Genomic DNA, 71,294 nt, shown 5'->3' on the forward strand with positions numbered 1-71,294 from the left:
TTTAAGCGTGTTTATGCCAGCTTGTCGAGTTTGGTCTTCAATGTATGCATGTAGTTCCTGAGCGATCGTCTCAGTGCAGAGGTCAAGAGGAAAGCCAAATATTCCTGAGCTGATGGCAGGGACTGCAATGGAGGAGCATCTGTGCAATACTGCTTGGTTCAGACTTTTCCTCACTGTCTGTCTCAGTTTCTTCACAGAGGTAGACTTGTCTGTATTGTAATAGCGGGGACCTACAGCATGCACTACATATCTGCATGGCAGGTGACCTGCCTCTGTGGTAACAGCATTCCCAGGTTGCAGTTTCCCATGTGCAGCTACATATTGATCACTGATTTGTTGTAAAGATGGACCCGCAGCATTCAGAAGTGCTAATGCTAAACCACCAATGTGCTTCAAGTCCTCATTGGCAGCATTGACCACAGCATCTACTTTAAACTGACAGATATCAGCCTTCAGGACTTTGATGACAATGCCACCAGGAGTCTGCACCTCACAGGAAAGCTGTCCAAAATCTTCCACTCTACCTTCACCATACCTCTCCTCATTGTACCCTTCCTCATCCTCTTCCTCCATAGAAGCATCCTCAAGCACAAACACAAATCTTTGTTCCTTCATCATCATTGAGAACATGCCACTCTGCTCCTGGAAAAACTTTTTGGCTCCGGCCTTTCTAATTGTCAACTTATCAGTGTGAAGACTTCTTATTATATTCTGAAAAGACTTCAGCACCAGCTGGACATGAATACGCTCCCCAGACACTCGAATCAAGGGCCTTTTTGGGTCATAGTTTATGTTCAATTCATCACCCTTTAGGAACGTCTGCCAAAGGTGGGGCATCCTCTCTCTGATGTATTTCACTATGGCATACGACCTGGCATAAATGGTCTCTTCTATTATTGATTGTGAATCAATAAATTGCTCAAGGCTCTTACTGACCTGTCTAACCGGTTCCTGAAAGCCATAGACTACAATTGTGTCCCTGTTGTTTGAGGATTTTATAAGCACCATTTTCTTCCTGGATGAATTGTATGTCTCATATAGCTGATTTGTGAGATCTTGCCAATCTGGCCTTCCAAGAACACCTAGGTCTTCTACAGAAAGGTTCTGCAATGTCAGCATCATTCCAAGCCTCTTTTCAGCATCAGTCAGTGTTTTGGCTGTACTCGCAGTCAAAATGATGTTCCCATTTTCAAATGTGTAGACTGCACTAATTCCCTTGGATGTGAACAGATCTTTTGACAATTCCTCAGAGTCCACTGATTGCAAGAACTCCACTAATAAAGTGTCCATTTTCAGGGCCTTTTCTTTCATACTCAGTTGCTTCTTAAGGATCAAATTCTTGATGTCCATAATTTCCAGAAGAAGCCCAGAAAACCTTAACTGATTGGTGTCTTTTTTGTATGTCAGTTCCAGCTCTGGATATTTGGCTGACGCGCTGTATTGCAGTCCCTCCTGCTGAAGTAAAAGGTATGTGGCAGACGACATGTTAATGGTCTCAGAGGTCTTGTTCATGTCTCTTTTCCTCTGATGTGATGCTTTCTTTAAATCGTTCTCCAATATTGGTTTTAACACATGAACATCTTTTGCCATTCCTGCCAGAGTCAGGTTTCCTATTGACAAATCCACTTTGAGGACAGCTTTATCTTTTACAACTGACCGAATGTCTTTTTCTCTTGCAGTCAGTACTGAAGGGTTCACTGTATACTCAAAAACACCAAAGTTGGAGAGAATGTTTTTAAAAGCTTCTATGGTGTCTTGCTTCCAGCTGTCAATGTGCTTTTTGGTTATACCCTTTTGTCTCAGCAGGGTAGGAAGAGGACTGAACACGACTTCATCTTTGTCCATGTTCACTTGGCAGAAGTGTGAGCTCATCTGATAAGAGATGGAGGAGAGTTGTCCCCTCTTTTGAACGAATTCTCTGATGGCAGGATGGATCTTATATGTAAATGGTTTGGGCAGTGTCCATGTTGGTCTGTCTTTGCCGTACAAGGCGGAACCCAAAGAGGTGTAATATGGACAGTGTTGGGTAAGTTACTTTAAAAATGTAATTCGTTACAGTTACAAGTTACCTTGTTTAAAATGTAATTGTAGTGTAACTTTTTCAATTACTTTTAAAAAGTAATGTAACTAGTTACTTTTGGATTACTTTTTAATTACTTTAAGGTTTTAATGAATATTGACCCATGTTCACCATTTAATTTTTGAAAACCGACAGTGTGAACCTTAAAGCAGTACTAAGCTGAGAGGGAATTGCTGACAAGCAATCACAGGAGGTCCATAAGAGATGCTTGCACCGTGCATGTGATTCTCAGACTCCTGTCATAGGGGCCATACTCTTCTGTTCCTCCCCTAGGCTCTACTGTTTTCACAGTTTGCAGACTACACAAGCAGGTTCAGAAACCACTTCTTTCCCACAGCGGTCACCTTATTGAACTCTTCCCAAAGACCAGTCTTTCGTTCCCCTCTATCCACACCTTACCATCCATATAGTGTTCCTCTTCAATTCACATCTGTATAGCCCTATCTACAGTGGTATAGGATTACCTGTATAATGATTCCATCTGTATTCATCACATTTATTTATACCATGCTATTTTTCATTGCCCTGTGCATTGTACTGCCATAACTACATTGTACATACTCTGCGCATACATGCTCTGCACATATAACCATCTTTACTTACACTAGCTGTAAATAACGGCATTTTGTCTCTAAACACTGCATTATGTGCAGTCTGCACGTGTTGCACTTGATTAGATGCCAAACTGCATTTCATTACTTCATACATGTGCAATGACAATGAAGTGTTCTACTTTAATCTAGTAATAAATAACCAAAGTGAGACTTTTACATCACATTTTATTTTTCTTGTTTTTCTCTTTGCTTGTAAAATGAAACATGGCACAATACAGCCCATCAAGAATTAAGACTGACGATGGGTAGTCAGTCATTGAACATTTAAGAGTCAATGGAATGTTGATTACAAAAAAATACAATAAACAATAAACACATTCAAGTGAATGGTAGTAGCCTAGCACGTAGCTAACTAGGGAAACGACATGTGTGCTTAACCGTTGTTGTGATATATGACATTGAATCAATCGTACATCATTATATTATGTTGCCCACTGGGATTAATAACAACGATGGTATGTAGGTGGGTGTCAGTTGTTCTAGAGCTGGTAGTTCAACATATTTCGTCAGCATAGCCTACCTTGCTGTTAATGTGCTTACAACCTCAAAATGAATGCCTTCTGATCGGAAATAAACCAGTGAGTTGCACTTACCTCTAAATGTTTCCTTAGGTTTGACATAGACTGCTTCGACGTGGACAACTTCTTGATGGCCGGCAAACACTGCTTGCATTGGACAGTTAAATTTGAGCCATTTTCAGTGATGTAGATGAAATGCTTCTTAAATTTCCAATGCTTGAAGGCGTCTGACATGACTGCTGCCAGGGCCGTAACCAGGATTTTTCAAATACCGAGGTCAAACATTGCAATACATCTTATTTGCCAAAAAAAAATGTCCTAATATGGTGACTTTTCATACATTTTGGAAACGAGTCAAAATCACAAGCCCAACAAGATGAACATGTACATAGGTGAGCATGTTTATTTTAACAATTTCAAAACTGCACGATCACAAAAGTATTTTGTGTGTGCGTGCGTGAGTGAGTGAGTGAGTGTGGGTGAGTGAGTGAGAGAGTGTGTGAGTGAGTGAGAGTTTGAGTGAGTGATGGAGTGTGAGTGTGTGAGAGTGAGTGAGTGAGAGTTTGAGTGAGTGATGGAGTGTGAGTGTGTAAGAGTGAGTGAGTGTGAGTGGGTGAGAGTGACAACGCAATCTAGCCGAGCCTGAATGGACTTCAGTTGCTTTTTAAAAAATATCTGCCCTTTTCAATAGCAAAATACTAGACGGTTATTGGACAAAACCGACTAAAACGCTCCATTCGGAGACTGAGCCTCACTGGAGATGGGAGTCAATAAGAGGGGCGGGACAAGACTTCCCGAGAGGAGGCTCATCTCCAGCTGCTGATTGGAGGAGGAGCTGTGAACGCGGCTGGGCTGGTCATGATTGACAGAAAGCGGTCAGAGGTGGTACATCACAGGCCCGTCGCCATGGGCGGGCCTTAGGGGGCCGTGCCCGCCCTGAGACTCATGTGGGCCCGTCCTGCTGGAACCCAGAGCAGAGACTTTTTTTCATAGGAGACAGGTCACTGAAAAAATCGTTCACAGAAATGAATGGGGACAGTTCGTAACGGCAGCAAACATTCTAATCAACCGTCTCTGACGGCAGTACGGGTCTGCAAATATCCCGCCTGTTCCGCTGCCAACAACCAATCATATGTCGATCTGAACCAACAGCTTTCCTTGCAATCGAATCGCAATCGAATCTTGCAGCTTCGTGCTCCGCTGTCCCTCTCCTGCCGTTATAGAAGTACTGCGCCTGCGCAGTGTCAAAATAATCCACGAGAAAAGTGGATTTTAAAGCTTTTTCTGAGTCATGAGAACCAACCTAACACTCAAGTATAATCAGCTTTTCATGGCGATTTCAATCATATGCTCTTCGCGACCGTTAATTTTCACAGAGTCCAGTATTGATATCTCCCCATTCATGTTCAGAGGGTCTGGTCTCACTAATCCGAAAAAGATGCCTGAAAGTGGCCGGCGAGTGACCGCACTTGGCCTGATAGGAGCCCGTCACAGCTGCTTCTTCTTTGTTTTTTAAAAAAACGTAAACTACAAGTCAAAAGTTTTTCAGTATAACAATAATAAAGAAAAATGTGCTCAATTTAAAATGTATTGAAACTATTCGAAATCGGCTGATCGGTTCATTCATTATTATCCGTGAGTACAGAAACACTAGTAATAATTTCTGAATCATTGCTATAAACGTGGACTAATATTTCTTGGGAACCAATGGCTTAATGTAATGGAATGAACCAACCGACCAATCGCATTTTTTCTTCAAATGGTATCTGGGTAAATCAGCAGCTGTCTCAGCCAATCACATTTTATTGCTGGACGGGATCATATCACGACATCTTCCGGTAGATACCCGAAATCAGCTTTGTGCGTTGTGAGGCCAGCGGAGAAAAAAAAAAAAAAAAACTTGTAATATGCTGAGCAATGTTTGATACATTTTGGAAAGTTGTTTTGGTTGCTTTATACGTTTCTTAGAATATTTAACTCGTCACGTCTGTGCTGCTCTCCTGGGTTGCTAGAAACAGTTGTGTTGCCCTGGCTTGGCGTATAAAATGTGTGCCCCCCCCAAAGCAATTCAAGGCCCGTCCGTCAGTCCGTGTCTGGCGCCGGGTCTGGTACATCATGTTGTAAATAAAATGTGAACATAATAAGTTTGCTACCCGTTTTCATTTCCGTTCGAAAATACAACCAATGATCAAAACAATCGTGTCTTGTGTTCACGTTAGCCTATAGTCTGGTAAGTTAGCAAAATAGCTCAAGTCTCGTCAGCACCCAATAACTTCATAAACAACAGGTCACGACTGTCCAGCCTTTTCTGATCTGAAACGCACCAAATCACATCGAGAGAGAGAATAAAAGAGTTTGTGCCGCCTGGAAAACGAAAATCCTATCTAGCTAAGTGGCTTCGACTGTTGTTGCTTGAAATGCTAATTAAAATTGCACTGTTAATGATCATAAGCATTCCGGACTGGCAAAATTAACTCCCCTTCTTCCCTCTTTCTTTTTCTCTCACTTGCTGACTTTCCAGAGCTGAGTTTGGTTTGTTTTAGTGTAGTAGACTTCTTCATCTTATGTCAATTTTCAGATTCCACGACTAATTGACAAACTGCCTGGCTGCGGAGTCGGACCTTGATGAGAACACTTCTCAGCTCTTGTGTATCCCGCGGTGCTTAGCTGACTATCGCGAGGCTGCCGGATATGAAATGTTTCCAATGTCGGATATTTCAGCTTCGTTTAAAAATGATTATGTGGACTTTATTTTTAGACAAACAAATGAGAACAGGGGGATGCAAGCTGAATTTAGAATTTTCCACCGATCAAAGTCAGAACGATTTTCATCATATATTAATTTCACATTTCTGAGTGAAAAAAAAAAAACCGTGGGAAAAAAAATGCCGAGGACATGAGCTCGGTGTCCTCAATGGTAGTTACGGCCCTGACTGCTGCTTGAGCTGAACTGAACCGCGCGCTTCTTGCTGCTCTAGTGTTCAAGCACAGAAACAGAGTGGCGCTGCTGCTGGCAAACATGACAGGAAAACCCAGGACAGACAAGGAGCCGTGGCGGGAAACGGCAAAATTATGCGCAAAGCAATAAAAATATCCTTGCTCATGTCGCAAAGGTTTTTGTTTTTCAAATGTAACTAAAATTGTAATTCTCAATATTTCCATAAGTAACTGTAACTGAATTACATATTTTCCTGTTGTAACTGTAACGAATTACAGTTACACTTTTTTTGTAATTAAATTACGTAACGTCGTTACATGTAATTCGTTACTCCCCAACACTGAATATGGATATATATCAACTGGGGTCTTGCAAATAAAGTGCTCTGTTCCCAGGACTTTCTGGACAGCTAAAAAAGAAAGATGAAAGAGATTAATGCCAACCTGGATCTGCATGATTTGTTGCATTGCACTGCTGCCACTTGATTAGCTGTGTATGCATGTGTTGGTGTACAGTCATTCCTAATAAAGTGGCTGGTGAGTGGAGGTCAAAATGTTCATTGTTATAATTCCACAAATAAATGTATACAATTAAAAGGCAAGTGATTTACCCTGTTGATAATGAAAGGTGATGATAGCGGCTTTCTCATCTGCTACTGCCTTCATGCTTTCCACTGCGCCTGCATGCTTTTCAAAGTGAAGTACTAGAAATTCTTCAGGGCACTGCTCAGGCAGGTTCTCCACCTTAACACTTCTACTTTTCTCCAGATGCCGGGCCTTGAGACCATGTTCCTGGAACTTCCTTTTATTCCTGCTTTCTGTAAGAAACGTTTGTACAGCTGTACAAAGAAAAAAAAGTTCTCATTATGTTCAGTGTGGTCATTTTTATGGACTAAAAGTTGACATTAATTCACATGTCAAGTTAAGGACATACCTCTCGGGTCATTAAAGGTCACAACAGCAGTGTTTGATTCTGGAATTAACTCTAAGGAATATTCATCTTCAGAATGACTGATGATACTGTCCACCAGAAGCATGAGGTATTCTTGGTTCAAATTTTCTGGCACATTCTCCAGGACCACAGCACTGGACCGTAGAGTATCTTCCAAACCCTCACTGGCTTCAGTCTGATTCGCATTAAGACCAACTGGAGGCCAAAGTACCAGAAACAATGTTTACGATATTTCATGATACACAATTAATAGACACAATTAATCTATTCTTCTGTGAAAGACAGAGGACTTACAGTATGGGGACATGATGACTGGTTGACTGGATAATCTGTGATCCGTCTTCTCCAAAATTCTCTTTGCAGCTAAAATGTTGAGGTAAATCCATGTAAATGCACATGATACAGCACTAGAATCAAAGCACTCAATCCAGATAACAGCACCAAACTGTCATTATTGGGCTTTCAATTATTTCTTTGAACTGTTCTTTTTCTGGGTCAGTCTGATTGTACAATAGATAGCTTTCATCGAATAATTATTTAATAAAAGGAATTGGTGCACAAGAATTTAATTTATTTTGGGTTTCCTGAACTCAACATATGGTTAAAATCCATGCTTCCCTCAACCAATGAAATGTGCCCTGTGCCACTGGCTGCAACACAACCCCAAAGCATAATCGATCCACACCCATGCTTCAGAGTTGGAGAGGTGTTCTTTTCCTGGAATTTGGCACCCTTTTTTCTCCAAACATACCTTTGCGCATTGTGGCCAAAAAGTTCTATTTTGATTTCATCAGTCCACAGGACTTGTTTCCAAAATGCATCAGGCTTATTTAGATGTTCATTTGCAAACTTCAGACGCTGAATTTTGTGGCTCGGATGCAGGAAAGGTTTTCTTCTGATGACGCTTCCATGAAGGTTATATTTGTTCAGGTGTCGCTGCATAGTAGAACAGTGCACCACCACTCCAGGGTCTGCTAAATCTTTCTGAAGGTCTTTTGCAGTCAAATAGGGGATTTTATTTGCCTTTCTAGCAATCCAACGAGCAGTTCTTTCAGAAAGTTTTCTTCATCTTCCAAACCTCACCTTGATCTCCACTGTTTCTGTTAACTGCCATTTCTTAATAACATTACAATCTGAGGAAACAGCTACCTGAAAAACACTTTGCTATGTTCTTGTAGCCTTCTCCTGCTTTGTGAGCATCAATTATTTTATTATTCAGAAGGAGTTGCTTAGAGGAGCCCATGGCTGTTGATTTTAGGGACAAGTTTGAGGAGTCAGAGAATTTATACAGCTTTGAAATCGGCATCATCTGACCTTTCCTAATGAAGAATTTGGACAAGCCACAGCTCAATAAGCTAATTAAGGTCCGGAACCTTGGTAAAAGTTACCTGACTGGGCTCGAAATTCATATATTTTTTCACCAGCCAGCTGGACTAGTTACCTTCCAAAATAACTAGCCAAACAGAAAATCAACTAGCCAAAATTTGTTGATGTATGAATTTTACTTCTGTCAAAAATAACACAAAAGAGTAGTTACCATGGTTCATGACTAATGTGCATTTATTTCAAGACCTGAGTATTTTGATACTGTTGTTAAATACATAAATGAGAACAACACAGAGCACCATAATATAATATCAACAAATAATAATATATTGGAAAACTTGGCAAATTGGTGTATGAGTATTGAAAACAAATATACTTACTATCATGAATATAGCACCCAAAATATGTCCAACATGCTTTCTATATTTAACCATTTATGAGAGAGAAAGCATTAGGAGCTTCATATTGACTAGGAATCAACTTGAAAAAAATTAATTATTCCATAAAAATCATATCGCAGCCAAGGCCTACCCTGCTCCCACGTTTGCTTATAAGTCCTTTGTCATTTCTCCTTCTCGTACGCTTTATCTGCGCCCTTTTTCTCCTCTTCAGACCGAGGTCGCTTTGTGCCCGTCTCTGACAGGGGGAGCAGGGTAGGCCTTGGCTGTGATACGATTTTTATGGAATAATTTTTTTCAAGTTGATTCCTAGTCAATATGAAGCTCCTAATGCTTTCTCTCTCATAAATGGTTAAATAAGCCGCCGCGATGCCACCGAGCAACATCGCTCAGAACATCACGCCAAGCACTAAAGCGCAGAGCACTGGACAACCACGAATGTCAAATGAGCAACGAGCTCACTGCAGTCCATAGCTGGGAGCGCAGGCATCACCCACGGCGAACCAAGGCCTGGAGGGAACCGACGCCCAAAACTGGGTCGGGAGCTACACCACCACCGGTGGACAAAACACTCAAACAAACATCAAACTACACAAAACACACAGAAAAAAATAAATAAATAAAATGAAAATAGAAAAAGAAAATAAAAATGAAATAATAAAAAAAAGCTCTAGTGAGAAGCGGCAGCCAGAATGCACACGACGTACTCTCAACGGGAAACGGAAACGTAGTTACCGCACACATTCAAACTCTCTTTGTCTCTTCCTTCTCATACTGCGCAGTCGTGCACGGGACACACCCTAAGAGCTCAGTGGCTCGCATAGTAGTAAGGAGAAAATCTCTCCTCCCCTCTCTCTCTCTCCCCTCACACACACAAACACACACACAGTAATACCTCACTGTTTTGCTGCTGACTTATTGAATGTATTTTAAACTGCTATTATCCATTTTTATCTTTGTTATAATAAATTCAATTTCTGTTAAACTGTGCTTGTTTTTCTGTTTTGCTACTGTATCCTTGAAGTCACACAATCTAAAAGAACTCCAAATTGCCTTCACCCTAGAGTATATGAATACTATTGGCTGTAGTGTGTATGTAATACGGTAAGTAATACATTATTGTTGCATTGGTAGTGATCATAATTTGGAATATACCATAATTTAGCTGTTTGGTAATTTATTATTAAACAACAAAATTAAAGGTATTATTTAATGAGACTGATTTAACGAGACTGATCATTTAAGACCAATTGCACCCACAAACCTGACTACTGAGAACCACTGGAACATTCACAATAGAGAGATTGACTGAGGGAGAGAAGAGAGAGATCTGCAAAACATAATTTTTCTCTTTGCACACTTTTGAACTGAATGTTTTCTGGCTCTGCCTCTCAGATGTATAATTCCAGTATTGCCTTCTCTGTAAAATGTCTACAAACAGGCAACTCATATTTGGGATCGAGTGTGTTTAGTAATTTTTGGCAGCCTGGTTTTTCCACTATACTAATCAGGATCATGTCTTCGGCAATGACGTTAGTGATTGCATCCGTTATAGCTCTCCGTCTCTGACTCGTTTTCTCATATGGGGTGGCTTTGGAGAATGAGGCCACTATGGTCATTTGTTTAGCTTGTGTGGGGGTTTTAGTTCGTGGGCAAATAGTTCGGAGTTTAAGAGACTTCATACTGTACCGGGTGAGTTTTCAGGTGACGGAACATATTTGTAGTGCTGCTGCCTTTCATGATGACAGGGTTTTTTTTTTGCACACTTTACAAACTGGCATTTGCTGTTCCACGTCCTCCTCACGATATCCAAAAAAATGTCAGATGACTGACCCCTTACTAGTTCTTTTAGGAACCAATTCGTCCGCTTCCATTTTTAATTTGTCGCTGAAATTGACAGAGCTTACACGGTAGCCTATGCAACACCAGCGATTGCACGAACTGAGTCAGCGCTGTAAACTGAAACTAGAAAATCTTCCCGCAAGTTCCTTTCAGCACCTAGATGTCGCCCGGGATTGGTTGGCGAGTGTGTGATGTTATTGTTTTTTTACCCTTAGGCAGCCTCTCACGTTACTGCCTGAGGGACAGGGAGAAAACCACCGGAAAATGTTTTAAACAAATGCAACAAACATGAAACAAACGCAAGTCGGCAGATGACCATAAAATACTCGATAGTTACGATAGAATAATTTTATGTATCTCACACAGAACTTTCTGAGATATATCGAGTATATTCGATATATTGCACAGCCCTAGTCTGAATCTTTGCTTCATATATATTTTTTATTTTCAACTCGCCAGCCAGGCTGGCTAGTGACAGGAATTACCCGCCAAATGACAAATTAAGTCGCCTCGGGCGACCGGACCACCGCGAATTTCGAGCCCTGCCTGAGAACTCAAATGTATTGAGGTGCCCAAACTTTCACATGGTGTTCCTTTTCTTTTTTCACTCTCCAATTGTACAAAACAAAAATAATACACAAATCTTGCAGAAAATGTTGAAAAGAAATGTGTTGTCTTTACCTTTATGTTTTTTGGTGATTAGTTCATCTTCTGCTCACTTAACTATTCACAGTAACAGACATTTTCAGTAAGGGTGCCCAAACTTTTGCATGCCACTGTATATATATCTCCCATCCCCCCTGTCCCTGCACCACAGAAGCAAGTGCTGACCCCCCCCACAGCTCGCTTGTTGAGCTCATGGGGTCCCCCTCCTTCCCTCCCTCCCTTTGTGTTTCAGTGTCTTGCCCCTCCCAGGTAAGTGATCCCCAAGCCACCAATACAGAAGTGAAGCTGAGGCTGGTGTGCTGGTGCTGCAGGGAGCCTGGGCACTTCCAGGATTAGTGTCACACAATAGAGGTGGGGGCAATGGTCCGGAACCCCAACATGGCAGAGACTGCCCTCAATCGGGCCAGAATGTATTGCATTCTGGTGAGTATCCAAGGGGATACATATCAGGCGTTGGTGGATTCAGGCTGTAATCAAATCTCCATCCACCAAAGTGTGATTTGTTACCCTGTTTGCAGTACAAGAGGTCCCGCAAGCCTCCACATGGTCTCTCCTGTTTTAATTATTCTGAGTGTAAGGCATGCAGCATCCTAGACATGATGTGCAAAAATTGGGAGGAGAGGCTTTCGAACAGTAAAAGTGAAATTCAATAGGTTCTGGAGCTGCATGCAAAACTCCACACAGTCACTTAACCCAGGAGAATTTGCATCAGGCACAGGAATGTCAAGCCTGGCTGTACAACAGGGGCATGCACCTCAGAGTTCATTCTGCAAGAAAAAGTGCTCGTATTGTTCCCCACATCGAGCTCTAAATTACTCATCAAGTGGCAAGGGGCCTTTGAGGTCACATGGCGAGTTAGGGACATCGACTAAATGGTGACATGAATGGACAAGGGCAGGGCGTGGCAGGTATACCACTTCAACCTGCTTAAAATTATGAAACAAGGAGGTCCCTGTTGTGTTGGTAGTTCCAGAGAGGGCAGAGCTGGGGCCAGAGCTAAAAACAAAAGTAATCACTCAATCCACCCTGGTCCCCTGGGGACACCACTTCTCACTGGCCCAATTCACAGAGGTTGCCAGGTTGCAAGTTGAGATTTCTGTTGTGTTCTTGCACCTTCCTGGCCACACTCACCTCACTGCACACAAGAATGAGATGCCCCATGAGTGGTGGTATGAAGCTGCACCCTCCACTTACGTGAGGACAAGAAAATTGTGGTTCAGGATAAACTCAAGGCAATGCTCGACATGGAAATAATCGAGGAGTCACACAATGACTGGAGCAGCCCAGTGGTCTTGGTCCCCATCACCGATGGGTCAGTCTGGTTCTGTGTGGACTACTGAAAGGTCAACACAGTGTCTCAATTCGATGTGTACCTAATGCCCTGCATTGATGTGTTGCTCGATCGGTTAGGTGCTGCTTATTTTTACTCGACACTGGATTTGACAAAGAGATATCTGCAGATCCCCTTAACTCCTCTACCTTGAGAGAAAATGGATTTTTCCACCCTGTTCAACTTGCACCAGTTCATCACCCTTCTGTTTGGGTTATTCAGGGTGCCTGCAACATTCCAACAGCTCATGAACAAAATCGTCCATCTACCTACCACTTATGCTGTGACCTATTTAGATGATATCATAATATACAGCAATGATTGGCCATGGCACCTAAAACACCCCAGAGCCATCCTGGAGTTGTTGAGACGTGTGGGGCTCGTAGCTAACCCAAAAAAGTGTGCGATTGAGTGGGTGAAAGTATGGTCTCTGGGCTTCCACTTGTGTCTTGGGTAGGTGCATCTCCAAATAAACAAGACCCCAGCCATTGCGACCTGCCCAAGGCCAAGACTAAAAATGGGGTGAGACAGTTCCTAGGCCTGGCTGGCTACTATCATAGGTTTGTGCCTAATTATTTGGATGTCACCAGCCCGCTGACTGATCTCACTAAAAAGGGGACACCAGATCTGGTCCAACGGACAGAGCAGTGCCAAAAGGCATGCACTAAGGTAAAGGCTGCACTGTGCAGGGGGGCACTTTTACACTCCCTGACTTCTCTCTCCCTTTTATTTTGCAGATGGATGCATTGGAAAGAGAACTGGGGGCTGGTCTGTCCCAGGTGGTGGAGGGGAGAAACACCCAGTGTTGTACATAAGTCACAAGCTCTCTGTGCGGGAGATGAAGTACAGCACCTTTTGAGAAAGAGTGTTTGGCCATCAAGTGGACAACCCACACCCTCCAATATTACCTGTTGGGGCGCTCTTTCACTCTCAGTTTGGACCATGCCCTACTCCAGTGGCTCTACTGCATGAAGGATGCCAACTTTCAGATCACCCATTGGTATCTAGACCTCCAGCCTTTCAAGTTTAAGGTGGTCCACAGGGAGAGGGTGCAGATGGTGATGGAAGACTTTCTTTCCCATGGGGGGTCTGCTGGAGACTGGATGGCTCCCCTGCCTAAATTAGGCAGTGGGGGTATGTAGCAGTGGAGACATTGTCAAGTGCCAGTTTGTGAATGGAGGGCAAGGCCAAGGAAGGTGAGTGGCAAGTGATCAAACCTGGGTTATATTAATCGTGTGTGTTGCAGTGACAACTGAGGGCTTATATGAAGGGAGCAAGCAGAGAGGAGGGAGAGCTTCCCTGCATGCCATGTTCGTGTGTGTGTGTGTGTGTGTGTGTGTGTGCATGCGTATGTGCATACATGTGTGTGTGAAAGTAAAGTGTTGGAGCTGAAAAGCTGAAATAAATGGCCCTGCAATTAAACCGCCTGTCTTCATGCTTCAGTGTTCCACCTCATCCCAGAGACCGCAAGAAGCACTTATGGAGATTGTCTCTTGGGACAGACTTGTTTCATACCATCTTGTGAGTGGAATTTAACAATAATGGTTTGCTCCTCTGGATTTGTGCTGATTTTCTCTACAGGTCCACCCCACTTCTCAAAGTACAGCTCCAGAAGTTGCTTGATGGTGATGGCATCAGCAGGTACATTCTCCACCAGCACACTGCAGGCTGTCCTCACAGCTGGAACTGATCAACAATAAAATCATCAATGTTTTTGTCATACATGTACACACACACACACACAAACAAACAAACAAACAAACATATATAATGGTAATCAACAAGAAGTGAGCTTTGCAGAGGAAAAAGTTGTTCCTATTCAAGAAAGCAGATAGCTTTATTTATTTATTTATTTTAATGTGCAAGAATCAAATTAAAGTGCAAACACTTCCTCACCTGGCTGAAGAGCTCCAGCTGACACATCACTTCCTGTTTTAGCCTATAAAAACCATGAGTACATTTACTAACCCAGATAAGGTCCAAGTCTATTTTACTACCATATGTTATTGTAAACAGGTTTAGAAGTCCAAACTCTACTTTCTGAGTGCTCCTGCCACTCCACACCCTCCTGTCCAGAGGAAACAGGTCTATTTTTACTCTTACGGTGATTCAGCATATGCAGCAGACAGCAAAATAGAAACTAGACTATTCCAAAGAAACTGGCACACTCAGTTTAAAAAGAAAAATAAAATTAATTCAGGGGCAGCACGGTGGTGTAGTGGTTAGCGCTATCACCTCACTGCAAGAAGGTCCGGGTTCGAGCCCCGTGGCTGGCGAGGGCCTTTCTGTGTGGATTTTGCATGTTCTCCCCGTGTCCGCGTGGGTTTCCTCCGGGTGCTCCGGTTTCCCCCACAGTCCAAAGACATGCAGGTTAGGTTAACTGGTGACTCTAAATTGACCATAGGTGTGAATGGTTGTCTGTGTCTGTGTTAGCCCTGTGATGACCTGGCAACTTGTCCAGGGTGTACCCCACCTTTTGCCCGTAGTCAGCTGGGATAGGCTCCAGCTTGCCTGCAACCCTGTAGAACAGGATAAAGCGGCTAGTCATAATGAGATGAGATGAGATGAGATGAGAAAATTAATTCCTTTGGTGGGTTAATTTTCTGTATAAAAATTTGTTGTTGTAGTAATCAAAGGCTAAATACTTTAAGGGAAAATTTTAAAATAAAAAAAGACACCTATATAACTTAAATACCAATGAAACCGAAGCATCCACTTACAGATTCTTGTGATTTTTCTTTGGTGTGACTCTCTGAATCTGGTTTGGACACTTTTAGCTTCAGCACCTGTTTCTCGATGGGTACTGTGTGCTCAGCTTTACTGAGAACCTGATCCCGGACTGAGACATAAACACAAACAATCAGCAAGGAAATTCATATTATTGATAACTGTTTATGTTTCCAGCTGGATTCCTCCATTCCCACTGTGTTTGAACTCCAGACAGGAAAAATCCAGGTGTTGAAATGAGATCTGGAATCAGCTCGTTTTTCTTTCCTTTACATGTTTTTGTGATACAGACATGTTTCTTGTTGTTTATTCCACTCTGCAGGGGTGTTCATTTAACACTATATTACACTTTAGCACTAAGTGTCAACACTCCAGTGTTTGCTGTTTAATCACTCAAGTATAAAAATGTAACTCAAACTCGAGATCCACATTTAGTTCCACACACTGTATGTGAATGTGTGAACAGGTTCTTATTAAACCTGTTTGTGTTAGTTAGAGGAGTTTAGCTCACTTTCTTGTGATTTGAAGAAGACTGTACAGCTCCTCTCGGACCAGCAGATGACGCAATCTCCTCCCTGGGATTTCTTTCTGCTCTGGAAATAAATGTGAACTTTGCTTTGGAGTGTTTTAGCGTTTATAGATGACCAATCTCCCTCCACGAGTAGTGGATAAGGATAATCCTCCATGTTCACCCTCCTGGGCCCTGTACTACGAATGGAGATTAACCTACCCAGAAGTAACCCAGGGTTCCCCCGCTAAACCGGGGTTGACAAAACCTGGTTATCTTGTTTGGGGTTAAACGGTACTACGACGCCAGTTATGAAGTTGATTTGTTGAACCTGGTTTAACCTAATCAGGGTTAATGCGCGTTCACGTTAAAGGGGAGGTTATCAGCGCAAATCACCACTGTTCACAATGGCACGGTCGCCGTACTTCACGGAGGAAGAATGCGCTGTCATAATGCAAAGCTACGAGGAGTTCAAAACAACATTAAGAGCAAAATCTAACACAGCGGCTGCCAATAAGGAGCGGCAAGCATGTTGGCAATGAATTGCCGATCGGGTAAATGCGTAAGTACATTCTCCCTTCTACATGTTCCAGAACAGAAGTATAGGATGAGAGAAAGCTTCATGATCAATCACAAGTCACAGAAAATGGTCCTTCGACGTGGCCCCAGTCATATATAGCTTGTTTAATGTCCGAAAAATCCTGAATAAAATTTGGTATGGTAAATTCATGGAGTAGCCTACTTAAGCTGATATGTGCACAGAGTCACATGAATTAGGATGACTGACTGTTCAGTCCCTTTGACTAAGTTGGTGTATGTCCTGTGAACATTTCAAAGGCAACAGCAGTGCCAAATGCACCTGGCAACAGGTGAAAATGAAATATAAAAACATCATTCATAATGGTGTGTGTGTGCGCGTGCAAGCAAGCATTCATTTGCCTTTTATTTATTCAAGTTTTATCTGTTTGCCTAATAGTTCAAATTGTTTTGTATATAGTTTATAATGTTGTTGTGTGATATTAATGATAATATTGTGGGAAAACTACTTTGCACGGACGTTCATTTAATTTATTCTATCGTCATTTTGTTTGTTCTATTTTTGTGTATTTTATTTATTTATCTGTTTGTCTAGTTGTATCTATTTTTCTAATAATAATATTTTTTGCATTAATAGTTTGCTTTTTCCTATTAAAATAATCTTGTGTTCTTGTTATAACTTTATCTATTTATCTGACTGTTTAGTTGTATCTATTTTTGTTACAATTTCAATATTTTTAAAATAGAAAGTTTGTTTTTTTCTATTAAAATGTTCTTGTGTGATAACTAGTTCTTGTGTTATATTTATTGTAGTTGTATCTATTTTGTATCTCAGACTTAAATATTTTTGTAAAACAAGTGTTTTTATAAAATATTCTTGCGTTCTTGGTAACTATGTTCTTGAGTGGGTTCTTTTCTTTTCTTTTTTTTTAAACAGAAAAGCCGTTCTGCATGGACATTCATTGAAGCCCTCATTGTTTTTTAATGGTTATTTATGAGCGTTTAGGGGTTACAATAATGTAAGTCTAGGTTGCTTTATATAAAAGGTATGTCCAGAAATATTGATGTCACTGTCTAAGCCAGGGGTGGGCAATTATTTTTTCCATGGGGCCACATGAGAAACAGAAAATTTTGTGGAGGGCCGGACCAAAAGGCTGAACTAAATTCTGCATAATATTAATTGTATTTGTTTATATAAAGCAGTAAATAACATTGTTTTTACAAGCTGCTAAGACTGGTAAGAGTATGGAAAAAACGAGGTTGCCTTACAAAAAAATGTCATTTATTCAATCAAATTTCCCAAAACAATGGTTAACAAAATGTGAACATTTGTACCATTTTTTTCAGTCATATTCACCCCAAAACACACAAAAAAAAATCACAATATTGTCTTTCTACTCCAAATATCAAGTAAGATACATCATATTATAATAATGATGCCCGCATTTGTAGTCTAATCACCTCATTTGGTGTTTTTCGCGGAGATCGGCTCCGGCGCCTGCTGGTGACGTCACACTATGTGATTGGCTGGACAGTTTGAAGGAGGACGTACACGTTTGTGGTTGGTCTGGACAAATTACGGAAGTAGTTATCTTTTTTTTTTATTAAAGAAAAATCAATTGGCAGTACATTACACAGTAACAAAAAAGAACAATGTCATTACTAGTAATTACAAATAAGCACATTAATAAAATTGTAATTGCTATTGCTATCAGGGGGTTACAGATTTACAGGCAAGTTAAAAATATATACAGAGTTCAGTGCAAGCATTGATAGTCCTATTAGCTTTCAAATTGGGGGAGCACAGTATAGAATACACATATTGGCTCATTTCATTCTGAAAGGCACAGAATGATGGCTTGCTGCCCAGGAATTTACCTCTGTGTATGTGATATTTAGCCATTAAAATGATAAGGTTAATGGTGTGTGTGTGTGTGTGTGTGTGTGTGTGTGTGTGTGTGTGTGTGTGTGTGCTACTGCGTGTTTCACAATCTGGGAGACCAAAAAGAACATCCTTCCAGTATAGTACAAATTTCTCCCCTGTTACCTTTGAAATAAAACCACAAAGATCGTACCAAAAATCATACACAAAAGGGCAATACCAAAACAAGTGAATAACAGACTCAGGGTATGACTGACAAAACGTACAATTCTCTTCAATGTCAAGTTTGAATTTGGATTTAATGTAGGATTTAGCTGGATATATTCTATGTAATAACTTAAAAGTGACTTCTTTTACTTTATTGGAGATAAGAAAACGGTTTGGCAGAAGCCAGACCTTCCTCCACTTTATATCCTTCACAAGTTGATTCCAGTAAACTACTGAGTGTGGTGTACCAGATGTCTCTTTTTGGAGCAGTGTTCTCACAAGCTTATTACTGCATGATATTGAGAGCAAGCTTTCTCCTATGGGGGTAGAAGTTGGTGAGAATGTTGGAGTGAGTGTGAGTGTGTGGTGTATTCTTGCTTGACCCCTGTATAACATACATATGGGAGATGAGATCGCACCAAAGACCTTTGCATAATCCCCAGGTGTTACTGGGATTTTGTATTCTGCCAAAAATTCTTCATAGGAAAAGAGCAAGCCATCCCTGTTAAATAATTGGTCAACCAGAAAAATATTGTTGATAAACCATTGTTCCAAAAACATAGATTTACGTCTGTACAAAATATCCTTATTGTTCCATATGTAATATTTATGAGGAGAGAAGTTATGTTTGTAAATGAGACACCAAGTGAGGAAGGCCTGTCGGTGGAAAGACGACATTTTTATAGGAATTTTATGTACGTCAAAGTTACACGTGAGAAAGAAATTTAAGCCACCCAATTTTGAGATAACATGGAGCGGAATAATATTCCAAACAGATGAAGGATTGCAAAACAGATATCTTACCCAGTTCAACTTGAAGGTGTTATTTAAAGTTGTGAAGTCTATAAAGTTCATTCCTCCCTTTTCGTATGTGTTCATAAGAGTTGTTTTCTTTAAATGATGTATTCTATTTTTCCATATGAAGTTGATAAGAAGCCTATCAATTTCTCTGAGCAGTTTGTCATCCAGGTGCAAAGCGAGCGCTGCATATGTCAGTCTAGAAATGCCCTCCGCTTTGGTGATTAGAATTCTGCCTCTTAGTGATAAGTCTCTCAAGAGCCATTGATTAAGTTTTCTACGTGTTTTATCGATAATAGGGTTAAAGTTTGAAGTTACTCTTCTGTTTTCATCTTTACTGATTATAATACCTAGATATACAATTTCGTTTTTTACTGGGATGTTGTAGAGTGAGGAGACGGCACACTCCTTGATAGCCATAAGTTCACACTTGTTTATATTCAGACACAAGCCTGAGGCCTTAGAGAATTCTGTGACGGCTTCTATTGCAACTGGTATTTGTTTCTCATCTTTTAAAAAAAGAGTGGTGTCATCTGCCAGTTGGGTTATGGTTATTTCTTTGCCCACTATAGCGATACCGTCTACTGTACTAGCTTTTATATGGTCCGTTAAAAGCTGAGCTACCAGGAGGAAGAGGTAGGGGGAGGCAGGACAACCCTGCCTGATCCCTCTAGACAGACTAAACCTCGGGGATGTACCACCTTTTAGTTTAATACAACTGCTACCGTCCTTATACAGAGTTTTGATGGCTGTATAGAAGTAAGCCCCAAATCCGAATTTCTTAAGCGACTGTAGAATAAATGCATGCTCTATGGTATCAAACGCTTTATAGAAATCTAAAAATAAAATAAAACCATTACTCTCAATCAGTTCTGAGTAGTCTAGAAGATCCAGGACAAGCCTGATGTTATTAGTGATGTGTCTTTTAAGCATAAAGCCAGACTGTGTTTCTGCAATCACAGAATTGAGGACTGATTTTAGTCTTCTTGCTAATAAGAGTGCAAATATTTTATAGTCGTTATTAAGCAAACATATCGGACGCCAGTTATCTATAAATAACTTGTCCTTGTGGGGTTTGGGGATTAAAGTAGTAAGACCCTGAGTCAGTGTAGGTGGAAGTTGCTCATTCATCATGCTTTCAGAAAAAACTTTAACAAGAAAGGGGGCAAGTTTTTCATTAAATAACTTGTAAAATTCTGCTGTTAGGCCATCAGTACCTGGAGCTTTGTTCTTTTTAAGACCATCCACTGCGTTTCTTATTTCTTCCACTGAAATTAGCTTGTCACATGTCTCCATATCACACTTATCAATAGTTTTCACTGTCAGAGTGTTCATGAAATTGTCAGAGGAAGACTGTGAGAATCTGGATGTATATAAGTCATTATAAAAGTTGCAACAAAAGTGAGAAATCTTCTTCAGGTCCTCTGTGACCATCCCGTTTATGTTTAACCGATTAATGTCATTATTGTTGGAGTGATGTTTTTCTAGATTAAAGAAGTAATGAGAGTTCTGTTCACCTTCTTCGAGCCATTTTGCTCTAGACCTGATAAACGCACCCTTTGCTTTGAGAGTGTATAGATCATCTAACTTGACCTGTAAATTAGCTAATTCCAGTTTTTCATCATGTGACAAAGTGTTAGGTAACTGATAAGAGAGTGATGAGATTCTAGACACCAACTTCACTTCCTCTTCCCTTTTCAACTTTGCTTTAATACTGCCAGTTTTTCTGAAAAATTGACCCAATTCAAATTTTAAAAGTTCCCGGTTCCTACCAAAACAGTTTTCTTCATTTGCTTTGAACCAGTAGAGAGAAATAAGTCTATCAGCCTCTTTTTTGACTTCATCATCTTTCAGTAAGGAGTTATTCAGCTTCCAGTATATAGAGTGTGTGGTTAGTTTAGAAGGGCAGAGATTTAATTTAATGTGTATTGCTTTATGGTCTGTAAGAGGGGTAGGGCATACTTCAACCTCTACCACTTCCTTATTTAAGTTCTTAGAAATTAACCAGAAATCTATTCTAGACTTACAAGAACCTGTTTTGTTACTCCACATGTATATCTTATCAGATGGATGTTTTTCTCTCCAAATATCTACTAAATTAAATTTATCCATAAAACATTGGAGAAATGTGTTAGATCTGTTACGGTGCCCAGAAGGCCATTTATCCAGCTCGCTATTCAACACCATACTAAAGTCTCCCCCTAACAACAATATGGCATTAGGGAAAGAGTTAAGCCAGCTTACTAGTATGTTTTCTATAGATTATGGAAGTAGTTATCGCGGGATTAGGTTTCGTGGGATTTCATGTCATGTTCATGTCGTGCGCATTGCGTTTTTGTTGAACACAACTTCAAAATAAAAGCAATGCACATTCAGTCCATGCATGAGGTAAAATTAGAAAATACGTTTATTTTGTAATTTCTCATTAACCTTGCGCGGGCCGGTCAGAATGAACCAAAGGGCCGGATGCGGCCCGCGGGCCGTAAAATGCCCAGGTCTGGTCTAAGCAGAGGGATCTGGCTTCTTTAGACGCTGTCTTCTTAAAACTGAATAAATATTTAAAAAGAGCCAAATGAGCCAGTCTTTTGAACGGCTCTTTTCAAAGAATGGATCACAAAGATGCGGATCCCATCAAAGAGCCATAAATCCCATCTCTAATCTGCGCTCCGATATCGCACAGGTCATCCAGGTACGCTGGCATTGTCTCTAGAGGAAATGTCAGTGGAGAGGTGGTGTTTAAAAAGGGTGTGGTTAATCGGAAACCTCGGGTTAACCAAGAACATAACCTAAGACGAGCAGGTTTGAGATGCAGCGTAAATTGCCATGGCAGCATACCTCGGTTTGAACATAGCCAACTTTCGTAGTATGGGTTAATCGGGAAGTTACGCTGCACGTGATCAAGTTACTCTCGAAGTTACCCTGGTAAGCCAGAAAACCCGCTTCGTAGTACAGGGCCGGAAACTCTGTTTCAGCGTCAACGCACACTTTCGTTTCTCACAGCTGGATTTTTTTAAGGAAAATGAAAGAGTGTCAAGAGACAGTGAAAAAAACGTGGTAATGAGTTTATAATTATAATAATACCGACTTACAGTAAACTTTTTAAACTAAATTTAAGTCAAAAGTTTTTTGTCCACTACTTTCAAACAGCTATTTTGAGATCATCAGTGCCTTTAAATTTTTTTAAAGCACTACGAAACTCTAGCCTTAAAATGCCTATATTAAAATATGAAAATCCCATCCGAATCCCATCTATTATTCTCTGCATTATCATTATTTTCAACTCTCAAATAAACAAACCCGTAACCACGCCCTCATTCTGTTTGTTACCTGAAACTGCTGCAATGAAGAGAAGCAACCAGCAGATGGTGCCAAAAAACCCAAACCAGACTTAGACTGGTCAGTGATTTATATGCCTCCGCCACCGTAAGGTGCAGGAGGCATTATGTTTTCGGGTTGTCCGTCTGTCCGTGCGTGCGTCCGTCCCGAAACCTTGTGAACGCGATATCTCAAAGGCTAATGAAAGGAATTTCACCAAACTTTCACCATTTGTGCACTTTGGGACAAACATGAACTGATTAGATTTTGAGATCAAAGGGTCTAAGGTCAAGGTCACTGTAGGTGTAATTAATGATTTTGTGTATTCAAGTTTGGATAAGTGATCAATCTTTAATAATTACATGAAATAAGTCTCATTAAAATTTGAAGGTTAATAATTAAAATGAATCAATCCAATTGAATCGTTTAATTTAATTAATTTGAATTGAATCATACCATAGAATCAGTCTCATTTGAATCGTTTGAAGTGAATCGAATCAGTGAATCATTTAGTGAATCATACCATTAATCCTGGTTAAATTACCAAACAGCTAAATTATGGTATATCATTATTGATCACTTTCCATATTACATAAAATTGTCGACAGCTTTGAATTCTTTGCGATTGGGCCACTTCAAAGTATTAGAACAGCAGATAGACACCACACAATTTCAATAATAATGGAGTTTATTATAAAAAGATAATAAAAGGAAATTAAAAAAAGGAAAAATGAAAACTTAATAATTGAATGGCAACAGAATGAAACCTTTATAACAGAGTATGTCTCTGTGTATATGTGTGTGTGGGGGGGTGAGGGGTGGGGGGGGAAGGGGTTAAATTCAAGGAATTTGGTCCGTGCCAGGATGGGCCAGAGTGTGTTATCTGCAATCTTGGTATGTGTGTGTGTGTGTGTGTGTGTGTAGCCGAGTGATTAGCTATGTGGCTACACTAGACAAAAGACTAGCTAACATGTGCTTTGGCCTAATATGGGGGTCACCACGTGATTAGCTTTGTGGCTAACAGACAAAGAGAAAGCTAACATGTGCTTTGGCCTAATAAACTATGTGTGTCAAAAACCAGAAATTAATGATTAAAATACATTCAAACAGTCATCTGTAGTCTATATGGCTTTAAATGGAGACAGGAGAATTGCTATCAAGGTTGAATTAAACTCAGGACTTATGATGTTTATCTAATACTGAGATACAGGCCTCATGATGAGAACAAAGGAGAGGAGGAGGGGCTCTTCCTAAGCATGCAAAGGCTCCTTTTGGAGGCAAAACATTCCAACCCGCTCACTCGTTTCTGTAGTATCATTCAATCTACTGAAATCTTAATGAGGTCACAATATGAGTGAGTTAAATGAAATTAGAATGTTAGGAAAGAGAGAGAGAGCATGCAAAACTTATGGATTAACCAATTTTAAATCAACAAACAAATGATAGAGAACCAAAATTCAGTGTATACACTTCATTTAACTTCATATAACTTCACATTAAGTGAATAACTAATTCCTAAGACTTAAACTTCTGTTTGCCCAATGCCTTCTTCCTGCAAAGAGTCTCATCTTCTGTCTGAAGGAATTCGAGGCGGAAGGTTGCACTTCGGTGAGAGAGAGAGAGAGAGAGAGAGAGGAGTTCTGAAGCTTTCTTTGGTGAGCTTCGTAGTTGATAAGACGAAAAGTCTTTGTTCAACACCGTGCACAGATTTAAAAGAAAGAAAAGAGAAGAGCTCTTCAGAAAACTGCTTTTGCTCGCAGTCACGTATGCTTTAAAAGAAAAGTAATACTTGCAAGCCGGTTTAATAACTCGCTTGAGTTGATGATCGCGTGTTTCCGAGTTCTAACTTGATCAGGGTTAGATGGAGAAGGAAATGCGCGGTTTAGACGTCTGATGATGAGTGTCTCTTCTTAGGTCCATTCTGCTTGGGATCAGACTTAGAGACAAAGGAAAATGCAGTCTTCCAAGTCTCTTATGTGAAACCTGAGGAATGATGTACGTGATCCCGCCCAGGCGTGACGTAGTCAACGCGGAAGTTGGCTGGGAGTTGTAGTTCTTAGACACAAGATGGCGCATGATACCTACATCACTGTGAGGTCAAATGTCTGTCCGAAAACCTTGTGAACACAATATATCCAAGGCAAATGAAAGGAATTTCACCAAGCTTTCACCATTTGTGCATTTGGGGACAAAGATAACCTGATTAGATTTTGAGATCAAAAGGTCTAAGGTCAAGGTGAGGTAAAATGTCTGTCTGAAAACCTTGTGCACACAATATCTCCAAGGCTAATACAAGTAATTTCACCAGGTCAAGATTATTGTGAGGTCAAATGTCCATCCCCAAATCACAACTTAATAAGGCGTGTAGTCTACCAGGCAGAGGCATCCCCATCGGCTTCTATTTTTTTTATGTTTTTTATGCCTCTGCAAGGTGCAGGAGGCATTACGTTTTTGGGTTGTCCGTCTGTCCATCCGTGCGTGCATCCATGCATGCTGTTAGGGTTTTGCTGGGATTCGAACCCGGGTCATTGATGTGATAATCCAGCAAACCCCCACAAGGCCACCATGGGGATGACTCAAGTGCAGAGGCATGAGGCGAAAGTAGAGTATCAAAAAAAAGTTTATTTACACTATTTACAATTCAATGGAAAAAACAAAAAGAAAATCCAAAAGCTCAGAAGATAAACCAAAATAAAAATATCCAAAGGTAAAAAGTCCAGAAACAAAAGGAAAGGCAAAATGCTGAACGCTCAGAAGATCAAAAAGGTACACAGTCCAAAGAAAGCAAAAATATCAAAAACACAAGGGCACAGGCAAGATACGTGGGACAGAGGAAACTTGCACTAGACAGCATAGCATAAAGACTCTGTGACAAGGGAACAAACAGAGGGGTATTTATACACAAACTAATTAAGGAACAAGGCGGGGCAGGAAACAGGCAATCAAGACAAACACAAAACACAGTGGTGGCCTCTAGAGGCCAAAACAAACATGACAAGATAAACATAACAGCGGCCTCTAGAGGCCAAAACAGTCCCAGTCCTAACAGGACCCCCCCCCCCCCCCCCCAGGAGCGTCTCCTGACATTCCCAGGGCGATCCGGATGGGCTGAATGGAAGTCCCGACAAAGTCCTTTATCTAAAATGTCCCGGGCGGGGACCCAACAGCGTTCCTCAGGGCCATAGCCCTCCCAGTCTACCAGATATTGAAGGCCACCGCAGACCCAGCAGGAGTCAAGCAGGCGATGCACAGTGAATACAGTCTGACCCTAGAAGATGCGGGGGGGTGGGGGATTCCTAGGGGCGGGGGCATATGTGGACATCAGTATGGGCCGCAACAGGGAAACATGGAATGTGGGGTTGATCCTCAGAGTCCGGGGCAACTGGAGCCGGTAGGCGACAGGGTTCACCCTGCACACCACCTTGAAGGGGCCAATGTAGTGAGGAGCAAGCTTGCGGTTCTCCGCCTGCAGCGGAAGGTGCTTGGTGGACAGCCAAACCCGCTGCCCAGGGCGGAAAGCGTGGGCAGATCTTCTATGGCAGTTGGCCTGAGTCTGGTTGGTTCTGGAGGTCTGGATGAGGGTCCTCCTGACCTTGCTCCAGGTCTTGTGACACCATCTCACATATTGGTTGACCGAGGGCACCCCCACGTCCTCCTCCTGGTCCGGGAACAGAGGTGGCTGGAACCCGAATTGGCACTGGAATGGCGACAGCTTGGTGGCCGATGACTGCAGGGTGTTGTGGGCGTACTCTGCCCATGGCAGCCAGGTGCTCCACGATGTCGGGTTATCCATGGCCAGGCCTCGCAGGGTGGTTTCCAGGTCCTGGTTGAGCCTCTCCGTCTGGCCATTGGACTGTGGGTGGAACCCAGAGGAGAGGCTGGCAGTGGCTCCGATGAGCTTGCAAAACCTGTGCCACACTCGGGAGGAGAACTGGGGCCCCCGGTCAGAGACGATATCCTGTGGGAGACCAAAGACTCGGAAGTCGTGATTGAACATTAGTTTAGCTGTTTCAAGGGCAGAAGGGAGCTTGCACAGTGGTATAAAGCGTCAGGCCTTGGAGAATCTGTCAACTATGACCAAAATGACAGTGTTACCTTGTGACTCAGGGAGACCCATGATGAATTCGACTGCCACGTGGGACCAGGGATGCCGGGGAATGGTCAGAGGATGCAGGAGGCCCTGGGGATGCTGTCGTGGGTTCTTGCTTCTGGTGCACACCTTGCAGGAAAGGATGAATTACCTTACTTCCTTCTCCATGCTTGGCCACCAGAAGCGTCTTCTCAAAAAGTCCAGGGTCCTTCGAGCTCCCGGGTGGGCGGTGAAAGGGGATGAGTGAACCCACTGGAGAACCTTGGCCCGGGCTTGATGTGGGATGTACAAGAGGCCCAGTGGCCCCATCCCAGGACCGGGGTCCTGGCGTTGGGCTCATCGGACGGCCTCCTCAATACCCCAGCGGACAGGGGCCACAATCCGGGACACAGGGATAATAGGCCCAACTTCGCTCTCCCTGTTGGTGGGAGCGAACAGCCTGGAAAGCGCGTCAGGTTTGGTGTTTTTGGAGATGGGGCGGTATGATAGGGTAAAGTCGAACCGACTGAAAAACAAGGCCCACCTAGCCTGTCGTGGATTGAGTCTCTTTGCTTGCTGGAGGTACTCCAGGTTCTTGTGGTCAGTCCAGACCAAAAATGGATGTTGCGCTCCCTCCAGCCAGTGCCTCCACTCCTCAAGGGCCAGTTTAACTGCTAGCAGTTCTCGATCCCCCACGTCATACCGGGACTCCGCAGAACTCAGGCGGTGGGAGAAGTATGCACAGGGGTGCAACCTTCCTTCCAAGCGTTGAGAGAGGACCGCGCCAACACCGCTGTCCGAGGCGTCTACCTCGACAATGAAGGGTTGTGAAGGGTCCGGGAGGACCAGAATGGGTGCCGTGCAGAAGCGGTGCTTGAGGTCTTTGAACGCCTTTTCTGCCTGAGGAGACCAAACATACGATCCACCTGTCCCTTTGGTGAGGTCCGATATGGGCGCTGCTACAGAACTAAAGTTCCTGATAAACTTGCGGTAGAAGTTCGCAAATCCTAAGAACCGCTGAACCTCTTTGACGGACTTGGGGGTGGGCCAGTCCCGGACGGCCAGGGTCTTGGCTGGATCCATCTGGAGTTGGCCTGTCCGTACAATAAAACCCAGAAAGGAGACCTCGGGAACATGAAATTCGCATTTCTGGGCCTTAGCGAACAGATTGTTCTGTAGCAGCCTCTGGAGAACCTGGTGGACATGGTGGCGGTGCTCCTGCATGGTCTTGGAAAAGATTAGGATGTTGTTGAGGTAGACAAAAATGTACTGGTTAATCATGTCACTCAAGACGTCATTGATTAGGGCCTGAAAAACAGCTGGTGCGTTGGTGAGTCCGAAGGGTATCACCTGGTACTCATAGTGCCCAGACGGGGTGTTAAAGGCAGTCTTCCACTCGTCTCCCTGTCGGATACGGATGAGGTGGTATGCGTTCCATAAGTCCAATTTGGTGAAGACAGTGGCGCCTTGGAGCAGATCGAACGCTGTGGACATCAGCGGAAGGGGATAGCGGTTGCGTACAGTGATCTTGTTCAGACCCCTGTAATCAATACATGGCCGGAGCCCCCCATCCTTCTTGCCGACAAAGAAGAAGCCGGCACCAGCGGGTGAGGTGGAGGGTTGAATGAACCCAGAGGCCAAGGCGTCCTTGATGTACTCTTCCATGGCCTTGCGTTCTGGCTGAGAGAGGGAAAACAGTCTGCCATGAGGGGGGGTAGTCCCAGGGAGCAAGTCAATGGCACAGTCGTAGGCACGGTGTGGAGGAAGAACGGCGGCCCTGCTCTTGCTGAAGACCTCCTTAAGGTCCCAGTACTCTGTGGGAACTTGAGATAACTCGGTGAGATCAGGGGGCTTGGAAGGAGACACAGGAGAGCTAGAGAGCAGACAAGAGGCATAGCAAGCAGGACCCCACTCCACAACCTGGCTAGTGACCCAGTCTATACGAGGGTTGTGGCGGGTGAGCCAAGGAAGACCTAGAATAACTGGGAACTCTGGTGAAGGAATCAGGTGCAGGGATATTTCTTCCTTGTGACCTTGAGACTGGAGGAAGACTGGAGAAGTTACTTGGGTGACTCTTCCGTCACCTAAGGCTTGGCCATCCAGGGCAGACACAGACAGTGGGACTTCAAGAGGAGCAGTCGGAACATTGATACTTTGGGCGAAGTGAACATCCATAAAGTTTCCAGCCGCCCCGGAGTCTAACAAGGCTTGACAAGAGTGGACGGACTCACCCCAGGAGATGGAGACCGGGATGTAGACTCCTTGGCCAGGGAGTTCAGGAGAGAGGGTAGGCCCCGTCACAACCCTCCCTCGGCTGGACGGGGCGGTCCTTTTCCCAAGAGCTCGGGACATGATGCTCGGAAATGGCCAGGCTTGCCACAGTAGATGCAGCACTTGTCCCTCCTTCTGCGCTCCCTCTCAGCTGCAGAGAGACGAGTACGGCCAACTTGCATGGGCTCTGGACAGTCACTGGAGGAGGTAGACGGGCTCCAGGTCGAGGTAGTGAGGCCGGGGAAGCTCAGGACTCGGCGGCGCTCTCTAATCCTGTTGTCAAGATGAGTAGAATGTGAGATCAGAGTTTCGAGGTCACTTGGGCACCCGATAGAGCCCAGGCCGTCTTTGATGGGGTCAGACAAACCATGGTGAAAGGCTGAAACCAGGGCTGCTTCATTCCATCCGCTGACTGCTGTGATCGTCCGGAACGCGATGGCGTAGTCTGCGACGCTTCCTTCTTGCTGGATGGACATGAGCTTCTTGGCTGCATCTTTACTGGTGTCTGCCTGATCGAAGACAGGAAGCATCTCCTCCATAAACAACTTGAAATCAGAGCACTCGGGTCCCTGTCTCTGCCAAATGGCCATTGCCCATTGCCAAGCTCGTGCCTTACCAGCTAACAAGGTTATCACAAAGGCAATCTTGGGGTGATCCGTAGTGTAGGTGGTAGGCTGAAGCTCAAAGGTGAGTTGGCACTGGGTAAGGAACTCCCGGCACTCACCATGCTTGCCATCATACCTCTGTGGTGCAGGAAGGCTGGGTTCGCGAGGTGAAGGAGACAGCGTGGTGGGAGGCACTGAAGCAGATGGTGGAGCAGGAGCCGGATCAGGATGAGGAGATGCGGGCAGAGGAGTCAGCTGTGCCAGGGTTTTCCCAATTTGCTGAAGCAGTACCTCATGGTGAGCAAGGGCCTCACATTGGCTCGTAAGTGTTCGTCCATGAGTGTCCATGGTAGCTCCGAAGTGTGTTAAAGAAGCCATAATTCCCTGAAGGTTAGCCAGGTAGACCGTTGAAGATGCCTCTGCTGAGTCGGTCATGACGGAGTCTTTCTGTTAGGGTTTTGCTGGGATTCGAACCCGGGTCGTTAGTGTGATAATCCAGCAAACCCCCACAAGGCCACCAGGGGGATGACTCAAGTGCAGAGGCATGAGGCGAAAGTAGAGTATCAAAAAAAAAGTTTATTTACACTATTTACAATCCAAAGGAAAAAACAAAAAGAAAATCCAAAAGCTCAGAAGATAAACCAAAATAAAAATATCCAAAGGTAAAATGTCCAGAAACAAAAGGAAAGGCAAAATGCTGAATGCTCAGAAGATCAAAAAGGTACAAAGTCCAAAGAAAGCAAAAATATCAAAAACACAAGGGCACAGGCAAGATACGTGGGACAGAGGAAACTAGCACTAGACAGCATAGCATAAAGACTCCGTGACAAGGGAACAAACAGAGGGGTATTTATACACAAACTAATTAAGGAACAGGGCGGGGCAGGAAACAGGCAATCAAGACAAACACAAAACACAGTGGCGGCCTCTAGAGGCCAAAACAAACATGACAAGATAAACATAACAGTGGCCTCTAGAGGCCAAAACAGTCCCAGTCCTAACACGTGCGTCCATCCCGAAACCTTGTGAACACAATATCTCAAAGGCTAATGAAAGGAATTTCACCAAACTTTCACTATTTGTGCACTTTGGGACAAACATGAACTGCTTAGATTTTGAGATCAAAAGGTCTAATGTCAAGGTCACTGTGAGGTCAAATGTCTGTCCAAAAACCTTGTGAACACAATATCTCCAAGGCGAATGAAAGGAATTTCACCAAACTTTCACCATTTGTGCATTTGGGGACAAAGATAAACGGATTAGATTTTGAGATCAAAAGGTCTAAGGTCAAGGTCAATGTGAGGTCAAATGTCTGTCTGAAAACTTTGTGAACACAATATCTCCAAGGCTGATGCAAGTAATTTCACCAGGTCAAGATTACTGTGAGGTCAAATGGTTGTCCAGTGCTCTGTGCTTTAATGCTTGGCACAATGTTCCGAGTGATGTTGTTCGGTGGCGTCACGGCGGCTGTGCAGGCAGCTTGGGACACACCAGCGCTCTGCGTGACGGATCTTCTGTGCTCGTGTTGTGGATCCATGGCGTGGTGTTTGAGCAATGTTGCTGGCAGCGTCACGGTGGCTGTGCTGGCGGTGTGGGACTTCTTTTCGTGTGCCTTTTGGTGGGACTGTGGCAGCTACACCACTGAAATGACATCCTGACCCCTATTTGGTGGACTTTTTTTTTCCTCTGTCTATAATTGTAAAGCGACCTTGGGTTTTTAGAAAGGCGCTATATAAATTGAACTTATTATTATTATTATTATAAATGTCCATCCCCAAATCACAACTTAATAAGGCGTGTAGTCTACCGGGCGGAGGCATCCCCGTCGACTCCATTGGTGTTGAGTTCTATCTAGTTCAAACTAAATTTTAACCAATTTAAAATTTTAACCTCTCGGACCAGCTGATGACGCAATCTCCTCCCTGGGATTTCTTTCTGCTCTGGAAATAAATGTGAACTTTGCTTTGGAGTGTTTTAGCATTTATAGATGACCAATCTCCCTCCCCGAGTAGTGGGTAAGGATAATCCTCCATGTTCACCCTCCTGAAGTCCAACACTGAGTGCAAGTGAAGTGCAGGAGGAAGCAGGAAACTTTCAGTGAAAACACACACTTTTGCTTTCTTTTATGTTTCTCATAACTTTTTTCCATTTTTCACAAAATGAATAGGAGCATCAGGAAACAATCAGAAAAACGAGGTCATAATAATAATAACAATAATAATAAGTTAAATTTATATAGCGCCTTTCTCAAAACCCAAGGTTGCTTTACAATAATAGGCAGAAAAAAGAAAAGAAAAAAGTCCACCAAATAGAGGTCAGGATATCATTCTAGTGGTGTAGCAGCCACAGTCCCACCAAAAGGCGCACAAAAACAAGTCCCACATCTCCAGCACGGCCGCTGTGACGCCGCCAGCAACATCACTCGAACACCACGCCATGGATCCACAAAGCAAGCACAGAAGCACCACCACGCAGAGCGCTGGTGTGTCCCAAACCGCCTGCACAGCTGCCGCGACGCCACTGAGCAACATCGCTCGGAACATCACGCCAAGCATTAAGCACAGAGCGCTGGACAACCATGATGTTAAAATGAGCAATGAGCTCACTGCAGTCCATAGCTGGGAGCGGAGGCATCACCCACTGCAAACCAAGGCCTGGAGGGAACCAATGCCCAAAACTGGGTCCGGAGCTACACCACAACCGGTGGACAAAACACTCAAACAAACATCAAACACTGAAAAAATAAAAAAATTAAAATAAAAAAGGATAGAAAATAAAATATAAAAGCTCCGGTGAGAAGCGGCAGCCAGAATGCGCACGATGTACTCTCAACAGGAAACCAGAAAAAAAAATTATGAGTTAATAATTATAATAATACTGCAGACCTCCCAAGTGACCCCCATCTGACGGGTCAGAGCTGCAAAATGATATCCAGACCAGCTGACACACCAAGACATGAAAAGACCTGCATCAAAAAATCTAACGAGTAATGTCAGTGATCTGTCAGGATTTATCCAAGCTTAAACTTGCTGATTACTCAGCCCTGTCAATAATCACACGGTTTGACTGATTAAGATCTTTACTGTCATTAATCAAGTACAAAGTTAAAAGACAAGGATAGCACCAGAAAGTTATAAACTTATTCCATGGTGGTCCTATAGTCAAGGTTTCAAGGTTTTGTTTTGCGAGTAAAATTCTATGGAAAACGACAAGAACCGCACACTTTAATCTCACAACAGCGAACATGTTGAAGTGGCAAGTGAACATTCCTGACTTCTTTAACAAATCTAACATTGCAAAAACGCAAGGGGATTAACGTTGGACAAGTCTCGCAATGACTGCCATTAGCATATAACAAATTATGCATGAAAAACGGACCATGTCTTAACAATTTCTTACAGATCCAAGGGGAGTTTTAGAGTGATAAAAGGAACACAAACATCCATCCATCCATTATCTGTAGCCACTTATCCTGTTCTACAGGGTCGCAGGCAAGCTGGAACCTAGCCCAGCTGACTATGGACAAGAGGCAGGGTACACCCTGGACAAGTCACCAGGTTATCACAGGGCTGACACAGAGGAAAAACAGCCATTCACACTCATATTCACACCTACAGTCAATTTAGAGCCACCAATTAACCTAACCTGCATGTCTTTGGACTGTGGGGGAAACTAGAGCAAACCCATGCAGACATGGGGAGAACATGAAAACTCCACACAGAAAGGCCCTTGCCGGCTACTGGGCTCAAACCCAGGACTTTCTTGCTGTGAGGCGACAGTGCTAACCACTACACGACCATGCTGCCCTGGAACAGTTTGTATTCCAATAAATTCATGTCAACCAATCAGGTTTTAGATTACATCAGAAGTTAGATGTCGCCCCTTAGAGTAACCTACTTCCTTTGGAGCTACATTTTATCAACCAAAACTTGTATTTTCTACTTCACCTCCACCTCCATTCTGTGGTGTAATGTATGCTGGTGAATTTGGGATTTGTTAGGAATTAAAGTATGTAGCCTCAAGTTTCCATATATCATCTTATTTATGAAACTTAAATTATGGGGAAAAACATTTAAGGATTTTTTTTCAAAATGGGGAGAGCTGGGACAGTTCATCATGTTACAGGGTTTTATTTTTTTCTTGTGGTTGAAAAATATAGAATTGTTTAAAAAAAATTTAAATGTGGGAGTGTACCTGCATAAGGATTACACTTATTTCATTCCCAATATCCCTTCCGACACACTCCCCTCTTGGCAGTTTCACCACTGTTGATCAGTCTCTGTGTGGCCTCCAGGATCAATTCACAAATGGACCAGCTTTTGGAATCTGGAAACTTGGGACCTATGCAATATAAATGTCATATGAATAAGCTGAAATCCTTGGAAATGGCATATTTCAATGCCATTTAAACATAATTTCTATGGGAGACCCCCAGACCCCCCGGTGGGAGAGGAATATCCCCTTCCCACATCCTCCCACCTTGGTGGCTTCACAGCCTCAGCCTCCAGGATCACTTCAGAAATGGACTGACATTTGGAAGTTGGAAACATGGGACCTATGTACTGACTTATGGTAAACTTTTTAAACTAAGTTACAGTCAACCAGGGTTTTATTTTATTTTATTATATATTTTTTTACATTCAAACAGCAGATCATTGTGATCATACCAATCATCAGTGCCCTAAAAAAATGAAAGCAATAAGAAACTGCAGCCTTAAAAAACTTGTATTTGAATATGAAAATCCCAACAGAATCCCATTTGTTATTCCCCACATAATCATTATTTTCAACTCTCAAATAAGCAAATTGGGCGGCATGGTGGAGTAGTGGCTAGCACTGTCACCTTATAGCAAGAAGGTCCTGGGTTCAAGCCCAGCGGCCGACGAGGGCCTTTCTGTGTGGAGTTTGCATGCTCTCCCTATGTCTGTGTGGGTTTCCTCCAGGTGCTCTGGTTTCCCCCACAGTCCAAAGGCATGCAGGTTAGGCTAATTGGTGACTCTAAATTGACCGTAGGTGTGAGTGTGAATGGTTGTCAGTGTGTATGTGTTAGCCCTGTGATGACCTGGCAACTTGTCCAGGGTGTACCCTGCCTCTCGCCCACAGTCAGCTGGGATAGGCTCCAGCTAGCCTGCAACCCTGTAGGACAGGATAAGCAGCTACAGATAAAGGATGGATGGATGGAAATAAACAAACCTGGAGCTACGCCCTCATTCTGTCTTTCTGAAACTACTGCAATTAGGATAAGCAACCAGCAGATGGCGCCAAAAAATCAAACCAGACTTACACTGGTCAATGATTTTTAAAACTAAATTATAACCAATTTTTTTAACAAGAAATCATTTTCGATCACACAGCCTATCAACAGTGCTGGAATATCAAGTGGAGTATATTACATTATGTATTAACTGTTATGTAGAGTAGCAAAAACTGAAATATTTGGTAGTTGCATATTTAGTCTTAATGTTTAAATAAAAGATTCCAAAAAAAATAATTTTCCTGCTTCCAACACATCAAGTTCAATAACTGACTGTTCTCTTGCTGCCTAATATACCCCACCCCTTGACAGGTGCCATTGTAACAACATAATCAAGGTAATTCACTTCTGTCAGTGTTTTTCATGTTATGGCTGATTGTTGTAGATGGCCATTTCTGTCAGAACCACTTTCATCAAGGAACATTATTACATTACAATATTTGCAAGGAGTTGTATTTAGCAGGTGGCTCTGTTCTGGGACCTCCCTGCCCTTCCAAGTGCATACATGGAAAGCCTTGGGGCAGGGACAGCATGCCTCCCAGCCCTACCATGTGCCTACATGGAAAGGCTAAAGCAGGGAGAGCAGCAGCAAACTCCCCTCCCTCCCATAGGGTACAGAACAGAACAGGCATCAATGACAACAGAGATGACATTGATTAAGGTTGGAATATGGGACCTCCCTGCCCTTCAATGGAAGCAATGGAAATAGCATGGATTAAGGGGCCTCCCTGCCCTTTTACATGCCTATGTGGAAAGCCTTGAGGCAGGGAGAGCACCTCCCTGCCTTTCCATGTGCCTACATGGAACGGCTAAAGCAGGGAGGGCAGCAGCAGAAATGGCATGGATTAGGGATCTTAGCCTCTTTGACAAAGGCCAAAGGCAATGGTTAGATGACCGGGTCAACACATCTCCAAAATTGTAGGTCATGGGTATGTTCCCGGTATGTAGTGATTATCATCGATCAGAAAGTGGTCCAAAGAAGGATAATTAGTGAACCACAGAAAAGCACCTGTACAACTGCTGAAAAAGTTAATGCTGGCTATGAAAGAAGGTGTTAGAATGCACAGCGCATCACAGCTGCTTTATATGGGCTGAGGAACTGCAGACTGGTCAGGGCGCTCGTACTGACTCCTGTCTGCCAAGGAAAGTGCCTACAATAGGCATGTGAGCATCAGAACTAGACCATGGAGCAATGGAAGATGGTGGCCTGGACTGGGTTGTGAGCCTGCATCAATGATACAGAAATGACATTCAGACAGCATGATAGTCAGACAGCATGAAAGCAGGGGAGTTGGGGTGGAGGTGAGTTTCAAAATGGCTTGCGGAGGAAGCAGCAAAGGTAGGCAGGTTAAAGTAGCTTAAATATGGTGCTCTATGAAAGATTTGCCAGTAGAATGCATAGAAGGGAATCAGCTGAGCTGACAGCTGATGTGGGCTGCTTTGAGACCAACTGATGTCGCTGGGATTGAGGGCTGAGCTTGACTTCGTGGCCTGCCAGAATTATGCTACTCTCGATTTTTGCCTGTCCCAAGATGAAACTAATTATCTGACACTTCTCATGTACTTAAAACCAAGGATAAAAACCTGTGGGGTAAAAGTAGCATTAAAAGATTTAAAAATGTTCTCCAAAACTCTGAACAGTGGATGCCACCTAAAACAATTCATAAAAGCATGAAACACTGTCTTTCTCTGGAAACAAAAAGGACACTCTTCAGTAACCTCTTGGTTTAAAATACAGATAAAAGCATTCACAGAAACAATGCCATGCAAAATTCTCCACTGCAGGTCATTTGCTTTTTTAGTTAATAGTTAACTACAGTGGGGCGGCACGGTGGTGTAGTGGTTAGCGCTGTCGCCTCACAGCAAGAAGGTCCGGGTTCGAGCCCCATGGCCGGCGAGGGCCTTTCTGTGTGGAGTTTGCATGTTCTCCCAGTGTCCGCGTGGGTTTCCTCCGGGTGCTCCGGTTTCCCCCCACAGTCCAAAAACATGCAGGTTAGGTTAACTGGTGACTCTAAATTGACCGTAGGTGTGAATGTGAATGGTTGTCTGTGTCTGTGGGTCAGCCCTGTGATGACCTGGTGACTTGTCCAGAGTGTACCCTGCTTTTCGCCCGTAGTCAGCTGGGATAGGCTCCAGCTTGTCTGCGACCCTGTAGAACAGGATAAATCGGCTAGAGATAATGAGATGGGATGAGTTAACTACAGTATTTGTACAGTATTTGCCACTCTGGCTTTACATTTTTGCTCAGCCCAAGAACACTGTGCCAGGGTGTGTATCCTCTCATATTTAGACTTTTCTTAATTGAGTACATTTACGCATGTCTTGTATAAGATTTTACCAGAGGCTGTGTTGAGTTGTATTGATTAGATTAGATTAGATTAGATTAGATTAGATTAGATTAGATTAGATTCAACTTTGTCATTGCACATGTCACAGGTACAAGGCAACGAAATGCAGATTGCATCTAACCAGATATTGCTGTTTTTTCTTGTCTCCCAGAAGGGGACCTGAGATTTCTGGCAAATTGAGTATGATGGCCCCTTCTAGAACTGCCACCTTATTGTGGTGGAGGGGTTTGTGTGCTTGAATGATCCTAGGAGCTATGTTGTCAGGGGCATTACGCCCCTGTTAGGGTCTCCCAAGGCAGACAGGTCCTAGGTGACAGGCCAGACTAAGAGCAGTTCACCAAAACCCTTATGGATAAAATAAAATCAAGGACCTTGACGTCGCCCGGTATGGCACAGCCGGGGCCCCACCCTGGAGCCAGGCCCGGGGTTGGGGCTCGTATGCAAGCGCTTGGTGGCCGGGCCTTTGCCCACGGGGCCCGGCCAGGCTCAGCCCAAAGCGGTGACGTGGGCCCGACCTCCTGTGGGTTCACCACCCACAGAGGTAGCCGTAGGGGGCTGGTGCAGTGTGGATTGAGTGGCAGTCGAAGGCAGGGGCCTTGACGACCTGATCCCCGAACACAGTGGCTAGCTGTTGGGACATGGAATGTCACTTCGCTGGGGGGGAAGAGCCTGAGCTTGTGCGGGAGGTTCAGAGGTACCAGCTAGAGATAGTCGGGCTCACCTCCACGCACAGCTTGGGCTCCGGAACCCAGCTCCTCGAGAAGGGCTGGACTCTCCACTTCTCTGGAGTCGCCCATGGTGAACGGTGGCAGGCTGGTGTGGGCTTGCTTATAGCTCCTCAGCTCAGCCGCCATGTGTTGGAGTTTACCCCAGTGAACGAGAGGGTCGCCTCTCTGCGCCTTAGGATCGGGGAGAGGGCTCTTGCTGTTGTTTGTGCCTACGGGCTGAATAGAGATCTTGCAGTCACGTGACCGGAAAGTACACAACCGCCATCGTGTCGGTCAAAAACACCGCTGAATACTGCTGCACTCGTGTACAGAATGGATCAATTTCAACCGACGGACTACACGGCTCATTTTTCTAATGAACAGATAACTAGATATATGTCTAAAATAAACGATCTACAGATTTGTGACCCTTATGGCTTTCCGGACGGAGTTTTCATGACCGGATTTTGAACTGCCAGCGGAATACCCAGACGTGTATGATTACCTCATCAACTTTCCCTCGCTGTTCAGTGGTGAAGCACTGCGTGCTTATAAATCTCTGCACAGTTATCTTTACAGAAATTCAGGATTTGTCAGCGACTCAGATGTGGCATCTTGTAAACAAGAAAATGATCCTCTCTGGATGGGTAAGTCACTTAAGTATTGAGTATAGCACTGACCAGCCGATTATAGAATAGAATAAGGTAATTCCAAATCGTCCATCTTGTTTACATGGATCTGGCATTGGAGAGGTAGAGGCTTGGCAGTGGAGATTTGAGTGGCTGTTTTCTGAGCTTAGTCAACAGGTCGGCTCTGCCTGTAGCCTCGCTTTTGCTTCGGCTCCCGGCGCCGCCTCCTTCGCTTTGCTTCCAATAACAATCCACAGAGACCCCGCTGGTCTCGCCATCTGGTCTTGTCCGGAATGTGTTTTTTTTTTTCTCGTCCGGAATGTTGTGCATGCGATGGAAATCGCTACAAACCGTCATTTTCTGCTGGAAACCAATGTCCAGTAAGTCCATACGGTTGTAGTGGATATTGAAGTCCGGTACAGAGGAATAACATGCAAAAATACACACAAAAAACATAAAAACCGTGCACAGGTAGGGAGAGCTTGTAGCCACAGCCGTTGTAGTAGAATTGTATATAGTAGGGTTTTCCAGAAGAAAAGGTAGAAGTAAAAGCAGAAGTAGAACCAGAAGTAGAAGTAGAAGGTGGAATATGGCGTTTGACCTACAAGATGGCGTCTGTCACAATCTGGATCGGCTGTGACGTCACATGCAAGATCTCTATAGCAGTATAGAGTATCCGGCCTTCTTGGAGTCCCTGGGAGAGGTACTGAGAGGTGCTCAGACTGGGGACTCCATTGTTCTACTGGGGGACTTCAATGCTCACGTGGGCGACGACAGTGACACCTGGAGGGGCATGACTGGGAGGAACGGCCTCCCCGATCTGAACCCAAGTGGTGTTTTGTTATTGGACTTCTGTGCTAGTTATGGTTTATCCATAACGAACACCATGTTCAAGCATAGGGGTGTCCATAAGTGCACGTGGCACCAGGACACCTTAGGTCGGAGGTCGATGATTAACTTTGTTGTCGTTTTATCTGATCTCTGGCCCTATGTCTTGGACACTTGGGTGAAGAGAGGGGCTGAACTGTCAACTGATCACCACCTGGTGGTGAGTTGGATCCGCTGGCGGAGGAGGAAGCCGGACAGACCTGGCAGGCCCAAATGTATGGTGAGGGTCTGCTGGGAACGTCTGGCCAAGCACTCTGTCGGGGAGGTCTTTAACTCCTACCTCCGGGAGAGCTTCTCCCAGCTTCTGAGGGAGGTGGGGGACATTGAGTCTGAGTGGACCATGTTCTCTGCCTCCATTGTCGATGCGGCTGTTCGGAGCTGTGACCGCAAGGTCTCCGGTGCCTGTTGTGGCGGCAATCCCCGAACCCGGTGGTGGACACCGGAAGTAAGGGATGCCGTCAAGTTGAAGAAGGAGTCCTATCGGGCCATGTTGACCTCTGGGACTCCTGAGGCAGCTGATGGGTATCGGCAGGCCAGGTGTGCCATAGCTCGGGCAGTTGCGGAAGCAAAAACTTGGAACTGGGAGGAGTTCGGTGAGGTCATGGAGGAGGACTATCGGTCGGCCTCGAAGAAATTCTGGCAAACCATCCGGCACCTCAGGAGGGGGAAGCAGTACTCTGCCAACACTGTTTACAGTGCGGGTGGGGAGCTGTTGACCTCGACTGGGGACATTGTCGGGTGTTGGAAGGAATACTTCGAGGATCTCCTCAATCCCACTGTCACGTCTTCCATTGAGGAAGCGGAGGCTGATGACTCAGAGGTGGACTCGTCCATTACCCAAGCCGAAGTCACTGAGGTGGTTAGCAAGCTCCTTGGTGGAAGGGCACCAGGGGTGGATGAGATCTGCCCCGAGTATCTCAAGTCTCTGGATGTTGTGGGGCTGTCTTGGCTGACACGCCTCTGTAACATCGCATGGCGGTCAGGGACAGTGCCTCTGGAGTGGCAGACTGGGGTGGTGGTCCCTCTTTTTACGAAAGGGGACTGGAGAGTGTGCGCCAATTATAGGGGAATCACACTTCTCAGCCTCTCAGGGAAGGTTTACTCCAGGGTACTGGAGAGGAGAATTCGGCCAATAGTCAAACCTCGGATCCAGGAGGAGCAATGCGGTTTTCATCCTGGTCGCGGAACACTGAACCAGCTCTATACCCTTCATAGGGTGCTCGAGGGTTCATGGGAGTTTGCCCAACCAGTCCACATGTGCTTTGTGGATTTGGAGAAGGCATTCGACCATGTCCCTCGTGGTATTCTGTGGGGGGTGCTTCGGGAGTATGGGGTTTGGGGCTCTTTGCTAAGGGTTATCTGGTCCCTGTACAAGTGGAGCAGGAGTCTGGTTCGCATTGCCGGCAGTAAGTCAGACCTGTTCCCAGTGAATGTTGGACTCCAGCAGGGCTGCCCTTTGTCACTGGTTCTGTTCATAATCTTTAAGGACAAAATTTCTAGGTGCAGCAAGGGGCCGGAAGGAATCCTGTTTGGGAACCACAGGATTTCATCTCTGCTTTTCGCAGATGATGTTGTCCTGTTGGCTTCTTCAAACCAAGACCTTCAGCATGCACTGGGGCGGTTTGCAGTCGAGTGTGAAGCGGCTGGGATGAGAATCAGCACCTCCAAGTCAGAGGCCATGGTTCTCGACCGGAAAAGGGTGGCTTGCCCTTTCCAGGTTGGTGGAGAAATCCTGCCAAGTGGAGGAGTTTAAGTATCTCGGGATCTTGTTCACGAGTGAGGGAAGGATAGAGTGTGAGATCGACAGGCGGATCGGTGCGGCCTCTGCAGTGATGCAATCGCTTTACCAGTCCGTCGTGGTGAAGAAGGAGCTGAGCCAAAAGGCGAAGCTCTCGATTTACCGGTCGATCTACGTTCTGACTTTCACCTATGGTCATGAGCTTTGGATAATGACCAAAAGAACAAGATCGTGGATACAAGCGGCCGAAATGAGTTTCCTTCGCAGGGTGGCTGGGCGCTCCCTTAGAGAGAGGGTGAGAAGCACAGTCACTCGGGAGGAGCTCGGAGTAGAGCCGCTGCTCCTCCACATTGAGAGGAATTAGCTTTGGCATCTCTTTCGGATGCCTCCTGGACACCTCCCTGGGGAGGTGTTCCAGGCATGTCCCCCCGGGAGGAGGCCCTGGGGAAGACCCAGGACATGCTGGAGGGACTATGTCTCTCGGCTGGCCTGGGAATGCCTCGGTGTTCTTCCCGAGGAGCTAGCCGAGGTGTCTGGGGAAAGGGAAGTTTGGGCTTCCATGCTCAGACTGCTGCCTCTGCGACCAGGCCCCGGATAAGCAGAAGAAGATGAGACGAGACGGGTATGATGGTTATGTGTGGATTGGGTTTGCCTTCCTCAGGGCAAGCTACTCCAGCACAGTAGTCCCTGAGCTACCGTATATGCGCTCCTTTGGTGTAAGTGCAGATTTCCAATTCTGTAAAAGCTGTGTCACAATACGAACAGATCTTTCCCCTCTCCATGCTGCTATGTATTCTGGGTAGGCAAAGTCCGTCCTATCAGTTCCTGATAAGGGGTTTCTTGAGGAGCCAGTGAAGCAATGTACATTTCTCCTTCTGCACTCTGAAGTGGTTAAGAATTTTAAAAGGACCATGGTAAAAAGCAGGTAGTCTGGCTAGGTTCAGCTGCTTAGTGTCCATTAAAAACAGTAACTTGTCCAGTCCCCAGCCTTCCACCATGTGCAGTATTCCATGTGCTAATGCTCTCTACAGGAGGTTTTCTGGGCCAGTGAGGACTTTCTGCAGGAACTGGAGACAAAACGCTGTGGTTTTGTTTGACAACTGAATAAGTCCATGTCCACTCTTCTCCCTGGGTATGTATAAAATATTCTGTGGTATCCGGTACAACTTGTCCCCAAAAAATTCACGAGCATGGCCTGCAGACCCTCTTGTACGTTCAGAGATGGATCGATGCAAGCTAGTTTGTGCCATAGTGCTGATGCTGCTAGATTATTTATGACTAAAATTATTCCTCTCTATGACATTTTTGGAACAAGGCTTTTCCATTTATTTAAGTGTCCTTTTATTTTTTTCAACTGTGCCTTCCCAGTTCTTTTTCATATGGTCATTGTCCCCCAGGTACACTCTCAGCTATTTAAAGCCTCCGGTTTTCCATGTTAGGTTGTCTGGAAGACGCGGTTCCCCATTTGTCCAGTTCCCATCTGAAATGGATTCAGTTTTGTTCCAGCTAACTTTTGCAGGTGATAAAACATTAAAATCATTTATAATTCCAGTTAAAATATCAATGTCTCTCTGTCCATTCACCATGTCAGTCATCCATATACACTGAAATACAGTAAGGGGTATTACAGTTTGGAACTGATAAACCAGATATTTTACTTATCTTGCATAATAAAGGTTCTATGGCTAGAGTATATAGCATGCCAGACAGAGAGCAGCCATGCCAAATACCCATGTTCACTTTAATAGCTGCACATAAATCACCATTAACTTTCAGTACACTCTCAATGTCACTGTACAGACCTTGATCATGGCTATGAAACCTGAATTAAACCTGTAGGATTTTTTTATACCTCAAAATTATTGTTTAGCATGCTGTAGTGCTTTAAAATGTATTTAGATTTCTATATCTGCAGCCATGGTTATCTTTGGGCTTGGCTTTCTGTGTTACATGGGTCAGCAGGCCAAACTGTAGAATGTATTTTTGCTTGCCAGTTTCAAAAGTTAGTACTTTCTCATTCCAATATTTTAGGGGCCGGACACAGAAAACTGCATTAGCCTGCCACAAATATTTTTTCTAAGAACACTGAGAAATTATGTTGTATTCCTTAGAATGAATTTATGATACTCTATTTAGGAGGTTTTTCTGACAATAGGCTACAATTAAACTGAGCCTAGGAACAATTCATGAGTTCACAGATTCATAGTACACAGACTCACTATTCTCATCTCGTTATCTCTAGCCGCTTTATCCTGTTTAAAACCTTAAGATGTCATATGGTGGAAGTTACGAGTGGTTCTGCTTTATTTCAAATTCACCAGAAGCATGCATTAACCAATGAGAAGCCTCCACTGGGCAGTCAATCAGAAGTTTGTGTTCAAACAAAGAAAAGTTGTTTGACATTATATTGAAACTGAGAAATCTTATTTCTCGAGTAAACCCTTTTGTTTGCATTGTTTTCTTTGAACTGTGCATCAGGAGCTTCATGAAATGGGTTTCCATGCCAGAAGCCTGTAGAACGCTAGCACACTGCTAACAGTAAAGTGGGGATAACGGTCTGGGATCTGGGGCTGTTTTTCAGGGATTGTGAGTCTCTTTACACACTATACATTTAATCCCAGCACAGAGAGCGCTATACAGGTGAGTTGAGTAATTACACAAGGAAGATGAGTTTATGACTTCTTAGATGACTTTAATTTGAGGTCACTTTTGTATGATATGGATTTTATTTTCATCATAGATTTTCATTATAAAATAAAAAATGTAAATTTTCATTGATAAATTTGATTTTCATTATAAATCTGGTTTTGATGCCAGACTTTGGCACCAGTGTGTAAAATGATGTGTACGCTATTCCTATGTTCCTCCTTTCGATCTGAGGAGTCTCTCTCAGTTCTGACTTCATGAGGAAAGGTTTGTACACTGACTACCTTATATTTAAAAAGATAGACACTAAAAATATAGTGTCAATAAATATGAACATTATTACTGATGGCTTAGCAAAAGAGTGCTTCGCTAGTTCTTTGGATGTGGAACAGTTAACAGTTCCGACTTTCTAAAAGGTTTCTATCCCCAGCTTTATTTATCTGAATGATGAAACTGCATTTCTATGGTTCTAAATTTATTACACATTCAATTACACTAAATTTAAAGACAAAAAGGAAACTGGAATCAATTCTGTTGTATTTCTCACCATTTTTTGGCTTTTTGAGTTGCTTGTGTCATCATTTTGAAAGAGGGAAGTGTATCGATACAATCTAGTCTTGAATATCCAGAATCAATATGGAATAACATGTTTATTCAAATCTACACAAAAAGTCTCAAATATTTACTTCCTCCAAGTGATATTCAGATCTTGCTCATCATACGCACACATACATACACTTGTGTTCAAAATAATAGCAGTCCAACACGACTAACCAGATCAATCACTGTTTTTGGTGGAAATTATATTACTACATGGCAAATAATTTACCAGTAGGTGTAGTAGAGTCATAGAAAACCAACAGACCCAACATTCATGATATGCATGCTCCTGAGTCTGTGTAATCGAATAATTAAGTGAAAGGGACGTGTTCAAAATAATAGCAGTGTGGAGTTCAATTAGTGAGGTCATTCATTCTGTGAAAAAACAGATGTCAATCAGGTGGCCCTAATTTAAGGATGAAGCCAGCACATGTTGTACATCCATTTCTCTCTGAAAACATGAGAAACATGGTTCGTTCCAGACATTGTTCAGAAGAACAGCGTGCTTTGATTAAAACATTAATTGGAGAGGGGAAAACGTATTCTGTAAAGAAGTGCAGAAAATGATGGGCTGCTCAGCTAAAATGATCTCCAGTGCTTTAAAATGGACAGCAAAACCAGAGAGACGTGGAAGAAAACAGAAGACTACCATTCGAATGGATCGAAGAATAGCCAGAATGGCAAAGACTCAGCCAATGATCAGCTCCAGGGTGATGAAAGACGGTCTGAAGTTACCTGTGAGTACTGTGACAATTAGAAGATGCCTGTGTGAAATTAATCTATCGGCAAGAAGCTCCCGCAAAGTTCCACTGTTAAAAAAAAGACATGCTGAAGAGGATACAATTTACCAAAGAACACATCGACTGGCCTAAAGAGAAATGGAAAAAACATTTTGTGGACTGATGAAAGTAAAATTGTTCTTTTTGGGTCCAAGAGCCGCAGACAGTTTTTCAGATGACCCCCAAACACTGAATTCAAGCCACAGTACACTCTGAAGACAGTGAAGCATGGTGGTGCAAGCATCATGATATAGGGATGTTTCTCTTACTATGGTGTTGGGCCCATTTATCGCATACCAGGGATCATGGATCAGTTTGCATATATCAAAATACTTGAGGAGGTCATGTTGCCTTATGCTGAAGAGGAAATGCCCTTGAAATGGGTGTTTCAACAAGACAACGACCCCAAACACACCAGTAAGCAAGCAGCATCAGGGTTCAAGACCAACAAAATGAAAGTTACGGAGTGGCCAGCCCAATCCCTGGACCTTAATCCGATAGAAAACTTGTGGGGTGACATCAAAAATGCTGTTTCTGAGGCAAAACCAAGAAATGCAGAGGAATTGTGGAATGTTGTCAAATCATCCTGGGCTGGAATACCTGTTCACAGGTGCCAGAAGTTCTCAGAAACCGTGGTTATACAACTAAATATTAGTTTAGTGATTCACAGGAATACTAAATCCTTAAGATTTTTTCAGTTTATACAGTAAATATTTGGAGTTTGTAATGAAAAATGCAGACACTGCTATTTTTTTGAACAGCCCAATGTTCATTTTTCTTCATTTCCTGTAAAGTAATTAAAATATTCATACATTTTTCTTCATGTTTTGATGTAGAATATAATGTGCAGTGTTCCCAATGCATGGAAATAAAAACTATTATAAGGATTTTGAGCTATACTCACGTTTTTAAACACACTGCTATTATTTTGAACACAACTGGACATACACACACATGCGCATATATATATATATATATATCAGGGGTGGGCAATTATTTTTTCCATGGGGCCACATGAGAAACAGAAAATTTTGTGGAGGGCCGGACCAAAAGGCTGAACTAAATTCTGCATAATATTAATTGTATTTCTTTATATAAAGCAGTAAATAACACTGTTTTTACAAGCTGCCAAGACTGGTAAGAGTATGGAAGAAACGAGGTTGCCTTACAAAAAAAATGTCATTTATTCAATCAAATTTCCCAAAACAATGGTTAACAAAATGTGAACGTTTGTACCATTTTTTTTCAGTCATATTCACCCCAAAACACAATAAAGACATCACAATATTGTCTTTCTACTCCAAATATCAAGCAAGATACATCATATTATAATAATGATGCCCACATTTGTAGTCTAATCACCTCTTTTGGTGTTTTTCGCCGGAGATCGGCTCCGGCGCCTGCTGGTGACGTCACACTATGTGATTGGCTGGACCGTTTGAAGGATGACGTACACGTTTGTGGTTGGTCTGGACAAATTACGGAAGTAGTTATCGCGGGATTAGGTTTCGTGGGCTTTCATGTCATGTTCATGTCGCGCGCGTTGCTTTTGTTGAACACAACTTCAAAATAAAAGCACTGCACATTCAGTCCATGCATGAGGTAAAATTAGAAAATACGTTTATTTTGTAATTTCTCATTAACCTTACGCGGGCCGGTCAGAATGAACCAAAGGGCCGGATGCGGGCCGTAAAATGCCCAGGTCTGATATATAGGGTTGCATGGTGGTGTAGTGGTGAGCATTGTCGCCTCACAATAAGAAGGTCCTGGGTTCGAGCCCAGTGGCTGACGGGGGCCTTCTTGTGTGGAGTTTGCATGTTCTCCCCGTGTCTGCATGGGTTTCCTCCGGGTGCTCCGGATTCCCCCACAGTCCAAAGACATGCAGGTTAGGTTAACTGGTGACTCTAAATTGACCGTAGGTGTGAATGTGAGTGTGAATATTTGTTTGTCTCTGTGTCAGCCCTGAGTGTACCACGCCTCTCACCCATAGTCAGCTGGGATAGGCTCCAGCTTGCCTGCGACCCTGTAGAACAGGATAAGTGGCTACAGATCATGGATGGATGGATATATATCGAGAGAGAGAGAGAGAGAGAATGAATGTTGGTGTCACAATGGGTCTGGATGTACTCTGTTAAACAGACTGACCTCAATAGTCACAGCATCTTTGAACAAACAATTTCTAAAATGACTCGTCAACATGACCACTCAATGAAAGAACCTTAACATCTTACTGTCTGCGTCGATCTGCTGCCTTACTGAACCATCTATTTATACTGTATTTGTGAAGTGTAATGAAACAGCAAAATGAACATGAAAGCAGCAGAAATCCTTTATTATCTCAGCAATCCATAGGTTCTGATGGAATAAATTACCAGTGTACATGATCTGTAAGTTACCTCTGCCAAATTTGCTGGAGGACATTATGTTTTCACCTCCATTTTTTTGATTGTTTACAACATAACTCAAAGTATTAAACAGATTTTAATGAAATTTTGAGGGAAAATGATCCATGGGCCAAGGAACAATTGATTAGATTTTGATGCAAATCCGGATGTGTATATGGATCCAGGATTTTTTTACTTGTTCCCAATATAACTCAAAAAGTGGTGAATAGATTTGCATGAAATTTGGTGAACAGCTTTAGTATTATCCTAGGTTGATTTTGAGGTCAATAATATGTGGCTTGGCGGAGGTATGAACTCTACTGAGTGTCCTTCTAATTATATGTACATTTTGTGGAAGTTACTTCATTAATAATGAAAGAAATTGTAAATATGTGATCATATGATATGACGGAAGTGTTCTATACAAAAAAAAAAGATATTAAGGAAAAATCAAGTGTATTTTTTTCAAATCATACACTTGAAGTATTTGATATATTTTCTCTTTTGGGTTTTCCATTTTAAAACCCAACAGTGATAAACTGCAGGAAAAGCATAGATCATACAAAACTCATGTCGGTGTAAACATAGCCCTTACTGGAAAGTGATTAGGTATTCAGGATAAGCATGAATATCATGAAAGATCACAAACATGGATTGTCTAGAATCAGTGACACTGTCGTACTGCTCTGTGCCGGTGGAGTTTTTGGCTGGAGGTGCAAGAAGACCAGCTTTCCCTGTTGTGAAATCACCAACCAACACTCGAGCCAAATACATGCGTTTGTGGCCTTGCAGATCAGGCTTGGCATAACCTTGGGCAGAGTAGCTTGGGTCAACAGCAAAATACACACCGTTTCCATACACGGCCCCTAAAGACAAGTCAAAAGAAGATATTTCAAAAGCATATATTTGGATAAAGAACCTGAAAACTTGATTGGAAATGAAAGATGCAATGGAAATAAATTAAATTCTCTTCAATGCTATTCTACTGCGTTTACTTAATGAGTTTAAAACTTATTTTCATGTTGGTCAATTCTAGTTCCTGGCGACCCTACCATGCATCCCAGCATAGCTGCGATTGAAACCTCGCTCGTTGATTTTATCAATATTGTCAGAGCCAGTGCCATGGAAAAGCAGCTTTTCGTTGTTTGTGTGGTTGTTCTTTTTATCCAGGTATGCCTTCTGGTTCATGTAGTTCTTCCAAAGAGTCTCATTCTGAACTCTTTCAATCTGAGGACATTGCATAATTAGCAGGTTGATATGCATGTACTAAAACCATTCATAACAAATGTCTAATTTACGGAGTTATTCTTCTGGAAAATGACTTACTTGGAGGATATTTGATGCCAGTCCTGTTTTCCTGAACTTCTTCTCCACATGTGCATATTCCTGACTGCCTTGTTGAAGTTTGACATGCAAAACTAACTTCCCCTTCATGTCCTCCCAGTGACTGGGCAGAGACACAGTAGTTTGCTCTAAAAGAAAATAATTAGCATTAAATCAGCAATCAATTTAAAAATAAGATCAAGTGAAAAATTAAACATTTCCTTTAAAAGAAATTAGCATACAGTAATATACAAACTGAAATTACTATATCTAGTTATTTGGTTCATAAATCTCTACATTATGACAATTTTAGGAATCATGTCTTACGTCTCGGATCGGTCCTCTTCAATTCAATCTGTCCATTATTCCCCTTAGCAGTCCCAGAGGGTAAATGGGCCTCATATGGATCATTATTGATCTTGATCATTACACGAGGCTGTTGTAATTTAAAAGCTTGCTCCAGGTCATAGTTAGTCAAAATATCAAAAGGCACAAAATTATTACTGCGGTCCTGATACTGCCACTCGACTTGGCTGCTCAGCATAAAGGCCTCACGGTGGCGCATCAGATTCTTCTCCACTTTACGGATCATGTCACGGATTTGGCTTTCAGCCTGTGCTACGTCTCGTGTCAGGCCTTCCATGGTGAGCACCGGCTCAGGGCCGCTCTTTGAGAGCTTGATGCTGACCGTGAGCTCCCTCTGGAGTTTGCTCAGAACTTCAGCCTCCTCCTGACTGAAATAGTTGATGGCTGAGTCCTGAATTTTTGAGCTCATGTGCTCCTTCACAATGAAGCTGGTGATCAGCTTTCTGGCCTCGTTCAGGTCCTCCTCGGTCTCTCCGCACAGCTGAAACACGACAGGCTCGAACTCCTCACCCACCAGCACGAAATCTTCATTTGCAGATGCTTCTGCTTTGCCACCACTGAAAAATTTGCTCATGTTCCCGAATGTATCTAATATTTCCCCAAAACACAATCCATGTTTGGTTTGGTAAAAGTAGAGCAAAAGAAGTAAGTCAGCTTTGCAGGCATAGATTTTAGATTTGTATCGATTTTAGTTTTATGATACACTGGATTCATCCACATACCTTTCAACCAGCCCATAATTCCACCCTCCTCCTCCACACTTTTTTGCTGCCTCTTCAACATGCTCTCATGGAAATCAGACAACATGGTTGTCTGGAATATCAAAAACTTTACATTTTGCAAATTCGTCCCTTTTTTCTTCTTCACAAAGTCAATCACGGCATCAATCATGGCATCTGCAACAGCAGAAGGAGGGGCTCCACCTTGACCTAATCATTTAGACATCAAGGAAGAGAAACAATGACTCAGAAATATGCACTAAGAGAACCTCATCACATTTCTTACAGAAAGAAACCAAGATTAGAAATGATGATGGTGTCAGGTTCTACCTGTGCCGAGTGCTGGAAAAGCAACAGAGGAGAACCTTTTTTCCTCACAGTGCTTTAATACAGAGTAAACAACATGCTTGATATCTGCAGGATTGTTTCGACCCAGAACGTGAATAATGTTTCTGCATGGAAGTTGGCCTCCTGAGGTCATGATCATCTCTGACTGCTGAGATTGTGACGCAACTTTAAAAAAAAAAAGTACAATATCAACCAGGCTCCTGAGAAATTATGATGTAAATTTAGCCCAGAAAATATAATGCATTATGGAAAAGAAAAAGGTTTTCTCACCAATCTGTGCACATTCCCTTTCTACTTCTACCCCAGCAGCATCTAAAATGGCCTTGGAAACTCCTGGAAGAATACAGATTAAATCATCAAGTTACCCACCAACTTCCAACACATTAAGAATTGATTAATTAATCTCTTAGAGCTGCTATAATCAAAGCAATAACAAACAATAACTTGTTTCATATATGTTACAAGTAACTTTAAATGGATAAAAAATGTTGTTGTGGTTTAATACAAACAAACTTTGCATGGCGCTCTGGGTGAACCCACCCTTCAGTCATGCCCCACCCCCACCACCAACTCCACCTTCCAATCGAACCCCCCCATCTCCCCATCTTGTACTTCTGATTAGGAGAAAAGGAACAAGAAGCGTTTACTTATCACACGTGCTCACGGGCACTTCAGGCCTTCAGACCATGGCTGAACCTAACTGCATGTCTTTGGACTATGGGTGAAACCGGAGCACACAGAAAGGCCCCGGTCGACCGCTGGGCTCAAACCCAGAACCTTCTTGTTGTGAGTCGACAGTGTTAACCATTATACCACCATGCCACCCAGGAAGTAGCTTGGCTGCTGAGCTCACACCTGAGAATCACTCCAACAGGTGAACTGAACCACACGGTGACATGATATCATTAACAGGATGTGCAAATGAGTGAATCAAATCGTGTCAATCACAAACTTTTTTTGTGCCAGCACCCTGTGCCACCCTGAGCGGCTGCCCATGTTGCCCATATCTAAATCCACCACTGCAAACTTTGGGATGTGAAGGTATGGAGTTACAATATCTTGTAGTTGTTGTTTTTTTTAATCAAATTACAATATACTTGTATAAGTTCACGATATGAGTTTACCTGATTTCAGAGAGAATGCTTGATTGGAGGAATTAATGATTGCATCACAGCTTTCTCTGGTGATGTCACCTGATGACACCTCCAGCATCAGATGCCCTATCTGCATTTTGTGCACTCCAAGACTAGGAGTAGAAACCGTTCCAAAGAAACCTGCTGAAACATAGTTGTTCAAACAATCATTTAGGACTAGTATTTTTTTATTTAATTCATAAAAATACGTAATCACTGATGACTCTGTAATGTAGAATAAAAATCCCATAGTAAGCCTGATAATTAAACGTGATGAAGAGCAGCAGGACAGACGCTCACCAGCAGACTGTGGTGATCGAACAGGAGGTGTTTTTTTAGCTGGTGATTGCTGAACAGTATGTGCTCCTTTCATGACAGCACCCTTCCATTCACCTCTGAAGCGCTTTACAAAACTCTAACATGACAAAAATGTAATTATTATAAAACCACACATGGAGCAGCCAAATCATGAAAAGGTGACCAACATTCTCCAGTACCTGGACAGTCTCAGTATCTGATGGATGCACAATCACAGTCACCTCATTCAGGGACTGAGGAGAAACTTTGGCACTAAAAGCATGAATCTCACTGAGAAAAATTCTGGCGACAAGATCTTTGGGAAAGCCACTGTTCCCAGAGCCAATGGCTGGGAAAGTAATCGAAGTCATTTTCTTGTTTTCGGCTATTTTCAAGCAATTTTGAATGAGTCCTTTGAGAATCTATTAGAAAAAATAATAATAAAATCAGTTATTTCATCCAACATGATGCTATTGTGTATACAACAATGAAACTATAATAATATGGATATGTAGAAAGTGCTAAATATCTACAAAGTCTGGAGTCACCTCATCTTCTGATCTAGTCCCTCCATTCCAAAATGGACAAACAGTCTGGAAGACCTTTTGACAATGTAAGTTATAGCCGTTCGTGGGCACTAGGTCTCCAGGATTCAGCCTAGAAGTGCCAACTTCTCTCATAGTAGAACGAATTTCAGCCTGGAGTTGAGGACCAGCAGTGTTGAGTAGTGCTCTGGAGACTGCACCTTTACTGAGATCCAGGTCTTCTGAGATGGTATTGACAATTACATCTGACTGTAAATTAAAAACGAAAGATAAATGTTGAAATCCGTTTCTGGAAGACAGACTCATAGCTTGCCTTGAATTTTTAAGGAAAAGAAATAATAAGATTAATATGTTTTCTTTCAGCTGAGAATGATACTCACACGTGCATCCTGGATATTCCCCTTCCTTAGTATGATTTTTAGTCCTTCTTTTGTGGACTGAGTTTCAAGAAACCCTGACACTGACCTGTCAACGTCCTCAAATTGGGTTCTATGGGTTTGAATCTTATAATCCTCAGAATCTTTTGCCCTGTACACTTGTGCATCATTCTCCCATTCCCCAAAGCCTTGACGTCTACCAGCACCTTGCCCATGATATCCATGACTTTGGTTACCATGACCATGATAATTTTGACCATGATGCCCACGGCCACGGCCCATTTGCATTCTGGGGCTGAATTGTGCAAACTCCTTTTTAACAGCCTGAGCCATGGCTTTGACAGTTTTGGGATTATTGTCCACCAAGTAGATCTCTTTAAGCATGTTTATGCCAGCTTGTCGATTTTGGTCTTCAATGTATGCATGTAGTTCCTGAGCAATTGTCTCAGTGCAGAGGTCAAGAGGAAAGCCGAATATTCCTGAGCTGATGGCAGGGACTGCAATGGAAGAGCATCTGTGCAATACTGCTTGGTTCAGACTTTCCCTCACTGCCTGTCTCAGTTTCTTCACAGAGGTAGACCTGTCTGTATTGTAATAGCGGGGACCTACAGCATGCACTACATATCTGCATGGCAGGTGACCTGCCTTTGTGGTAACAGCATTCCCAGGTTGCAGTTTCCCATGTGCAGCTACATATTGATCACTGATTTGTTGTAAAGATGGACCTGCAGCATTCAGAAGTGCTAATGCTAAACCACCAATGTGCTTCAAGTCCTCATTGGCAGCATTGACCACAGCATCTACTTTAAATTGACAGATATCAGCCTTCAGGACTTTGATGACAATCCCACCAGGAGTCTGCACCTCACAGGAAAGCTGTCCAAAATCTTCCACTCTACCTTCACCATACCTCTCCTCATTGTACCTTTCCTCATCCTCTTCCTCCATAGAAGCATCCTCAAGCACAAACACAAATCTTTGTTCCTTCATCATCATTGAGAACATGCCACTCTGCTCCTGGAAAAACTTTTTGGCTCCTGCCTTTCTAATTGTCAACTTGTCAGTGTGAAGATTTCTTATTATATTCTGAAAAGACTTCAGCACTGGCTGGACATGAATACGCTCCCCAGACACTCGAATCAAAGGCCTTTTTGGGTCATAGTTTATGTTCAATTCATCACCCTTTAGGAACTTCTGCCAAACATGAGGCATCCTCTCTCTGATGTATTTCACCATGGCATATGACCTGGCACGAATTATCTCATCTGTCATTGAATGTGTATCGATAAATTGCTCCAGGCTCTTTGTGACCTCTCTAACCGGGTCCTGAAAGCCATAGACTACAATTGTGTCCCTGTTGTTTGAGGATTTTATGAGCACCGTTTTCTTCCTGGATGAATTGTATGTCTCATATAGCTGGTTTGTGAGATCTTGCCAATCTGGCCTTCCAAGAACACCTAGGTCTTCTACAGAAAGGTTCTGCAATGTCAGCATCATTTCAAGCCTCTTTTCAGCATCAGTCAGTGCTTTGGCTGTACTCGCAGTCAAAATGATGTTCCCATTTTCAAATGTGTAGACTGCACTAATTCCCTTGGATGTGAACAGATCTTTTGACAATTCCTCAGAGTCCACTGATCGCAAGAACTCCACTAATAAAGGGTCCATTTTCAGGGCCTTTTCTTTCATACTCAGTTGTTTCTCAAGGATCAAATTCTTGATGTCCATAATTTCCAGAAGAAGCCCAGAAAACCTTAACTGATTGGTGTCTTTTTTGTATGTCAGTTCCAGCTCTGGATATTTGGCTGAAGCACTGTGTTGCAGTCCCTCCTGCTGAAGTAAAAGGTATTTGGCAGACGACATGTTAATGGTCTCAGAGGTCTTGTTCATGTCCCTTTCCATCTGACTTGATGCTTTCTTTAAATCATTCTCCAATATCGGTTTTAACACGTTAATATCTTTTGCCATTCCTGCCAGAGTCAGGCTTCCTGTTGACAAATCCACTTTGAGGACAGCTTTATCTTTTACAACTGACCGAATGTCTTTTTCTCTTGCAGTCAGTACTGAAGGGTTCACTGTATACTCAAAAACACCAAAGTTGGAGAGAATGTTTTTCAAAGCATCTATGGTGTCTTGCTTCCAGCTGTCAATGTGCTTTTTGGTTATACCCTTTTGTCTCAGCAGGGTAGGAAGAGGACTGAACATGACTTCATCTTTGTCCATGTTCACTTGGCAGAAGTGTGAGCTCATCTGATCAGAGATGGAGGAGAGTTGTCCCCTCTTTTGAAGGAATTCTCTGATGGCAGGATGGATCTTATATGTAAATGGTTTGGGCAGTGTCCATGTTGGTCTGTCTTTGCCGTACAAGGCGGAACCCAAAGAGGTGTAATATGGATATATATCAACTGGGGTCTTGCGAATAAAGTGCTCTGTTCCCAGGACTTTCTGGACAGCTAAAAAAGAAAGATGAAAGAGATTAATGCCAACCTGGATCTGCATGATTTGTTGCATTGCACTGCTGCCACTTGATTAGCTGTGTATGCATGTGTTGGTGTACAGTCATTCCTAATAAAGTGGCTGGTGAGTGGAGGTCAAAATGTTCATTGTTATAATTCCACAAATAAATGTATACAATTAAAAGGCAAGTGATTTACCCTGTTGATCATGAAAGGTGACAATAGCGGCTTTCTCATCTGCTACTGCCTTGATCCTTTCCACTGCACCTACATGCTTTTCAAAGTAAAGTTCTAGAAATTCTTCAGGGCACTGCTCAGGCAGGTTTTCCACCTTAACAGTTCTACTTTTCTCCAGATGCCGGGCCTTGAGACCATGTTCCTGGAACTTCCTTTTATTCCTACATTCTGTAAGAAACATCTGTACAGCTGTACAAAGAAAAACATATCCTTAAGTTCTGTGTGGTCGTTTTTTATGTCCTAAAAGATGGCATTAATTCACGTCAAGTTAAGGACATACCTCTCGGGTCATTAAAGGTCACAACAACAGTGTTTGATTCTGGAATTAACTCTAAGGAATATTCATCTTCAGAATGACTGATGATACTGTCCACCAGAAGCATGAGGTATTCTTGGTTCAAATTTTCTGGCACATTCTCCAGGACCACAGCACTGGACCGTGGAGTATCTTCCAAACCCTCACTGGCTTCAGTCTGATTCGCATTATGACCAACTGGAGGCCAAAGTACCAGAAACAATGTTTACGATATTTCATGACACACAATTAATAGACACAATTAATCTATTCTTCTGTGAAAGACAGAGGACTTACAGTATGGGCACATGATGACTGGTTGACTGGATAATCTGTGATCCGTCTTCTCCAAAATTCTCTTTGCAGCTAAAATGTTGAGGTAAATCCATGTAAATGCACATGATACAGCACTAGAATCAAAGCACTCAATCCAGATAACAGCACCAAACTGTCATTATTGGGCTTTCAATTATTTCTTTGAAGTTTTCTTTTTCTGGGGCAGACTGATTGTACAATATACATCTTTAATCGAAGAATTATTCAGGAAAAAATTTTGGTGCACAAGAATTTACATATGCCTCAAAGTGTCAAAAATATACATACACCCACTTAGATTATTAATTCAATGGTGCTAAAAGCTTCAAAATGCCTTTTAACTTGCCAAGGCCAAGTCATCATAGCTTTCTGTTGGCGATGATGATTGACCACGACTGGTAGCTTCTCTGTGCCTGTCTGAAAAAAGTGTTTGTTTGGCCAACACACAGTACAGTTGGAAAGTCCAAGGTGCTGATCTGAGAAAGAGGGTCATAGACTTACACACTCAGGAACATCTCTTGGAGCCATTTCTAAACAACTGCATGTTCCAAGATCATCAGTTCAAATGACTGTATGTAAGTACAAGTTACTGGGCGGTGAAGCCACTTTGCTGGAAGAACAACCAAACTGTCCCTTCAGTTGAGAGGAAATTGGTTCTGATGGTCAGGAACAACACAGGAACCACCAAGGCACAGGCCTGCCATGAACTGGAAGCTACTGTGTACAGTGTATCCAGTGTCACTGTGTACAGGCAGGCAGTTTTTACAATCACCTTAGACTGAGACGCTGCTGTCCAAGAAAAAAGCTCCACATGGACAAAGGAAAAAGCCTTCTGGAGGAAAGTTATGTTCAGATGAGACAAATATTAAGGTGTTTTGCCACAATGACCAGAGGTATGTTTGGAGGAGTAAAGCTGAGGCATTCAAGCTCAAGAACACTGTACTAAGTGTTAAGCATGGTAGTGGTAATATCATGCTCTGGGGTTGTTCTGCTGCCATTGGAACTGGTGCATTGCACAAAGTGGATGGAATCATGAAGAAGGAGAACTACACCAGAATTTTTCAGCATAAACTCAAACCATCAACTAGAAAGTTGAAACTTGGACACAAGTGGGTTTTCCAACAAGACAGTGACCCTAAACACACATCAGTGCTGGTTGTGGAGGAAAAAGCAGAACATCATTAAGCTTAAAACAAGTCCTGACCTCAACTCGATTGAAAATATGTGGACTGTGTTTAAAAGTCAGGTCTGTTCCAGGAAACCAGCAAATTTAATCTAAATCGACTAATTCTGCCAAGAAGAGAGGACAAATATCCTACCAGAATTTGGACAGAAACTTATTGATGGAGACCAAAAGCATCTGGTGAAAGTTAACCTTGTTAATGGACATTTTACCAATTATATGGTCTACTGTATGTATATTTTTGACCCTGTGTTGATGTCAGAAAACCCAAAATAAAATTATTTTTTCAAATGTTCTAGTTTAACCTTCTTCAGAGCTATAATAGTTACTGCACATTCTCATAACATTCTCTCTTAACTGAGTTATTGTTCACAAGTTGGAAGGGGTTAAAATGTATTTTTTACATTTTCATGACTGTTTGCAAATTGTGGTATAAGATGAGTAAAACACTCCAAAGCATGCTGTTCTAGGAAAATAATCAATTTTGAGGTGGCAGCAGTAATTCTGCTTCCTTACACCACTCTACTCTTGATTATTTTCTGACAACAGCACGGCACAATCATATTTCCTTCCTTATTTTTCTCAGATTTACTTCAAATGGCTTAAGCATCAAACACAATCCTATTATACTCCACTAGAGCAGCACTTATGGAGTGATTGAATATCTCTGGGAAAAAAAAAACTTGTTTCATACCATCTTGTGAGCGGAATTTAACAATAATGGTTTGCTCCTCTGGATTTGTGCTAATGTCCTCTACAGGTCCACCCCATTTGTCAAAGTACAGCTCCAGTAATTGCTTGTTGGTGATGACATCATCAGGTACATTCTCCACCAGCACACTGCAGGCTGTCCTCACAGCTGGAACTGATCAATAATAAAATCATCAATGTTTTTATCTCATCTCATCTCATTATCTCTAGCCGCTTTATCCTTCTACAGGGTTGCAGGCAAGCTGGAGCCTATCCCAGCTGACTACGGGCGAAAGGCGGGGTACACCCTGGACAAGTCGCCAGGTCATCACAGGGCTGACACATAGACACAGACAACCATTCACACCTACGGTCAATTTAGAGTCACCAGTTAACCTAACCTGCATGTCTTTGGACTGTGGGGGAAACTGGAGCACCCGGAGGAAACCCACGTGGACACGGGGAGAACATGCAAACTCCGCACAGAAAGGCCCTCGCCGGCCACGGGGCTCGAACCCAGGACCTTCTTGCTGTGAGGCAACAGCGCTCACCACTACACCACCGTGCCGCCCCAATGTTTTTATGTCATACATATATTACATATACATATGTAATATAAAATGGTCATCAACAGTAAGTGAGCTCTGGAAAGGATTGAGTTATTCCTATCCAATAGATAGATAGATAGATAGATAGATAGATTAGATAGATAGATAGATAGATAGATAGATAGATAGATAGATAGATAGATAGATAGATAGATAGATAGATTTATTTGCACAAGAATCAAATTGAAGTGCAAACATTTCCTCACCTGGTTGAAGAGCTCCAGCTGACACATCACTTCCTGTTTTAGCCTATAAAAACCATGAGCACATTTACTAACCCAGATAAGGTCCAAGTCTATTTTACTATGTTACTGTAAACAGGTTTAGAAGTCCAAACTCTACTTTCTGAGTGCTCCTGTCACTCCACACCCTCCTGCCTGAAGGAAACGGGTCTATTTTTACTCTTACAGTGATTCAGCATACACAGCAGACAGTAAAATAGAAACTAGACTATTCCAAAGAAACTGGCACACTCAGTTAAAAAAATAATAATAAAATTAATTCCTTTGGTGGGTTAATTTTCTATATAAAAATTTGTTGTTGTAGTAATCAAAGGCTAAATATTTTAAGGGAAAATTTTTAAAGAAAAAGACACCTATATAACTTAAATACCGATGAAACCGAAGCATCCACTTACAGATTCTTGTGATTTTTCTTTGCTGTGACTCTCTGAATCTGGTTTGGACACTTTTAGCTTCAGCACCTGTTTTTCAATGGGTACTGTGTGCTCAGCTTGACTGAGAACCTGATCCCGGACTGAGACATAAACACAAACAATCAACAAGGAAATTCATATTATTGATAAGTGTTTATGTTTCCAGCTGGATTCCTCCATTCCCACTGTGTTTGAACTCCAGACAGGAAAAATCCAGGTGTTGAAATGACACCATGAGATCTGGAATCAGCTCACTTTTTTCTTTCCTTTACATGTTTTTGTGATACAGACATGTTTCTTGTTGTTTATTCCACTCTGCAGAGGTGTTCATTTAACACTATATTACACTTTACCACTAAGTGTCAACACTCCAGTGTTTGCTGTTTAATCACTCAAGTATAAAAATGTAACTCAAACTCGAGATCCACATTTAGTTCCACACACTGTATGTGAATGTGTGAACAGGTTCTTATTAAGCCTGTTTGTGTTAGTTAGAGGAGTTTAACTCACTTTCTTGTGATTTGAAGAAGACTGTACAGCTCGTCTCGGACCAGCGGATGACGCAATCTCCTCCCTGGGATTTCTTTCTGCTCTGGAAATAAATGTGAACTTTGCTTTGGAGTGTTTTAGCGTTTATAGATGACCAATCTCCCTCCACGAGTAGTGGATAAGGATAATCCTCCATGTTCACCCTCCTGAAGTCCAACACTGAGTGCGAGTGAAGTGCAGGAATAAACAGGAAACTCTGTTTCAGCGTCAACGCACACTTTCGCTTTCGTTTCTCACAGTTGGATTTTGTTTTTCAGAAAATGAAAGGGAGTGTCAAGAGACAGTCAAAAAAAACGTCGTAATGAGTTAATAATTATAATAATACCGACTTACAGTAAACTTTTTAAACTAAATTTAAGTCAAAAGTTTTTTGCCCAGGACATTCAAACAGCTATTTTGAGATCATCAGTGCCTTTAAATTTTTTTTAAAGCACTAAGAAACTCTTGCCTTAAAATGCCTATATTAAAATATAGAAATCTCATCCGAATCCCATCTATTATTCTCTGCATTATCATTATTTTCAACTCTCAAATAAACAAACCCGTAACCACGCCCTCATTCTGTTTGTTACCTGAAACTGCTGCAATGAAGAGAAGCAACCAGCAGATGGTGCCAAAAAACCCAAACCGGACTTAGACTGCTCAGTGAATTTTCAAACTGAATTCATCTCATCTCATCTCATCTCATCATCTCTAGCTGCTTTATCCTGCTCTAAAGGGTCGCAGGCAAGCTGGATCCTATCCCAGCTGACTACGGGCGAAAGGCAGGGTACACCCTGGACAAGTCGCCAGGTCATCACAGGGCTGACACATAGACACAGACAACCATTCACACTCACATTCACACCTACGCTCAATTTAGAGTCACCAGTTAACCTAACCTGCATGTCTTTGGACTGTGGGGGAAACCGGAGCACCCAGAGGAAACCCACGCGGACACGGGGAGAACATGCAAACTCCACACAGAAAGGCCCTCGCTGGCCACGGGGCCCGAAACCGGACCTTCTTGCTGTGAGGCGACAGTGCTAACCACTACACCACCGTGCCGCCCTCAAACTAAATTTTAAACAATTTTCTTGAAACAAGGGATCATTTTTAAATCACATAACCTGTCAACAGTGCTATATAAGTGTGTGTGTGTGTGTGTGTGTGTGTGTGTGTGTGTGTGTGTGTGTGTGTGTGTGTGTATTAAGAGTGTTCTATAGAGTAGTAAAAAATGAAAGATTTGGTAGTTAGATATTTAGTAACAACAATTAAATATACAGTCCCACAAAAATCATTTTTCAATCAATATAATCATTATTTTTGTCTCCTACTTTAAAAAAAGATACAACAATGAGCTGCAATGAAGCCAATCCACCAGCAGATGGTGCCACTAATTTAAACCATCTCATCTCTCATCTCATGATCTCTTGCCGCTTTATCCTGTTCTACAGGGTCGCAGGCAAACTGGAGCCTATCCCTGCTGACTACGGGCGAAAGGCGGGGTACACCCTGGACAAGTCATCAGGTCATCACAGGCCTGACACATAGACACAGACAACCATTCACACTCACATTCACACCTACGCTCAATTTAGAGTCACCAGTTAACCTAACCTGCATGTCTTTGGACTGTGGGGGAAACCGGAGCACCCGGAGGAAACCCACGCGGACACGGGGAGAACATGCAAACTCCGCACAGAAAGGCCCTTGCTGGCCGCGGGGCTCGAACCCGGACCTTCTTGCTGTGAGGTGACAGCGCTAACCACTACACCGTGCCGCCCATTGATTAAACTTCAGTTTTTTAATTTAAATTTTAGTCGATATTAATAAACTAAATTTTAGGCAAACATGTTATTTACTTCACATGACAGATCATTTTACAGCAACAACCATGTGAGAATATTAGATGGAGTACAATTATGTCGGGGCGGCACAGTGGTTTAGTGGTTAGCACTGTCGCTTCACAGCAAGAAGGTCCGGGTTCGAGCCCCGTGGCCGGCGAGGGCCTTTCTGTGCGGAGTTTGCATGTTCTCCCCGTGTCCGCGTGGGTTTCCTCCGGGTGCTCTGGTTTCCCCCACAGTCCAAAGACATGCAGGTTAGGTTAACTGGTGACTCTAAATTGAGCGTAGGTGTGAATGTGAGTGTGAATGGTTGTCTGTGTCTATGTGTCAGCCCTGTGATGACCTGGCGACTTGTCCAGGGTGTACCCCGCCTTTCGCCCGTAGTCAGCTGGGATAGGCTCCAGCTTGCCTGCGACCCTGTAGAACAGGATAAAGTGGCTAGAGATAATGAGATGAGACAATTATGTTGAGAATTACAAATGAAAGACTGTGAAAGGTATTTTGTTTTTAAATATACATTCCATGGTATATCTGCTGCTGAAAAAAGTGGTAATGTTTAAATAAAAACATACCATTAAAATAACTCTCCTCATAATCAGTATTTTAATCTCTTTTATTATTTTAATCTCATCACTACGCCAGGATTATAGATTTTAATTCAATTGCTACAGTGAACCAACAGATGGCGCCAAAAAACCGAATAAAACTAAATTTACATCCTTTTTGTTTCTGATCTGATCTGATCTCATCTCATTATCTGTAGCCGCTTTATCCTGTTCTACAGGGTCGCAGGCAAGCTGGAGCCTATCCCAGCTGACTACGGGCGAAAGGCGGGGTACACCCTGGACAAGTCGCCAGGTCATCACAGGGCTGACACATAGACACAGACAACCATTCACACCTACGGTCAATTTAGAGTCACCAGTTAACCTAACCTGCATGTCTTTGGACTGTGGGGGAAACCGGAGCACCCGGAGGAAACCCACGCGGACAACATGCAAACTCTGCACAGAAAGGCCCTCGCCGGCCATGGGGCTCGAACCCAGACCTTCTTGCTGTCAGGCGAGAGCGCTAACCACTACACCACCGTGCCGCCCATTTCTGATCTGATTTTCAGTAAAAAATTAAAATTCATTTCTAAGAAATCTCTTTTGATTTTATTCAATCTACAGTTTTAAGATATTTGAATTGTGTACAATTATATTATAATTATGTCTTCAAAGATATATTATGGAGAAAACAGTTTCTCAACCTTGAGCCTGGAGAACCCTTGTTCTATACATTCGTGTTTTCCAAGATCTCACAAATCTGTTGCAATTAATTGGCTAATAAACAGCCTTGTGAGTTGAATCCACTAAAAAGTGCAGGACAGAGAATTCTCCAGTACCTGTGATGTAATAATAATAATAATAATAATAATAATGTGAAAGTCCCACCAAAAATATGACATTGTGCATTAATATATGGTTTCATTATTATTTTTAAGCTTTTGAAGTTTGAGCCGGGGCGGCACGGTGGTGTAGTGGTTAGCGCTGTCGCCTCACAGCAAGAAGGTCCTGGGTTCGAGCCCCGGGGCCGGCGAGGGCCTTTCTGTGTGGAGTTTGCATGTTCTCCCCGTGTCCGCGTGGGTTTCCTCCGGGTGCTCCGGTTTCCCCCACAGTCCAAAGACATGCAGGTTAGGTTAACTGGTGACTCTAAATTGACCGTAGGTGTGAATGTGAGTGTGAATGGTTGTCTGTGTCTATGTGTCAGCCCTGTGATGACCTGGCGACTTGTCCAGGGTGTACCCCGCCTTTCGCCCGTAGTCAGCTGGGATAGGATCCAGCTTGCGTGCGACCCTGTAGAAGGATAAAGCAGCTAGAGATAATGAGATGAGAAGTTTGAGCCTATAATTTAGATAATATAATGAAATAAAGATGTAAAAGTATATTCCTGCATTCTATCAGGATTTTTGGATCTCTTTAAATTTTACTAATATGTTTTATTTCATATATTTTTTTATACATGTTACGTGTTTAATTCATTAATTAAATAATTCATTAATTCATTTAAAAATGTGTATTGTTTTAATTTATGCAAACCTGCATCAGGTATTAAAACTGATATTTTTTCTATAAGGCAGTTCCATCAGTTTAAGATTGATTTGGAAAATTAATCCTTCATATAATAAATGAATAATCATTTAATCATTTGGTCCATTCGGTATGTACATTTTAAAGCATCTGATTTTGTTTTGGGGCGGCACAGTGGTGTAGTGGTTAGCGCTGTCGCCTCACAGCAAGAATGTCCAGGTTCGAGCCCTGTGGCCGGCGAGAGCCTTTCTGTGTGGAGTTTGCATGTTCTCCCCGTGTCCGCGTGGGTTTCCTCCGGGTGCTCCGGTTTCCCCCACAGTCCAAAGACATGCAGGTTAGGTTAACTGGTGACTCTAAATTGAGCGTAGGTGTGAATGTGAGTGTGAATGGTTGTCTGTGTCTATGTGTCAGCCCTGTGATGACCTGGCAACTTGTCCATGGTGTACCCCGCCTTTCGCCCGTAGTCAGCTGGGATAGGCTCCAGCTTGCCTGCAACCCTGTAGAACAGGATAAAGTCTCATCTCATCTCATTATCTGTAGCCGCTTTATCCTTCTACAGGGTCGCAGGCAAGCTGGAGCCTATCCCAGCTGACTACGGGCGAAAGGCGGGGTACACCCTGGACAAGTCGCCAGGTCATCACAGGGCTGACACATAGACACAGACAACCATTCACACTCACATTCACACCTACGGTCAATTTAGAGTCACCAGTTAACCTAACCTGCATGTCTTTGGACTGTGGGGGAAACCGGAGCACCCGGAGGAAACCCACGCGGACACGGGGAGAACATGCAAACTCCACACAGAAAGGCCCTCGCCGGCCCCGGGGCTCGAACCCAGGACCTTCTTGCTGTGAGGCGACAGCGCTAACCACTACACCACCGTGCCACCCACAGGATAAAGTGGCTACAGATAATGAGATGAGATGAGATTTTGTTTTGGGGGGGATTTATTTATTTATTTATTTATTTATTTATTTTTCTGGGGGGGGCAGTTTTCAGTTTCCCCTCCAGAAGAACTGCTTGAAATGGATTATCAGTACTCAGTAATCATTCATAACAGATGTTATTTTTCAATCAGGATAATCCAGAAACATGGGCATGTCTAGAGCGTGAGGAGGTCAAGGGCCGAGCCAACATGCCACATGCTCACCTCTCATCCTCGGTTCTATCTGAGAATCCTCTTTCCTTTGTGACCTCACTGAGGAGAGAAAGACAATCATATGTAAGCTATTCAAGTCAATATGTTCAAACTCATCTCATTAAACATGTTTAAAATGTACATCAAATCTTACAGATGACCTCGTCAGGGTAGCATTGGGTAAAATAGCCAGTCACTCCAACAGCTACTGACTGAGTCATGTTAGATGAGTACATTTGCCTTCATATTTGCTTGGCTTCATTTTAAATATGAATGATCAACATGAGAAAATGGCTGGGTTCCCATTTCATCATTTCAACCTTGAAACATAAAATGAGATGAGATTACTGCTCTCCCTGTAGCCAATTACTCTCCAGCTCCAATTAGCCAGCTCTCCAACGAGCAGCAAAAAACCTTCTGATGTCCATCAACAGCCAACATAAATAAGCCAGAATTTATTATTCAGCTAAGATTGTTATATCTGTCAATAGACTGATCTGCCTGATAGCAGTGATCCCAAACTTTATCCAAGGGTGTGTGTGCGCATTTGATGAGAATAAACATGAGACAGTTGAACAGTAGCTCTGCAAAAGTAAGGAGCCAGAGGGTTGCCGAGGATCAGATTTGAACACTCAAATTACATTACAGACATTTAGCAGATGTTCTTATCTAGATCAACATATAACATACTCAGTTGGGGGTTAGATACCTTGCTCAAGGGCACTTCAGCCATTCCTGCTGGTCCAGGGAATCAAACCAGCAACCTTTTGGTCCCAAAGTTGCTTCTCTAACCATTAGGTCATGGGCAAATGGTCAAACATGTAGAAAATATGTGATAGTTATATGTAAATCTACACCATGGTGTACAGCCAGAAGGACAGGTTCAGGACTACAGAAAAAATTATCCAGGGCTTCAACCCAATAGCCCGGTCCTCAGCATGCCCCTGTCTGGAAAATCAGCCACAGCTGTGTGAGGAGCTGGAAATCAGTCAGGAAAGTCTGACAACCTGGGACAGAGTTCCTGCTGAAGACACATTTCCATTTTCTCGTTTGGCAAAAGCTTTAATCTAAAGGGAATTGTAATCGCTTTGAGTCGAGGGTTAACACCCAAGCGGTGACAGCATGACAGAACCAGGACATAAACTCACAACCTTCTCAGCCTTAAAGCACTGATCTCCCACTGCCTCATGGTCACAGAGTTCCCTGAGGAGCAAAGGATGAAGGAGGGATTATATTGAAGACGAAGGAAGATATGGAAATATAAATTATCCAGGAGGAGAAAGTTTAGAAATAAAGTTTAATAAGTTTGTTTCTGAGATGCAGCCAGCTGTGGAGAGAGAGAGAGAGAGCCCTCGAGAGAAGCAGCAAAGCAATATCCCTCTTTTTGCTGAGCTGGTTCACAGTTAAATTGCTTTTCTTCCTCTATCCTCTCAAGCCTGCCTGTCGTTCTTCTTCCTTCTTTCTCTTCTTCCTCTATTGTTTATTGTCTCACTGCTTCTCAGAGGCTTTAGGGCTTTATTTGTATTTTTATCTCCTTTCACCTCTGGCTCAGTTTTCCACACACCACTGCAGAGAGCAAGAGAGAGAGAGAGAGAGAGAGAGGTAAATGATAATGAAAATAAAGGAAAAGGGAAAGATTGAGCAAGCAAGAGAGGAAAGGAGTGCAAAAATTCAAAAAGACAGAGAGAGAGAGAGAGAGAGAGAGATCGACAGAGAAGGAGAGCAAGATGGGAAGACAACACTGAAACAGTGGAAAATAAAGTGAATGAAAGAAAGACAAGCAAAAGAGAGAAATAAGACAATAGAGAGAGAGAGGTAAATGATAAGGAAAAATAAGGAGAAGGGAGAAACACTGGGCAAAAGAGAGAGGAAAAGAAGAAAAGTGGTAGAGAGAGAGAGACACAAAAGTAGTCAGGAAAATAAAGGGAAAGAGAAAGTTTGGGCAAGCAAGAGAGGAAAGGAGTGGAAAAACTCAGAAAGAGGGAGGGAGAGCAAAAGACAGAAGGAAAACAGGGTGAGAAGAGAGCATGGGAAGAGTGGAAAATAAAGTGAATGAAAGAAAGACAAGTAAGAGGAAATTAAGATGAGAGAGAGAGAGCATAATCATATTTAATGTTTATCTCTCTCTCTATCCACTTTTTCTCAACATAGCAGGAGGATTTTTTCGTTGTGTCTATAAAAGGAACTCAGTAAATGATTATTACTCTGTTTAATGGCTGCACAATGCACACATCAGCCACTTTAGCAATTATACTCTAATAAGAACACACGTGTCCATGCATGATATATATTGCAACAGCGGTGCATTGCGTGTAAACAGCATGATGCAAAATATGCAAATTAGCACACTGCAAAAAATTGAAAACTGAATTTGAGGAGAAAATTACTTAATACAAGTGAAATGATCTTGCTGCATGGACAGATATTTTCACTTGATAAGAAATCTTAGAATAAATTGGTTGCAATCTAGAACTAGGTTTAATAATCTCAGAATTGGTGTTTTGTATTCTTCTAATAGGAAATGCTAGATCGTTTCAACTATTTTCAAGATATTCACTTGCTAAGACATCTTTTTTTGCAGTGCTTTCAGATAATTACAGTAAGTGTTTTTGCTCCGATTGTGAAACAGAGATAAAATACACCGTAAGGATGGAAAAATCCCTAATCCTTCATCCCTAATCATAATGTTGTGACACCACTTTACACCACATGGCATTCCACATGGACCAGTGAAAAATTCCCAGGAAACAGTTTCCACCTCAGAGCTGCTGCTGTAATCGTAAAGACTGTCCTGCTGCTCGTCCCAGGACTTTTATTCAGGCTGTGTTCAAATCAAATAAAACAGAACTGAACTTTTACTACTACGAACACTTTCCTCTCTGATTTTAATACAATTTTTCGTACGTCTTGTTCTTTTGTGACTCTTTCTTCCTTCATTTTGGATCTTTGGAATGAAGCCCCACTGCTTTAGACATCAGAAGTTACAACACATCAAAACTCGAAGCACAGTTTCGCTCATGTGATTTAAATTCAAACGTGAGGGTGATCTGACATCTGTGATTTAAAAATTTCAGGAAAAGTTTTGAAAGTAAAAATGTGTCTTTGATGGCTGTTGTTGTTGTTGTTTGATTGGGAAAAATGTGAAGGAAATTTTCTCGGTCACATCAGATTTGTTCTGAATACATTATATTCTGACTGTGTTGATTTTCATTTATTTATTGACATTGTTTTGTATGTTCTTTGACTTGGAAAAGCTTTAATTAAAAGTTCCATGTGGAGGTCCAACCACCTTCACGTCCTCACACTAAACCCACACTTCACCATACACCATTTAATCATGAAGTCATGAAGATTGTTTCATCTTTCACTCCAATTTCACTGAAAGATCAGCATCAACATCAGCGTCACACAGCAGTCTGACCAGAAATATGCAGAGCAAGACTTCTACACGTGTTAATAATGAATGGCTGCTTATAAAATGATCATGGAGACGAACTTGAAGCACTTCAAGTGTATGAATGATGGAGTCGCTGGAGCATCATGTGATTATTTCCACAAAGCACATTTACATTACATTACATTACATTACATTACATGGCGTTTAGCAGATGCTCTTATCCAGAGCGACACACAAGAAGTGCAAAAGTCAGGTACATGAAGTGCTGAGCTTCTTGGCAAAAAAGTTCTAGTGCCAAATGAACAAGTGACAACGATACCTAGTGTAATATGCTGTTGAAGTACCAATACTCAAACAGCCAAGGAAACAAACCAATCATATAAAGTATAACTAGAGAACTCAAAATGGCTAACCCCAGGCTAGGCCGTACACAGCCTGGGTTGGTCTAGACCGAAACACAGTTACACAGTGGACAGGGAAGAAGGGAAGAGGTGCAGCCTGAAGAGGTGAGTCTTCAGTCTGTGCTTGAAGGCGGTCAGGGAGTCATCAGTTCTGACCTCAATGGGAAGGTCATTCCACCAATGGGGAACTAGGACAGATGGTGGTCTTGAGCAGGCTGGGGCAGGAGCAGAGAGGAGGAGGGGCCAGGCGACGAGTAGTAGGGGAGTGTAGGGATCTGGCTGGTGTGTAGGGGTGGATCAGACTCTGGAGGTATGTTGGCTCTAACCCCTTGAGAGCCTGGTAAGTTAGCACCAATGTCTTAAATTTTAATCAAGCTGCGATACTCAGCCAGTGCAGGTCAGTAAGCAGCAGGGTGACATGGGAAGAACGAGGGAGGTTGTACAGTAGACCAGGCGAGCTGCAGCATTCTGGATGAGCTGTAGGGGTCTGATGGCAGAAGCTGGAAGGTCAGTAAGGAGTGAGTTGCAGTAGTCCAAGTGGGAGAGGACCAGCACTTGGACCAGGAGCTGAGTAGAGTAGGTGGTAAGAAAAGGGTGGATCCTTCAGATGTTGTAGAAGAGGAATCTACACATCTGGGTCACTGCAGCGATGTTCGCTGGGGAGGAGAGTTTTTCATCAGATATGAGCCCTAGGTTCTTCACACTGGGTGAAGGAGACCTAGAGATGTCCCCCATGGAGATGACAACCCATATGAAAAAGAACAGTAAAGAACTTATAAGAGTTTACCACTGTCTTAGTAGTAAATCCTTATAAATATAAGGATAAATCCTTATAAGGATTTATAAATAAATATATATGCCATGTATGATTTACTCCTGAAAGTGGCCCATTTTGCATTTTCCTCATACAAATTTTTTATGAAAATCTAGTATGTATGAAGTGAACATTGTGCATGGTTTTTACAGATAATGTGTATGATGAATTACACCGTCTTTGTATGCTTCATGTAATGTTTGTAGTTTTAAATTATATTTTACAGTTTAAAATGTATATGCCTTTTATATGTAAATCCACATATGTTTGTGTTGGATTTACATATAAAAGGCATATACATTTTAAACTGTAAAATATAATTTAAAACTACAAACATTACATGAAGCATACAAAGACGGTGTAATTCATCATACACATTATCTGTAAAAACCATGCACAATGTTCACTTCATACATACTAGATTTTCATAAAAAATTTGTATGAGGAAAATGCAAAATGGGCCACTTTCAGGAGTAAATCATACATGGCATATATATTTATTTATAAATCCTTATAAGGATTTATCCTTATATTTATAAGGATTTACTACTAAGAGAGTGGTAAACTCTTATAAGTTCTTTACTGTTCTTTTTCGTATGGGAATGTCCAGGAGTGGAGAGGATGGAGCAGGAATGTAGATGACCTCTGTCTTGCCTGGGTTGAACTTCAGGTGATTGTTGTCCATCCAGCTCTGTATGTCATGCAGGCTAGCAGAGATGTGAGCAAATTTACGTTAAATTCATTCAATAAATGCATTCGTACATACAACCCCAATTCCAAAAAAGTTGGGACAAAGTACAAATTGTAAATAAAAACGGATTGCAATAAATTACAAATCTCAAAAACTGATATTGTATTCACAATAGAACATAGACAACATATCAAATGTCGAAAGTGAGACATTTTGAAATTTCATGCCAAATATTGGCTCATTTGAAATTTCATGACAGCAACACATCTCAAAAAAGTTGGGACAAGGGCAATAAGAGGCCGGAAAAGTTAAAGGTACAAAAAAGGAACAGCTGAAGGACCAAATTGCAACTCATTAGGTCAATTGGCAATAGGTCATTAACATGACTGGGTATAAAAAGAGCATCTTGGAGTGGCAGCGGCTCTCAGAAGTAAAGATGGGAAGAGGATCACCAATCCCCCTCATTCTGCGCCGACAAATAATGGAGCAATATCAGAAAGGAGTTCGACAGTGTAAAATTGCAAAGAGTTTGAACATATCATCATCTACAGTGCAAAATATCATCAAAAGATTCAGAGAATCTGGAAGAATCTCTGTGCGTAAGGGTCAAGGCCGGAAAACCATACTGGGTGCCCGTGATCTTCGGGCCCTTAAACTGCACTGCGTCACATACAGGCATGCTTCTGTATTGGAAATCACAAAATGGGCTCAGGAATATTTCCAGAGAACATTATCTGTGAACACAATTCACCATGCCATCTGCCGTTGCCAGCTAAAACTCTATAGTTCAAAGAAGAAGCCGTATCTAAACACGATCCAGAAGCACAGACGTCTTCTCTGGGCCAAGGCTCATTTAAAATGGACTGTGGCAAAGTGGAAAACTGTTCTGTGGTCAGACGAATCAAAATTTGAAGTTCTTTATGGAAATCAGGGATGCCGTGTCATTCCGACTAAAGAGGAGAAGGACGACCCAAGTTGTTATCAGCGCTCAGTTCAGAAGCCTGCATCTCTCATGGTATGGGGTTGCATTAGTGCATGTGGCATGGGCAGCTTACACATCTGGAAAGACACCATCAATGCTGAAAGGTATATCCAGGTTCTAGAGCAACATATGCTCCCATCCAGACGACGTCTCTTTCAGGGAAGACCTTGCATTTTCCAACATGACGATGCCAAACCACATACTGCATCAATTACAGCATCATGGCTGCATAGAAGAAGGGTCCGGGTACTGAACTGGCCAGCCTGCAGTCCAGATCTTTCACCCATAGAAAACATTTGGCGCATCATAAAATGGAAGATAC

General features: G+C 42.7%; 2 protein-coding genes across 3 annotated transcripts in view; both read right to left on the reverse strand.

Moving 5' to 3' along the window:
- LOC132873790 (protein mono-ADP-ribosyltransferase PARP14-like) overlaps positions 1-16,083 on the reverse strand; it is a 20,710-nt gene extending 4,627 nt beyond the window's left edge. Inside the window, 9 exon segments of the mRNA XM_060909591.1 lie at positions 1-2,034; positions 6,492-6,559; positions 6,761-6,988; positions 7,084-7,296; positions 7,396-7,464; positions 14,179-14,343; positions 14,560-14,602; positions 15,384-15,502; positions 15,902-16,083. The exon segment at positions 1-2,034 is cut by the window's left edge and continues 372 nt beyond it. Of these exon segments, the coding sequence (XP_060765574.1) occupies positions 1-2,034; positions 6,492-6,559; positions 6,761-6,988; positions 7,084-7,296; positions 7,396-7,464; positions 14,179-14,343; positions 14,560-14,602; positions 15,384-15,502; positions 15,902-16,076 (3,114 nt within the window). The 5' untranslated portion in view covers positions 16,077-16,083.
- A 31,399-nt stretch (positions 16,084-47,482) lies between these two features.
- Positions 47,483-59,920, reverse strand: LOC132873557 (protein mono-ADP-ribosyltransferase PARP14-like). 2 transcript variants are annotated; one of them, XM_060909246.1, is made up of 19 exons: positions 59,610-59,920; positions 59,082-59,200; positions 58,651-58,693; positions 57,841-58,011; positions 55,946-56,014; positions 55,634-55,846; positions 55,315-55,542; positions 52,667-55,113; positions 52,290-52,535; positions 51,942-52,163; positions 51,745-51,859; positions 51,436-51,585; positions 50,582-50,644; positions 50,294-50,476; positions 49,967-50,173; positions 49,206-49,832; positions 48,882-49,027; positions 48,608-48,782; positions 47,483-48,421 (listed from the first exon to the last, which is right to left on the reverse strand). In XM_060909246.1, the coding sequence occupies exons 1-19, from the start codon at positions 59,782-59,784 to the stop codon at positions 48,147-48,149; spliced, it is 5,874 nt and encodes a 1,957-aa protein (XP_060765229.1). In that variant the 5' UTR covers positions 59,785-59,920; the 3' UTR covers positions 47,483-48,146. The 2 variants fall into 2 exon arrangements, with proteins under 2 accessions (XP_060765229.1, XP_060765228.1); XM_060909245.1 differs by having other exon boundaries at positions 51,436-51,588.
- Between the last annotated feature and the right edge of the window lie 11,374 nt (positions 59,921-71,294).

This window comes from Neoarius graeffei, chromosome 25, assembly GCF_027579695.1.
Source record: "Neoarius graeffei isolate fNeoGra1 chromosome 25, fNeoGra1.pri, whole genome shotgun sequence".
In the NCBI taxonomy this organism is placed as follows: Eukaryota; Metazoa; Chordata; class Actinopteri; order Siluriformes; family Ariidae; genus Neoarius; species Neoarius graeffei.

What these genes read in the sequence shown, in the direction of transcription:
- LOC132873557 (XM_060909245.1), bottom strand. Translation starts at nt 59,784, where the DNA reads ATGGAGGATTATCCTTATCCACTACTCGTGGAGGGAGATTGGTCATCT. An exon ending in AAGGGAATGTGCACAGATTG is followed by an intron (nt 50,477 to 50,581) that starts GTGAGAAAACCT and finishes TTTTTTTTAAAG; the next exon opens with TTGCGTCACAATCTCAGCAG. An exon ending in TTTTCCAGCACTCGGCACAG is followed by an intron (nt 50,174 to 50,293) that starts GTAGAACCTGAC and finishes CTAAATGATTAG; the next exon opens with GTCAAGGTGGAGCCCCTCCT.